The 68,231-nt window shown below is 48.7% G+C and overlaps 6 protein-coding genes across 9 annotated transcripts in view; 3 read left to right on the top strand and 3 right to left on the bottom strand.

Moving 5' to 3' along the window:
* MTCH2 (mitochondrial carrier 2) overlaps positions 1-9,167 on the top strand; it is a 17,258-nt gene extending 8,091 nt beyond the window's left edge. For both annotated transcript variants that reach the window (XM_068988280.1, XM_068988279.1), the window contains 8 exons: positions 734-791; positions 1,043-1,094; positions 1,443-1,502; positions 2,688-2,781; positions 3,515-3,562; positions 4,198-4,265; positions 5,819-5,894; positions 7,691-9,167. In XM_068988280.1, coding sequence (XP_068844381.1) covers positions 734-791; positions 1,043-1,094; positions 1,443-1,502; positions 2,688-2,781; positions 3,515-3,562; positions 4,198-4,265; positions 5,819-5,894; positions 7,691-7,777 — 543 coding nt within the window. In that variant the 3' untranslated portion in view covers positions 7,778-9,167. The remainder of the gene's footprint in view (positions 1-733; positions 792-1,042; positions 1,095-1,442; positions 1,503-2,687; positions 2,782-3,514; positions 3,563-4,197; positions 4,266-5,818; positions 5,895-7,690) is intronic.
* Positions 9,168-25,673: 16,506 nt separating this feature from the next.
* Positions 25,674-30,381, top strand: C1QTNF4 (C1q and TNF related 4). The gene is made up of 4 exons (XM_068988053.1): positions 25,674-26,063; positions 27,652-27,774; positions 28,104-28,173; positions 29,393-30,381. Exons 1-4 carry the CDS (start codon positions 25,674-25,676, stop codon positions 30,379-30,381), a joined length of 1,572 nt encoding a protein of 523 aa, XP_068844154.1.
* A 1,259-nt stretch (positions 30,382-31,640) lies between these two features.
* FAM180B (family with sequence similarity 180 member B) lies at positions 31,641-33,538 on the bottom strand. 2 transcript variants are annotated; one of them, XM_068989263.1, is made up of 3 exons: positions 33,098-33,538; positions 32,243-32,313; positions 31,641-32,036 (listed from the first exon to the last, which is right to left on the bottom strand). In XM_068989263.1, exons 1-3 carry the CDS (start codon positions 33,234-33,236, stop codon positions 31,641-31,643), a joined length of 606 nt encoding a protein of 201 aa, XP_068845364.1. In that variant the 5' UTR covers positions 33,237-33,538. The 2 variants fall into 2 exon arrangements, with proteins under 2 accessions (XP_068845364.1, XP_068845365.1); XM_068989264.1 differs by lacking the exon at positions 32,243-32,313 and having other exon boundaries at positions 33,098-33,227.
* A 632-nt stretch (positions 33,539-34,170) lies between these two features.
* On the bottom strand, positions 34,171-39,109 carry NDUFS3 (NADH:ubiquinone oxidoreductase core subunit S3). Its single transcript, XM_068988973.1, has 7 exons — positions 38,989-39,109; positions 38,813-38,878; positions 37,599-37,696; positions 37,243-37,392; positions 36,011-36,136; positions 35,774-35,893; positions 34,171-34,579 (listed from the first exon to the last, which is right to left on the bottom strand). Exons 1-7 carry the CDS (start codon positions 39,050-39,052, stop codon positions 34,412-34,414), a joined length of 792 nt encoding a protein of 263 aa, XP_068845074.1. The 5' UTR covers positions 39,053-39,109; the 3' UTR covers positions 34,171-34,411.
* A 65-nt stretch (positions 39,110-39,174) lies between these two features.
* Positions 39,175-43,773, top strand: KBTBD4 (kelch repeat and BTB domain containing 4). 2 transcript variants are annotated; one of them, XM_068988627.1, is made up of 4 exons: positions 39,175-39,219; positions 40,126-40,746; positions 41,697-41,803; positions 42,243-43,773. In XM_068988627.1, exons 1-4 carry the CDS (start codon positions 39,201-39,203, stop codon positions 43,101-43,103), a joined length of 1,608 nt encoding a protein of 535 aa, XP_068844728.1. In that variant the 5' UTR covers positions 39,175-39,200; the 3' UTR covers positions 43,104-43,773. The 2 variants fall into 2 exon arrangements, with proteins under 2 accessions (XP_068844728.1, XP_068844726.1); XM_068988625.1 differs by having other exon boundaries at positions 39,201-39,240.
* Positions 43,774-44,223: 450 nt separating this feature from the next.
* On the bottom strand, positions 44,224-49,811 carry PTPMT1 (protein tyrosine phosphatase mitochondrial 1). Its single transcript, XM_068989199.1, has 4 exons — positions 49,440-49,811; positions 49,255-49,335; positions 46,617-46,808; positions 44,224-44,541 (listed from the first exon to the last, which is right to left on the bottom strand). The coding sequence occupies exons 1-4, from the start codon at positions 49,809-49,811 to the stop codon at positions 44,383-44,385; spliced, it is 804 nt and encodes a 267-aa protein (XP_068845300.1). The 3' UTR covers positions 44,224-44,382.
* Positions 49,812-68,231: the final 18,420 nt, after the last annotated feature.

Below are 68,231 nucleotides of genomic sequence, written 5' to 3'. Positions count from 1 at the left end.
CTGCATTGAGTTCATCCGGCAGCTCTTTAGAGCTACCATTAGAATAGAGGTGAGGGACCTCTTAACTGAGTGCAAACATGAATGGCAGACCTTCTGTATTTACAGCCTACCTCCAAGTATGTGGTTGAATTTTCTCACTAACCTCTTTACAGAATCCTGGGTAAGAAAGATAAGCTGGGATAAATACAGGAGCTCCAGGATACTGCGTAGTTGGTTACAGGGTTTTGGTCGGAAAACCCGAACCAAAGTTGTTCTGCTGTCCTCAAGATGTTGGTGTTGATTAAACAGAGCCTGACATTTGCCTAATGTAGACATCAGAGTCTCTGAAATCACTCGCAATGAGAGAGCCGCTTAATAATCTAAACACAGTGCTCCGAGTTTTATTCCAGCCAGGTTACCACACCTCCTGCATTTCCAGCACAGACCGCCAGGGAAGTCCCTTTACCTGTTTCTTTGCTTTTGTTTTTCTTTGAGATGATAGTAGAAATCTGCTTTACAGGGTCGTTGTGAGACGTGACATTGAAACCCCTGAGTGGAAGCTGGGCTAGAACGAGGTTGTGTCATAAGCACCCTATTGGGGCTGCTCATCCTGACTCCAGGAAGGGCCTCCAGGAAGGGCAGGAGTGCTGTGCCACCACTTTCTTACCCTTCAGTGCCCACCCACGTGACTTCTTACAGGAATGTCAGTGTCGTTTTTTCAGATTTCACAAGTGTGTGTGTTGATTGTTTCTAGACGACTCGGGAGATGATGGCCCGTTCTGCTGCTACCCTCATCACGCACCCCTTCCACGGTAGGTGCGCAGCGGGCAGCTGAGATTCGGCTGTTTATCTCTCTCTATCGTGACCTCTCCTGTCTACGTCCATAGGTGGACACGAGAGTTCACTAAAGTGCCTTGCCTGTGTGTTTTTGGTTTGCTTGTTTTCGTTTTTATCCAGTTTACCCAGATACCAAAAGTGTCTGTAGGTGGGCAAACCTTTTTTTTTCAGGGCTATTAAAATTTATCTGGATGTAGGTTAAAAATCTTTCCTCTGTATTCTTTAGTGATCACTCTGAGATCTATGGTACAATTCATTGGCAGAGAATCCAAGTACTGGTAAGTGTTTCTGTTTTCAAGTGTTACGGAGATCTGTTAATGCCAAATACTTTACATGTCTGTGATGCCTTAGAGCTTGCAAAGCAAATTCATATATCTTATATCATTTGACCTACACACCCCCACACACACCCCCCACACACACACACCCCCGAAGCTAGAATTCACCCTAACTCCATGTGACTACACCCTTAGGTAGCAGTATCTCCCCTTCTGTTTCTGAATTCATCTGTCTTTGCGGAATGAGGAGGGTAGAAAGCGGAGGGGGCTGGGGGTGTGACCTTGTCCAAAGTGGCAGTTGAACCTTGTAATCTGAATGTACTTTATCTTTCCTCCTTCTAAACCCAGTGGACTTTGTGACTCCATAGCAACAATCTATCGGGAAGAGGGCATCCTAGGATTTTTTGCGTGAGTAAATTACTGATTTGTGGGTATGATTTTTGTGGGAGTAGGAAGCTTTAATGAGAATGAGGACATGACTCCTTGTTTCAGCCTCAGGGAAAATGTACTCTCTGGGTTTATTTCATGTTAAACTGTGTTTTGGCCCCTCTGACTTAAATGTTCTTGCAAGAGATCCCAAACTTTTGCTCTGCACATCTGAAATGGTTGAAAGGAGAGGGTTTTTTTAATTAATAAATTCATCCCAAGTTTCTACCCTCATAGTAAGTTCTCAGTTGCTATACAGTTGATAAAATGAGGAAAGTTCATTTTGGAAAAATGGAAAGCTGTCTAATAGGCGTCTTTCTTATCCTCAGAGTGTGTTTGTGCACCGTGTTCATTCCCTTGAATTTACTTGAGAGGAACTTAGGCTAAAGTAAATTACTACCTTAGTTCTGTTAATGACAAAAGCTGCATTCTTAACTAAATGGTCCTTTTTAATTTTCAGTGTTTCTACATCATTGATTTTTTTGCGTATCATAACTATTCTGGGAAATAGACAAGATAGCTATTATTATTCTCATTTTAGAGATTAAAAAAAACAAAACTGATGCTCTGGGAAGTTGATTTGCTGATAAGTGGTAGAAGTGGCATTTAATCCTTGGTCTTCAGTCTGAGAGGTAACCTTTGTCCCGTTGCTCCACACTGCCTCGCCTAGCTTACCTAGGCCCTGGAAATGTGTTTTCTGATGCCTCTCACCTGTGTCCATGTTTGGGCCATTTTCATTTGTCATTTTTCTCATCTTTTGCATGGCCAAGTTTGGATATCAAGTAGTCTAGCAGTAATCATATTTATATTTAAGTCTCTTCTCTGAAGTAGGCAAATTATTTGCCTCCCTGATTATAGTTATTAATAGTAAAAGTTGAGCCATTGGCCATAGCTTAGAGGGATGTAGCCTTTAAAATTCTCGTTTTAAAAATGAGAATACAGGTCATTAGAGATTAGCTCCAAGAACAGTTGTATTAATTAGAATGAACTGGTTACGTTCTGGCATTCGGTTCCTTTCGGTTCTCTAGAATGTTTTAAAATCTATTTATTTTTTAATTGAAGGATAAATAAATTATTGTATGATTTATATAAATGAATATAAATGAGTGGATTATCTTTCAACTGATCAGCCCTCTTGGTGCTTGTTTTCGTTGCTTCTTCATGCAGGGGTCTTATTCCTCGCCTCCTCGGCGACATCATTTCCTTGTGGCTCTGTAACTCGCTGGCCTACCTCGTCAATACCTATGCACTGGACAGTGGGGTAGGTTGGGCTCCTGATGAGATGCGCTGGCACTGACTTCTCAGTCCCCGCCTGGCAGCTAGCTAAGATGGCAGTTGGTGATATGAGACTCACCATTATATAGCTAAATATTAATGGTCAGATTTTCAGAGGCTAGTGGAATGATCTACACTGCTTACCTCAGAGAGAGGCACCTGGAAAGGGTCTGGCAGGGTGAGCCTAAGCTTCTGCAAGGAGATTGCTTCTTTATTGATGCCTAATGTTAGAAGAATTCTATCGTATATTCAGGGGTTTCATCTAATTGGAAGTGCTAAGGCGACTCTTACATTGCACTTGGTTACTGGAGTATAGAGCCTGATCTTCCCCACAGTGTCTGGGACACAGCTGGGGGTATACAGAAGGAGTGACTTGGCCCTAAGAGTACCATCAACGTGGTTTCCGGGAGATGTATTTCTAGGACATGGGAAAAGATTCCCAATCTCACTTCCTGGTGCTTTTGAAATCCTGAGGCCATTGTATTAGTTCCTAGAAGCCATCCTAGTCTTACATGAACTTGCCTGTTAATGTTGAGTCAAGGTGATCATTTTGACCACTTCTAGCCAGTCTTTTATGTTTTCATCCTGTAAATTAATTTTCAGGTTGTCAAAGAACTTGAATTCTGAAATAGACTGTTTTGATATGGGGAGGACAATTAGCTATTAATATCAGCTTAATTTTCTCACTCTTTCTAATAAAGGCTTTTTTCCTATTACAGGTTTCCACCATGAATGAAATGAAGAGTTATTCCCAAGCTGTCACAGGAGTAAGTTTTTAACCTCTTAACCTTTGAGTAGTAGTTTTGTTTTCTTTGAAATTCAGAATGTGTCATTACTGTTCTTTGGTCAGAGGTATGAACAACCCAGTGTCCCTGCATCACAGGAGCAGAAATAACAAACCCACATGGTTTGGCGCTGGTCAGCTTCCAGTGGGGTCAGCGGGCATTTCTCAACGCAGACCTGCCCCTCTTCCTTCTGTGTCCTGCTGAACGTACACTGAGCACTTCAGTCTCTTCGCTCATGTGGAGCCTTCCAGTGGTTGACTTTTGAAGTAGCTTCCATTGTCTTTGGAAAGATGTTTATGTTTTCTTGTTTTCTTCAGGGCTGTTTTGAAATGCTTATTGTACTTAGTTTTAAATGTTGAAGTTCAGTTGTATTTGAATGAGGCTCAGTCACAGAATAAGAGAAGTCTTCTGACCTTTGGTGAAAAGGTTGCATGGTAAGAGGAGAAACATCTCCAGACTCCAAAATGCGTAATTTAGTCTTAACCTGGGATACAGAGAAAGCAAAAGCAGTGTTGGCGCATTTGACCGCAGCGGCACTAGGACTAAGCGTGAGGAAGGAGAAACACAAGAGAGGCCAGGCGTGAGTCGATAACTGAGCTGTTTTTCCCTCTTGACAGTTTTTTGCCAGCATGTTGACCTATCCCTTTGTGCTTGTCTCTAATCTTATGGCTGTCAACAACTGTGGGTAAGTGCCTTGCGTTTCTTATCCTAGTAATTGGCTGCCTGTATGCCTGACAGGCAGAGCAGTCCTGGTAGAAATTTGGCAAGGATAAGTATAGGTGATGCTATGGATAGATTCCTAATTCTTTTCTGTCTGCCCCATACACCAGCAGTGCCATCAATTTATATTATAAGCAGTCTCTTCATATCCTGTTTTGAACTAGAGAAGGGCACAAATAATATTTTTCAAGTACTTATAAATAGTTTGCACTTGCCAGTAGTCTAGGTTCTTTTCTGAAAATAGTGGAATAATGATCAGATTACTCTCGCATCCTTTCCTTATATTAATCCTATCCTCTCTTATGAACGTTACGAAAGGTATGTTAGGGATTGAATGACAGCCTGTACCTGTTTTTCATCAGGGCTTCATGGAAAAAGTGTTTTAAAGTAAGAAAAGCAGAAAATTTGGTTGAAAATGGAAAGTTTCTCGACCTTTCATGTATTGACTGGGAAGGAGGGCTGGGGGTGGGGATGGACACCGCTGATTTCCACACGCCAGGTGACTACCAGATTGGACAGAAGCACAGTTACCATGTTCTGTTTGTTCTGTGATTTGCGGATCGGCTGCCACGTTGTAGCCCAGAGCAGGCGTGAAGGATGAGAGAAGTGTGTTCTTGTCATTTGCAGTTTTTTTAGAGAAGTGGCTTCCCTGTGGCTCAGTCGATAAAGAGTCTGCCCACAATGCCGGAGACCTGGGTTTGATCCCTGGGTCGAGAAGATCCCCTAGAGAAGGAAATGGAACCCACTCCAGTATTCTTATCTGGAGAATTCCATGGACAGAGGAGCCTGGTGGACTGTAGTCCATGGGGTCACAAAGAGCCAGGCACAACTAAGTCCCTAACTTTCACTTTCAGAGAAGACAAGGGTAGGAGTTACGCCTGAGTAAGAGCATGTAGTCACCGCAGTTTCAGATCACTATCCATTGTCATGTTTGGAGTCTTTTGAACACCACATAGTTTTAAATTCCCTTTCTCAGCTCTTTAATCATATAATTACTATGTTCTAGTAATTAGTAATTAGCTCTAGTAATTAGAGCTTCCCTGGTGGCTCACATGGTAAAGCATCTGCCTATAATGGGGAGACCCGGGTTCGATCCCTAGGTTGGGAAGATCTCCTGGAGAAGGAAATGGTGACCCACTCCAATATTCTTGCCTGGAGAATCCCACGGACGGAGGAGCATGGTAGGCTACAGTCCATGAGGTTGCAAAGAGTCGGACACGACTGAGCGAGCTTCACAGAGAATTTCATTTGTCCACTAATCAAAGCCTAGATGTTTTGGAAACTACATAACTAAAGTTTCTCTTTATGTGTTGAATCAAAACCTAAACGCAAGAAAGTGGGATCTGTTTTGGGTGCTCAGTCTTCCCCCTGTACCAACAGAATCTGTCTCTACAGAACTGCTAAAATTGCTGCTCAGGGAACCTTCCAGGCAGAATATTTCGACCAAGATCTATTGAGCTCTTGAGAGAATGTTTTATAAATATTGACTTCGGTAACTAATCCCTTTTTCTATTTCAGGCTTGCTGGTGGATGCCCTCCCTACGCCCCAGTGTATTCTTCTTGGATAGATTGCTGGTGCATGCTACAGAAAGAGGTACTTCTCTCTCATTCTCTCTCTTGCCCTCCCTCCCTCTCTCTGCCTCCCTCCCTCCCTCCTCCTCCCCTCCTCATATTTTCGGGAGTTTTTTTGCTTGTTTTCTTAAAAGTCTCTGGGATCCCAGGTTAATTCTTACAGGTTATCCTTTAGTTACCCCAGTTAAATGCATCCTTCTCAGTGGCCCATATGTCGCTCTGGCATAGCTGTAAAATATGCTGCTTAGAAAGAATCAGGAGGTGAAGGAGGAAGAATTCCTGGATGTGACCTGGAACCCATTTGAGTGGTTGCATTCGAGTTACAAATAAGGTCTGGGCAGTCAGTTATTCTGGTTATTAAAATGATGCCCTGGATTTCAGATTACTTTTTCCAACCTCATCTTCTTGTAACTTGTCAGGATATATTCTGAAATTTATTTTCTAATATATTTAGAGAAGCTGAGAAATAGTTGTTTGTTTACAACATTATTTGCCGCCTTGCTGTCAGCGGAGCTGCTCTCTCGATTCTGCAGTCACATTAGTGGATACGATGCCCAGATTCCAGTGTGTTCTTTGCTTTTGCTATGGGGTAGGTCATCTCCAACCAAAAATTCTTGATCAGTCTAGGCAGAGCTTTAATAGGAACCAAAATAATGAGTGGCTGTGCCCTAAATTTAACATGGAGTCACTGAGAGTGGCCATCAGTTGAAAGCTGTTTTTGAGTGGGAAGCACTTTGTAGAGGACTGTGAAGGAAAGTGTTTGAGGAAGCTCTTTGTTGCACGCTGTTAGAGCACTGTGACACCGATGAGAAAGGCCTTTTGTTCCCGGGGCTTAGGCTTCCCAGCCTGAGCTCTGAATGTAGAGGCCTAAGCTGGGGGGCTTTTGCTCAGTGGACCCGACAAGCCCCTCTGTGAACCCAGGCCAGGACACTTGGATGGTTGCCAGACAGCCCTAGGACATGAACATTCAACCCTCTGCTATAGAAAGAAACCAAATAGAAAATTATTAGGGTATCAGACACTTTACGGTTGAACCTTTAAGTGCTTAAGACAACAGCAAATGTTAACTGATCATTCACTGTATACGAGGCATCATGCTAAGAGTTCTCCATGTTTCAGCTCATGCAACCCTCAAAATAACCTTGTGAGGAGAGAGACTATACTTTACTGTTCCGCCTCACATATGAAGAAGCTGGGACTTTGAACAGTTAAATGATGCCAGTTGTGTAGCCCACGGCCACACAGCTTGTATTTGGGAGAGCAGGATCTACGTGCAGGCTGTCTAACTTAGAGTCTGCTCAGTTAAACTCACAACATGACTACTTTAATTATTAGATTTTATAAGTACTCCCTAGAGAGCTGACCTTCCGTTCAAAACATAAAAGCTGACATGGGGACTTCCCCGGTGGTCCAGAGGTTGACTCCGCACTTACACGGCAAGGGGCACGAGTTCCAACCCGGATCAGGTGTGCAGCCGAAAAAAAAATACAAATAGGAGCTGGCGCTTACTGCGTGTTAGGACTGTTCACGACCCTTGATATGAATTGACACACTTGATGGCCCAGCTAACTAGCAAACAGCAGAGCCAGAATCTGCCTAGGAAGATCTGTCTAAATAAGAAATCCTTGCCTTTATCCACGTGTCAAAATGGTAGGTAGTTCCACAGAGGCTCAGCTTGCGTCAGAGATGACACGTTGCGGGTCATTTCGTCGTTTCGTTTCCCAGAAATATGTCCAGTTGGATGTCTTTGCTGCTTTGGACTAGCTGACCTCATTTTCACACTAGACTTTATTTGTATTTATTTTATTTTTCTTTCAGGGAAATATGAGCCGAGGAAATAGCTTGTTTTTCCGGAAGGTCCCCTTTGGGAAGACTTACTGTTGTGACCTGAGAATGTTAATTTGAAGATGTGGGGCAGGGACAGTGACATTTCTATAGTCCCAGATGCACAGAATTATGGGAGAGAATGTTGATTTCTATACAGTGTGGCGCGCTTTTTTAAATAATCATTTAATCTTGGGAAAATGGAGGTGTTTGGTGTCTGCCTTTTTTGTTCTTTTTCCCAGCACATGATTTACCACTGATCCTCCCCCTGAAATGGGACATTTTTACCCCAGGTTATTTTACTTAAGAAGTTGCATTTACCTAAAGGTACCGGCAAGTTGTCACGCAGTTTGAGTCTCAATGTTTTGTAAAATGAAGAGAGTACAGTCCCATGAAGAAAGAGAAGTAATTCTGTAAAACTTAAGAAAATGAATAAGGCAAATGATACGGAAAGTTATAAATTACCTTTTCTTTGGTAGACCACAAAACTCAGCGGCATCCACTGGAACCTGCCTCCCACCATATTATTCTTAGCACATTCAATTAACCCTGTCTCATACCTCACAGAAAGAACAATACACACCTAACCTGCCCTAGAAAATCTGCACGCTGTTATTGCGAAGCAAGAAATTGTGTTGCCAACAACAAGAAAAAAGGACAGTTACAGAGAATTAGCAGGATTTGGAAAGGAAGTGTAATGTCTCCTTTTTGCCCCTCAAAGAAGTTCTTACTGTCATGTAAAGTATGGAAAGCAAATACTGTAGCGTTACTTGCCAGTCCCTAAATCACATCATCATACAGTTCTAATTGTATATAATCTTTTGTTCTTCAGTTTTTTATTTTGTTTGCATTTTGTCATTGCAGAAGGTGAGTAGTTTTTCATTCCTCATGACACCCTTGGAAGGTGTACTTGTAATCTCACGTCTGACGGTGCAGACTTACACCCATAAGATTCTTAGACTATTGACCAGCTTGCATGTCATACCCTCAGTTAGGCATGTTAACATTCATAGTAGGGGAAAAAAATCATTTTAGAAGGAAATAAATTGTCACTCAAACACAAAGCTCTTATTTTACTCAGGCCTTTTCCAAGCAGGTTATAATGCTCTTAAAATGAGAAAGCATTTGGTTTTACTTATTTAAATAATCCACTGGGTTGTTGCCAAATGAGTAAACGCTTCATTTGCTGTTTCTCAGAAGAATTCGCTACTTCCCGTCAAAGCAGCAGCACCCACAGTGTTAGACTGAGCACGCAGGGTCTCCTCTCCTCACCCCCACACCCCGAGTTTAAGAATATAGCCTGAAGCTCGTGAGTAGCATAACTTACCTTGAAATGTCTTTGATGTCTCTTTGTCTCAAAAAGCAATGTAAATTTTATATTCTATTCAATATTATCTGCATTTGTTTTAATATAAAAATGTTTTGCATTACCTACTTTTTTTTCCCCCCCAAAAAATCTTCAAGTAAAGACGATCTAGGAAACTGCCATGTTTATGACCTGTGGCTTCTGTCTTCACACACGCCTGCCTAGTTGGGGAGCTGGTCTGACTATGAGAACCAGTCTTCCACCAGAGGGCGCCAAGGCTCCGGTTTTGCCTTTGAAAGTTGGGCAAAGTTGTGGAAAGTTTCACGGAGGCCTGGGATTAATCAGCACACTGGCTGATCCAGCTCACTGCATCCAAGCTATCCATCCGATAAGGGTGCTACACCTGTGCCTAGTTGTTCGGTTGTGTCCAGCTCTCTGTGACCCCATGGACTGTAGCCCCCCCAGGCTCCTCTGTCCATGGGATCTTTCAGGCGAGAGGACTACATCTCTGGTCCTCCATGAAATTTTATAAGCCATTAACATACTCAGAAGTTTATTCCGGGGCTGGTAAATGCAGGTAGGTAGGTGCTCTTAAGATACACACAAAAGAAATAATGAACTGACTCGTATGTAAATCGTGTAAACCTAGATAAGGATTATCTTGTAGGCTGTACTTGTGAAACTGGCACAGCTGGTTTGCCTTGGCGGGGCTGGGCTCAGTTGCCAGGAAATATTCCCCCTGGGGAGTGTGCTGGTCACTGAAGCTTGACTGAAGGAGAGAATGTGGGGTTTCCTGGAACTTTGGGTGCTTGTAAAAGTACCAGGCTATACAGACAACTTTAGGATGAAAGAAACTTTAAACCCAGTCCTGTGTCCCAGCTTCTCATGTTGCCTAAACATACCATAATTCTGCTATAATTTCCTCCTCTAGAAACGTCCTCCTTCCCTCTCTCCCTTGAAGTGTTCCCTATGTGGTAAAATTCAGTTCTAGGGCCGTCTCTTTGTGAAGTCTCTCTTAAGTCCTCTCAGCTGGACAAGAACTTTGCCTTCAAACGCTTCCTCCCCCAAGGCTTGTAATGATATTGCCAACTAAGCTGACAGAAGGGAAGCTGCACCCCACGCTGAGTTCAGGGCTTATAGAGCAGTGGCGTCACTTCCCTCTGATCTGAAAATCTGTGGGAAAAAACTATATTGATTCCTTTAAAACAGGCCCACGGAAACAGCAGCCTCCCCGGGCTTTGTAGGAAAAGTGTAGCTGGTGAAGTGAGTGCGTGAAGTTGGTCAGTTTAAGGTGCCGTGCGTGGCAGACAAGGGAAGCGAGGAGAACAATGGTCGTGACTGTCCCGCCTGCCATGTAAGCTTTTGGTACAGTAGGTATGTCCACTTTAGAAATAAAGAAAATGAGACCCAAGTAACTCATTCAGAATTATATAGCTAGTATGTTTCAGAGCCAAGTTCAAACCTGAGTCACATTCCAAGGCATGTTTGCTGCTCCCTAGGAGCAATGAAATGCCGAGAGAAAGTAGTCAGTCAGCCGAATGGTAAGGGGTTCATCCATCTGAGGACAAGTGCCCTCCCTCTTAGTCAAATCAGTGAACCAAAGAAAAGAACCTTCTGCAGAATAGTGTAAAGCAGTCTTTGATCAGAAGAGACCTGTTTTTTTGCCTCTGCAGAATGATAAATAGGTGAAGCAACTGAAGACAGAAATGATCACCATTGCTTTCCTAGGCTACTGGGATTTATACAGCTCGGACACTTACTGTATGGGAAGGCTTTATTCCTATGGGTACATCAGTCCAGTGTATTGGAACTCCTACTCCATCTGAAGGCTAACGGTTTTTGAAAGTGATTTATTTACATGTCAGCTCACTGGATTCTCTTTCTTTGCCTCGGCTCATGGGATCTTAGTTCTGTAACTAGAGGTGAAACCTGGACTCTCAGCAGTGAAAGCATGGACTCAACCACCAGACCACCGGGGAATTCCCTCAGTGGATTCTTCCGAAACATACTTGCCTATTGGATGGGTTCATTCATGCTGCCTCCCTAGGTGCCATGGTAATTTGTATCTTTGGACTTCTGGGGCGGGTTTTGTTTGTTGGTTTTTCTTTTTAGTTTTGGTGGAGCCATGCAGCTCTGGGATCTTAGTTCCCCAACCAGGGATCAAACCTGTGCCCTCGGCAGTGAGAACACAGAGTTCTGATCACCGGACTGCCAGGGAATTCCTCTGGAGTTTGTTTTTAAAAGTAGACAAAGATGTGTGTCTTTATCTCCTCTGAAGTTTTTTTTAGGGTTAAGGATGTCACATGTGACATCTCGTTTTTTTCTCCCTCTGTTGATCCCTCATTTTATTGTCTCATCAGACTTGAGAGAATCAGAATCTTGAACTCTGATTTTTGTCCTAGAGAGGAAGTTGCAAATGAAAGGTCCTTTTGCCACCAATGCCCCCCCCCCCACACAATTGCAGAAGAATATCTTGGCTAGTAGCAGCAATTAGTTTTCTAAAGCAACTGTTTTCCCTTCCAACCAATTTTGTCCGTATGAGTCAGCTTCCTCTGTTTGCTGCCTTCCCACGCTGTCTTGGGGAGGCAGGTCTTCCAGACACACTGTCGTGAGAGGAAATGTTGAAAAGCCCATTTGCCTTTTGCTCTTATAAGTGGATTCCTCTGCAGCCGGGGCCCCAGTCTCCTGTCTGGTATCAGTTAGTCAGATTTTGTATTAAAAACCACAGTTGTTCTGGAACCAACTTACTACCACCCCCGAAAAGAATGTTTCCAAGTAGATTCAGATTAGTACCACACGCCAAAAATGGCTGAAGGACAGTGCTTTGGAAAAGGGGGAGAAACAAAAATGTGGCCTGGAGGAGTTTTTGAAGACTCGCCAACTACCCGAGGGAGAGTAAGTAATGAAATAAACCCACCCCGTCCCAAATCCAAGAAGCCACCTGGGGTGAGAGAACCTTTTCTAGCACTAATTTTTGCCTCCCTCAGGTAGCCAGAAGAATGGACTGTTGGTAATGCCACATTTCCACGGAAAAATCTATTAGGCTTTGCGGTTTTTATTTCCAAACCGAGTAGTATGAAGAGCCGGAGGTGAGATAAGGACAAGAAGCAGAAGTGTGCCTACTGACTTTCCATCCTGTCTGCAGCCCTGCCCTGCTGGCACCCCAGAGACTGGTGAGTGTGTTCTCTGGCTGGAAGCGAAGAAGGAGGGTGAAAATGAAACGACAGAGCCGCGCCTCCTGCAGTCCAGCATCGCAGACCCTTGCTGCCGAGGGGACCACACTGAGAGTTCATACACACAACCGCAGCCCCTCGGCGCGCGAAGCCCTGCGCAGGGGCCCTGGGGAAGGTCCTACATCTCCACGGCCCCCTGGGCCTTCCTGTGCACTGAGGAGAGGACGGAGTCTGACGAGAGCATCAGAACTAGGGAAGTTGGGAGGATTAAATGGAACCACGTGTGAAAAACCAGGGCCTGGGAGTTCCCTGCCAGTCCAGTGGTTAAAACTCCATGCTGCCAGTGCAGGGGGCGTGGGTTTGATCCCTGGTCGGGGAACTAAGGCCCCACACTGCAGTTTTTTTCTTTGAGGCCAAAGAAAAAGTAGCAAACCCTGGTATACTTGCAGTGATGCCAGTTGAAACCAAGCTCCCTGGGATCCACAGGAGGAAGAGCTCACATCCAGCTGGGGGCACTCCGGGAAGGCTTCGTGGAGGAGTGGACTTGGAGCTGGTTCTCTAGGGGCAGGTTGGCGGGAGGGCAGCAATTCCCCCCTCTGTCGCTTGGCAGCCCTGTGACCTGGGACTAGTGATTTGATTGTATTCAGCTTCAGGCTCCTCATCTCTGAAACGAGGGTAATACTCCTCTTACTGGAGCGTAAATTTGAATCCAAGGTCATAGTAACTATCTGGAATGTGGTAGCTGTTGTGATTATTTAAGGACTAGAAGGTACCAGTCCAGAAAACGCAGGCAAAGTCACAGAACGAGGGGAGGCCGTGAGGGAAAGTGGAATTGCACCTCCATTGACAGTCCTCACATTTCTTCAGCGCTGTTTTTCTGCGCTATCGCAAGCACCCAGGACAGTCCCTAGCACACAGTCCTCAATGAACGTTTGTTCGGTATCTTGAGATTCGGTGACATCTCAGCCCACCTCCCGAGCCTGCGCTGGTGCTTTACTCCGCGCTTGCTGATCACCCTGTTTCCCACGCTGAAAGCCCGGAGGTGACTCGAGTCCTGTCCACCCCTCCCTCCTCTCAGAAGTTGGGGCTGGATTCCCAGAAGTGCCTCTTGAGTCTGTCATCCTCCCTTGTCCCCACCGCCTCAGCGCGTCATCCCTGCTCAGCTGTGGCGGCAGCCTTCACTGCGCAGGACAGGAGGCAGTGAAGCCGGGGCTCCGTGGCGTGGCCCTGTTATGGAGGATGGCTGCACCTTTCCTCTGCCGGACAGGCTTTTGGCGAGGGACAAAGCACTTTCTGACGTAAGTTTCCTGAGACGTCCTGCCCCAGAATCCTTGAATTCATGCACCTGACCCACGTCGGGCAGGCGGCTCTCCTCCTCCAGCCTCTTCGGCTCTGCGCATCTGTCCCTGGCTCGCAGCTGCTCTTTGTATCTGTTCCCTTCCGCTGGAGTCTTGTGCAGGAGGAGCAAAGCCGGGAGACTGGGATATTTATAAATAGAAAGTGGGTGTAGAGTTCTGCAGTGGCAAATGTTTTTTAAAATGGCTAATTCCATCTCCTCCATCATTTGAGCTTTCAAATTCCTGTCCACCTCCTCATCTTTCATCTTTTCCCTAAAGTTTCTGCACTCTCCTTGGTCAAGGCCACGATTAACTTGGAAACCACGGTGGTTAAGAGGTGTCGCCTGCAAAGAGGTGCCCCTACAGACAGCCGTACAGAGTAAAGCTGTCAAGATGGTGTAAGATGGTGCTGGTGGTTCAGTCACCAAGTTGGGTTCGACTCTTCTGTGAATCCACGGGCTATAGCCCGCCAGGTTCCTCTGTCCGTGGGATTCTCCAGGCAAGAATACTGGAGTGGGTTGCCATCTCCTCCTCCAGGGGATCTTCCCGACACAGGGATTGAACCTGTGTCGCCTGCGTTGGCAGGTCGGTTCTTCACCACTGGGGGAAGCCGTCAGGGAAGCCCTCCTTACCTCCTAACGGTAGAGCATTTACTGGCGGCCTCCTGCATGATCTGCCCATAGATCCATTAGCTTCAGCCCATGAAACAGCCATGTAAACAAGAAACAGTCCCATTTTATTGATAGAAAAGTGACGCTCAGGTCTAACTGATTTACCCAAGACTGATAAATGACAAAACCAGGATGCAGATCTGGGCCTGCAGACCTGGGGGATTTCTAATATGTCATGTGCATATACTGAGTTCTATTTTCTTACATAAAAATAGGGAAACCGATTTAAACGAGGTAAAAATGAAATGATGAGAGAGAACTTGTGATCTTATAACCATGTGGATATATCATTGTATATCATGGTTGCATACTCAGAAGCCCAACAGACTGGCTTAATTAAGAGATGGGATTTAGATAACTTCCCTGCAGTCCAGTGGTTAGGATGCCTCGAGTCCAATGCAAGGAGTACAGTTTCAGGCTTTGGTCAGGGAACTAAGGTCCCACATAGCTCACGGTGGAGCCAAAAAAAAGGAAAGAAATTTATTGGCTCAAGCAACAAAAATGGCCAGTGGTTAACCTGTTGATGCAAACAAAGGCCTCAGGACTCCCACAGGCCACATCCCTCTGCCCCACCTCAGCCTGGTTTCCCTCAGACAGGCTCTCTCCACTAGGCAACTAGATGATAAATAGCAGCTTCATTCACGTGGTCACAGAGCTTGTAATTTCAGAGTAAAGATCTCTCGTAGGGAAGTTCCGTCTGTAAAGCGTTCCATTCGGTATGTCTCGGGGATGGAGTACTCTACTGGCCAGAGCTGAGTCAGCCTCACTGAATCCATAAAGAGTCGGCCCTCTGTATCTGCAGATTCGAGGATCTAAGGGTCACGGGCGTGGTTCGTCACGGGAAGGTTCAGCAGGCACAGACATAGACTGCAGGGTGTCCGGGAGGCCCAGCTCGGCCAGAAAGGGGAAAGAAGCAACAGCACGGTCCACCAAGAACGTACGCTGTGAAAACCAGGAGCCTGAGGTCCGCACGGGTTGATGGGTACTGAAAACCTATGCACGGGGGTGTGTGTGAGTGTATAGTTACTCGGTCACCCCGTCAACTCTGTAATATCCCCATTTTTCAAGTGAGAAAAAATGGAAACTCAGAGAAAATTTGCTGGGAAGGGACAGGGCTAGAACTCAGATCTGGGTAAGCTTGACTCCGAATCCTGCATGTTTTCTGTGCAGCAGAATGGCAGCCCGAAGCCTCTAGGTGAGACTGACAGGTGAGCGCTTGGCAGCTACGAGCCCTCGGGAGTCCACTTCTGCCTGCCCAGCCGCAGGGTGGGGGCTGGCAGCCGCAGTCCCGCGCAGCTCCCTGCTGAGCGCCCTTGACGAGTGCCTCTCCCAGTGGGAGGACGCTCCTACCTGGGAGCGGCTCCGCCAGCCTGATCTCTGACCATGGGAGAGGACCGCCTGGTGCTGTCGGTGACACGGGGTCCGTGGACAGGTGAAGGAAGAAAGGGGCGTGCCGGCCGTGGGATGAGTGGGCGAGACAATAAATAATAGGGTCATAGGAAAATAAATGAGAGAAAACTTAGGATCTCACGTTCAGAGATTTCAATGGGAATGTGGCACCAGAGAGAGAGGAGGCTCTGAGATAGAAAATGAGGACAGCCCATCTTCCCTGATGGCTGAGATGAGAAAGGAATCTGCTGGCGATTCAGGAGACCCAGGTTCAGTCCCCGGGGTGGGGAAGATCCCCTGGAGGAGGGCATGACCACCCACTCCAGTATTCTTGCCTGGAGAATTCCATGGACAGAGGAGCTTGGCGGGCTCCAGTCCATGGAGTTGAAAAGAGTTGGACACGACTGAATGACTAACACTTTGCTCTGCAGAAAATCCTCGAACAGGAAAAGGGGAAAACCCAAAGAAACCAGCAGAGCTGTGCAGAGAGCTCCCTAACAGGCTCACAAATGCAAAGGCAGGTGTAAGAGGAGGAAGGTTGAAGTCCTTGGTAAGCTGAGACTTGAAAGAGTGCAGACAGTAAAAGACGTTCTTGGTCACATTCAGAGAAGGGGGAATAAAGAGGATGGGGATGAACGTCAGGTCAGCAATTGTTGGAAAGCAGGATACTCAACCCCGATTCTCTTCACTCTTCATCAAAGAGCATTTCTAAACTGGAGTGAGGCAAGAAAATGTGGGATAGAGGAAACTGAAACTCCAGAGAAAAGACAGTAAGTAAGCCCAGACACTCATTTAAACAAGTTGTAAGACTTTCCTGGTGGCCCAGTGGCTTGGACTTCGCACTCCCAATGCATGGGGCACAGGTTCAATTCCCTGTTCAGGGAACTAAGATCCCACATACTGCGTGGTGCAGCCAAAAATAAATGAAATGGTGTTAAAACGTTTGCAGAGAAGATCCTGGAGCCCTTGCCACTGTACATGAGGAAGCCATGCAGAAAGGAACGGGCCCCCCGCGCCCGATGGCTGTGAATGTCCTGGTGTGACAAAAGAGAGAACGGTGCATTCTGGAAACTCTAGGTAGGAACACTTCAAGGGAATCCCCAACCTTATTCTAGAATAGAATGAACTGGGTTTGAGAACACCTAGAAAAAGAAAGTGGCAGAAAGTGAAGAGGAACTAAAGAGCCTCTTGATGAAGATGGAAAAGGAGAGTGAAAAAGCTGGCTTAAAACTCAACATTCAAAAAACTTAAGATCATGGCATCCAGTCCCATCACTTCATGACAAATGAGAAAAAATGGAAACAGTGACAGACTTTATTTCCTTGGGCTCCAAAGTCACTGCAGACGGTGACTGTAGCCATGAAATTAAAAGACGCTCCTTGGAAGAAAACCTATGACAAACCTAGACATATATTAAAAAGCAGAGACATCACTTTGCTGACAAAGGCCCTTGGAGTCAAAGCTATGGTTTTTCCAGTAGTCGTGGATGGATGTGAGAGTTGGACCATAAAGAAGACTGAGCACCAGAGAATTGAATTGTAGGTCATGGTTCTGGAGAAGACTCTCGAGAGTCCCTTGGACTGCAAGGAGACCAAACCAGTCAATCCTAAAGGAAATCAACCCTGAATATTCATTGGAAGGAATGATGCTGAAGTTGAAGCTCCAATACTTTGGCCTCCTGATGTGAAGAGCTGACTCATTGGAAAAGACCCTGATGCTGGGAAAGACTGAAGGCAAAAGGAGAACAGGGTAGCAGAGGATGACATGGTTAGATGGCATCACTGACTCAATGGGCATGAGTTAGAGTAAATTCTGGGAGATAGTGGAGAACAAAGAAGCCTGACTTGCTATAGTCCATGGGGTCGCAAAGAGTCGGACACGACTTAGCAGCTGAACAACAAGAAATGAAAAGAACTGGTACCTTCACTGAAAACAAGATAATAGCAACAGAAATCCAGTTTGCTATTATTTCTTTAGAAAGCCCCTAGGAACATTTCCTTGGACATATTGTACCCTGCTTCCAGTTAGACATCAAATGTCTTTCAATCGAGACAACCAGGAAGACAGTGGCTACTCCTGGATTGCCCATCTGGTGGGCTTCTAGCCCATTTAACCACTGCACTGCTCCCCTCAGGTTGCTTATTCAAGTGATGCAAATCCGAGGAGAAGCCTTAAAGTTCATGCTTCTAGATTCTGCATTTGGTCAGCTCAGAGGTTAATCGTGTCTATCACACTGGAAATGCGGATGGCACCACTATGGGGAGGGAAAGCTAATATTTGGGTGTCAGAATCAAGACCCTAAAATATCTTAAAACAGTGGGCTGAAACTAACAGGGTGAATTTGAAAGAAGTGGAAAGACCTGTGTTTTTATGTATTTTTTAAAAATCATCTGCGTTAGCACAAGATGAAGGCAGTTTGGCTTGACGGTGCATATGAAAAAGGCTGAGGGCTATCAGCTGACCTCAGGGTGAATAGGAGCCAGCAGGAACCCAGCAGCTGCTTAAAAAGATAGTGATTCTCCCTGCCTTTTTAAATGTTAGGTACAAAAGGGTGAAACAGTGAAAAGGATGTCTTTCTCCCATAACCGTTCCTCTTGCCGGGAGGCAACTGCTGTTAATGGTTTCTAGAAGATTCTCTCAGAAGTATTCTATGCACAAAAAAAGCAAATGCATACTTTAAAAAAAATAGAAATGGCAGCATACTGTGCACTTTATTTCCTTAATATTTATTTCATAATTCATGAACCTGTTTGATTCATTACTCAAAGATATAGACCCAGCGTATACTCAGAAATGGTCATAAGGATCTCTCTCACCTAATAAACTATTACTTTAGAATTACAAAAAAGTTATTATAATAACTAACAGTATAGCTATAACACTTCCAGCATGGAGACCTGAACTTAAAGCAATTCTCAACTAAGTCTTGAATACAAAATGCATAACATTTAACAGATTTTCCAATATATTACAATGGGTTGGTCCTAAACTCCTCTTCTTGTTTAAGTGGAAACTCATTGGAACTCTTTCAGGAAAGCATCAGTGGAAAAGTGGAATTCTGGTTTAAAAAAAAAATAAATTTTTAGGAAATTTGAGTCAGAGGAGAAAAGAGGTCATCTTATTGAAAGCAAAGGAGGCAAAATTATTTCCTTCCATAAAACTGTCTTCTCTCCATTTATAACAAGGGATGACTTTGAGGGCCAAGTACAGCCGGAGCAGACTTACGGAAAAAGAAGCCTGATGAGTAGTCTAGCCTGTACTGGAGTTCAGATTTTACATGACAGCAACAAAATAAAATTTCCAAACAATACACATGAGGAGCTTAGAGCAAAAGACGTAACCAGCATTCATTCAACGAATCTTTAGTATGGAAGTCACATTCTAGAGTATATAGATGAAAGATACGTTAGAAATGATAAATTCCACGAGTAAACGGAAAATAGCAAGTTGTTTGCTTTTTTTTTTTTTTTTTTCCAGGGGTGATGGGAATAGGACTGGGTTATAGACAGTTGTTAGGAAATATTGTCTCATTTGGTGATGTTCAAGCTAAGACATAAAGGAGATGAAAGATTCTCATGTAGAAAGCCAAAAACAAAAAGCCAGCCAAGAGTTGAATAATACTGTTTTAGGCAGGGGAGTGAATGTGAGGGAGAAGAGAAACAATACATGCAGAATGCAGCTGCTATAATCCACGGCCTGTGGAGGCGATGCATGAAGCAGCTCTGAAAGACTTCAGATGACCACAGCTTGGCCGGACTGTAGTTCAGCTACATACCAATTGCCTCAAAACAAATGTACACCTTGTTTTTTCCACTTAACAGTAAATCTTAGAGATTATTTCATATCAATATGCAAAATGACTCCCCATTCTTCTATAAAGAGTTATTAGTATTCTATGTCTCAGAATTTATTGGATGGGTCCTCTGCTGTTATTGCAAACAATGTTGCAGTGAATAACATGTCATTTCAGATGTGGGTGTATATCAGAACAGCTTTTCAGGAAATAGAATCAAAGAGTTGAAGGGCATGCATATTTTAAAATTTGGTAGATAATGTCCAATTATCCAGCGGTACCGACTGACCATCCCACTAAAAGGGTATGAATGTTTCTCCACCTCCTCACCAACAGAATATGTTATAAACCTATTGATCTTAGATAACGTGAGAGGTAAAAAAAGGATGGCATCTTATTCTGAGTTACTTGTATTTTCTTTTTTATTAACTGTTTGTACCCTTCACCCACTTTTCTACTGAGTCTTCTTTTCTCAGGGCTCTTATATATTAAAGAAATTTGCTCTTTGTGCTATGAATTACAAATATATTTTCCAGTTTGTAGTTTGTCTTGACTTTGCTTCTGGCAGTTTGCTATGTTAATATGTTTTCCTTTTAAGCTGTAGTAAAAAGCTTAAATTTTTTTTTAATGAATTCTGGATTTTATATCATACTTCAAACTTCACTCTGAAATTTTTTTTAATGTCACTTGATTTTTTTTGGGGGGGTACATTTTTGGTTTCATTCTTACATTTAAATATGTGATCCGTTTGGAATTTGTTTTGGTATCAGGTATGATATATCAGAACATCTCCTGATATATCAACCCACTCCAGTATTCTTGCCTGGGAAATCCCACGGACAGAGGAGCCTGGTTGGCTACAGTCTGTGGGGTCTCAAAGAGTCGGACGTGACTGAGCGTGCACACATGTATGTATATAAGATGTATGGATCCAACTTAGAGCTTTCTAGATGGCTGCCTAGTCGTTGCCATACAGTTTATTAAATCATGTGTCTTCTCTAAACTCCCACTTTTATAATATTCCAATTCCAATGTGTATTTGGATACATTTGAAAGAAATTAAAGTTTTTCTTGATATTTTAAATCACTTTTCAAATGAAAGGACTAAATATTCATTGTGGAAAATTTGGGAGATAGAAAACATTTTACAGAGTAAAATGTCCCTGAACCCACCATAACTAACTAGCTGTTTTGGTGTTCATCCAGTCAATTGCTGCATAGTCATATTCTCTACCTGACTGATGACGCTATGTAAGTACCCACTCCCCCAATTTCCCAGCCCCCAAAGGTGGTGTGATCTAAGTGCCCAGAGTGGAACCAGTCATCGTCAATGTCTGCCCCAGGCTGAGCTCTTCCCTTCCGGTCCTCCCAGATGCCAGCGAAAGAGGCGGAGTCAACGCTCTTGACTCTTGCAGTTTCTCTACCTGCCCCTCACCTTCTAGTCACCAGGTCCTCTGTGTGTTCCCTCCAGAGACTCCCAAGCCCTAAATTATGAAGTCTTCCCAGTGTACATGCACAGAAACCAAGACCCGGGGAGAGGAAATAACTTGTAAAAGTTGGAGTGTTTTTAACCTCAAGAAACAGAGAACTTACTCAAAATGGCTCCACCCTCCTTCCATAGTGAGCAGGCCCTCGGGAGGGTGTGGAGTTACCTGTGCCTTCAATCCCCTCTGCCAACGTGGGCCAAGAAGGACCTGAAACATCAGCTCAGACGAGTCTGGGTTCGCGGGGAAACTCAGTCAGTGTGCTGCCTCTTCAGTCCAACTGCGACACGTTCTAGCTCCGCCAGCGTTCCAACTATCTAAGGCTGTGCAGTAACTCAAAAATTTCTGGTTTAAAACAGTCAGTTCTGTCCCTAGTGGATCTGGAAGTGCACTGGGTCAGCCAGGTGGGTCCCGCTTGGAGTTCTTTCGCCGTTGCCATCAGACTGTGCCTGGGCCCCGAGTCATCTTGAAGGCTTCTGTAGTCGTACCACAAACAGTGGATGCTGGACCTCAGCTGGGGTCAGGGCCAGCTTCACAGGATGCCTTATACGACTACACAGAGTCCCACACGTGGCCTCTATGCTTGGTGTAAGGCAGTTCTCACCACCTAAATTCTTAATTTTTGAACAAAAAGCCCTGTCTTTCCATTTTGCCCTGGACCCTGCAAATCAGATAACTGGTCCTGCCTCAGGCTGTTGGCCACCACATCTACACACAGCCTTTCCGTAAGGCCTGGGCTTTCTCACATCATGATGGCTGGATTCCAAGTGTGAATTTCAAGAGAGCGAACACCAGACTGAAGCGGCATCACCTTTTACGGGTGAACCCAAGGCCTCTTAGACGGTAGTGGTGTGGTCTCAGTATAAAAGCAAGGTGGGATGGGAGATGCCGTCACAGCTGTCTTTGGAAAATGCAATTTGCTACGTCTAGTCAGGAGCAGGCCTTGACCTCCCCATCTGCAGAAGGACCTAGGGATCTGCTTCTGGGAAAAGGGCCAAAGGAGAGTTAAGAACTTGCTCCTCACAGCCACTCCCAACTTCCCCCATTCCCGGCTCTTTACCAAGTGCTCAGAGGGATTGGAATCAGGCGCCGTGGGGCCAGGAGCCCAGCCCAGGCGCTCTGAACGTCTGCTCCCCCCGGAAGGCTGAAATCTCCCAGGGAGGCAGGGACTCAGCGCCCTGACATCTGTTTCTCCTGCCAGCTTCTCTGCTTGGCTAATGATCCCTCCCCTTTTGTCTCTCCCTGGGGCTTGTTGTTGGCTTTCTCATTAGCTTCCCCTCAACTCCCAGCAAGGTCCCTCGACTCTGAGCTCTGCTAATTCCCCTGTAATCCGTCGGCAAACCAAGAAGCTAATTAAATTGTGAGCTTGTGTGCGTGTGCCCTCTGTCTCTGCAACTCTTCTCAGCCTCTCTTCCATCTGTTTCTGCCCTTTCGTTTCCTTTCTTACTAACCCTGTGTGGTTTAGATTGGACACTTTGAGTAGATTCTTATCGATCTCCCTGCCTCTTCTGTCCCCTGCCTTTCACTCTGTGGCTGGAACAATCTTAAAATACTGCTCTCGGCATTCTCCCTTCTGCTGCAGGTTAAACCGAGCTCCTTAGCTCAGCATTTAAGCCCCACACACCTTATCTGCCGCATCTCTTCACAAACCCTTCCCTCTTCAACTAGCCACACACTGGCGCATCCATGCCAGCTCCACGCCTTTGCTCAAAATTTTAACTTAGACTGGATCCCACTCCCTTACTCCTCTACCAGCACAATGTAAAATCCTCCCCGTCATTTGGAAATAACTCCTGTGACACCGCCCTGATTCCCCCAGGAGGAATTTCTGTACCTCTCTCCTGGTGCTGATCTCTTTTTACCTATTGTGGTTCTTTATACCCAAATCCCGCCGCTCTCCCTAAATGATCAGCTCCTTGAGAGCAGGATCTCTACATCCTATTCATCTCAGCTTCATCCTGAGTACCCTATTTAACACTGTTTCAGAAAATTTCATTGCTGTCTCCTGGCCCAATGTGGCAACTGGAGCTCCAGCCTTCATGCATACATTCCAGGAAAAGGGAAAAGTGAGGGCAAAAAGAGTGGGCCTAGTCAGTCCCTTTAAACCACTTTCTCTCCTAATAATTTTTGTTGTTGTTATTTTATTTTATTTTTTTTGCCAAGCCATAAGGCATGGGGGATCTTAGTTCCACCACTGGGTATCGAATCCATACCCCCTTGCAATGGAAGCTCACAGTCTTAACCACTGGACCACCAGGGACGTCCTTCCTAATAATTTCTGCTTACATCTCACTGACAAGGCCTAGCTGCAGGAGGCACTGGGTACATTGCCTCCCTTCATACTCAAGAGCTCATTCCTCATTTTACAGATGAAACCTAAGGCCCAGAGAGTATCAAAAAATCAGGAAGGCTGCAGAGGATAGAGGTCAAGAACTGGATTTGGAGTCAGATCGACCTGACTTTGAACCCTCTCTGTGCACTGACTTCCTTACTGCTCCTGTGTGAAACTGGGTTCGTGACACCTACTTCAGAGGATGTTTAGAAATTAAATAAGGGGACTTCCCTGGCAATCCAGTGGTTAAGACTCTGTGCTTCCATTGCAGGGGATGGGTTTCATTCCTGGTCGGGGAACTAAGATCCCACATCCCTCAAAGCACTGCCATAAATAAATAGGAATTAAATAAGGGGTGAAATGAAAAAGCACTTAACATAGTTATGGTTCATTGTCTCAGTTTGAGATCCCCAAAAGTTGACCCTGAGAGATTTGGATACAAGTAGTTTATTTAGGAGGTGATCCCAGAGCAGGGTGAGCAAGTGGGGAAGTGAGACAAGAGAGGAAAGCAAGCAAAGCCTACAGGGATAAGCAGGTTTTCCCCATGGACGACTTTGGTCCATTCTTCTGGAGTCTGAGACTGGAACACAGCTGGGAATGGAGGATTGTCCTGCTTTCAGGGGGACTGAAAGCGAGAGGATTTACCCACTAACTCGACCCTCCTTGTTGAGGATTACCCTGGAGGGTGTTAATTTCCCACTTCCAGCCTGCCCCACCCTTGCCTCCATAGCTGGGAATGCCTCAGGAGAGACACAGAGCAAACTCAGGAGCTGCCAGGAGGTGGCCTCCACGTAGACCTGGGGGCTTGAGAGGGGGCCTGCTAGCATGTGCAACACCCAGTGAAAGGAACTCGCTATGAAAATTATTACTGTTGCTCCAACTTGTTCAGGACAGAGCTGGAGCAGGCAGGAACTGCAACTGAGCCCTGGGGCTGTTTGCTCTGAACCCTGCTGCCCCCTAACTTCCCTTCCGGGGCGCCCACCCCCTAGATGCCCGCTAGTACATGGCATCCGCCTCCTCCATATCTCCTTGCCAGTGGCCACCTCGTCCCATCCCTTGACGCAAACCCTGCCTCAGCCACCTGTCTCCACCCCCCACCCTGGTGAAACGTTTTGTGGACCCAGGGAGGGTCAAATGGCTTTCAGCCTGAGACAGAGCCCCACTGGGCTTGGCTGTTCTGCCTCTAGGGCCCTGCCTTCTTCCCAGTCCTCCCACCATCAGAATCACACCTTCAAAGCACACTTTCATGATGGCAACCTCAACCTCCTGGTTCAGAAGAGGCACTGGTGCCCTAAGAAGGGTTGTGGCTGCCCCAGATCGGCTTCCTGTCTTCCCCAGCCCTCCTAAGCCTCTCCCCACACCCCCTCCTAGACCTTTACGGGCTGGTGAGGAGACAAAGGATAGTCCGGAAGGGCTAGACAGGGGCTTCATCCTGTGTTCCCCTGAATACCCTGTGCCCAGCCAGAAATGCCTCCATCCATTCCTTTCTGTTCAGGCACGTATCCATTCACCTCATCTTTCCCTCAACACCCGAAGAATATTTAAAGAGTTCATCACTGTCAACACCTTCATGAGGACTAACCCATGCTGGATTAACTGGGGTCGTGTAGGTTCTGAGAGCTGCAGGAGAGCTCCAGAGCGCAGGGGGTCACAGAGTGGCTGGGGCAGGACCAGGACTAGAACTTGGGCCTCCTGAGTCTGAGGGCTCCTGCTCCTGGCCGCTGGGAGTGGGGCTCTTCACGACCATCCATTCAGCCAGTGCATGCCCAGCACAGCCTTCAGGAGAGGACTGCAGCCTCCCGGAGGTGGGGTCCGAGTCCAGGGTGGAAGCGGTGGAAGGGCCCCGGAGAGTGCCGCGGTGGGATGGCAGCTGCTCCCAGCCCGGGGATCCTGCTGGGGCCTGCCCACCCGCCCTGGGCCCAGCTAGGCGGGGAGTCAGTGTCCCTCGGCACACAGACCCACTGAGGCCTCCTATCGCCTTTCTCAACCCCCTCCCTCCTTGCAGATGCTGTAAAGGCAGCCTTCCCGCCACAAGGCAATTCTGCAAGGACACCCCTCCTTCCTCGCCCCCTCCCCGGGGACAACCCTCCACCCCCACCGGGCTGCCCCTCTGATGCCTGGGAGTTTGGTCTTCTTCCTTCCTAACCAACCATGGCCTTTTCCGATTTGGAGGGGAGGAAGAAAACGCGGTCAGTGTAAGCCCCTCCTCTCCTGGCGGCACTGACCCATTTATCCTTCTCTTCCCGCAGACCCCCTCCCCTGCCCTGAGCCTGTCCCCGCCGAACTCGCTCTCCCCTTCCGGGGCCCTTGCAGCCCCGAGGCTAGTCCAGTCTCCGCGCCCCGCTCCAGCCCCCTCTCCTCCAAGCAGGGAGGAGGCTGCGTCTCTAGACAGCCCCGAGCTACCCCGGGGCTGGGGACGGGAGTGGGGCGGGGGGGGAGGGGGGGGGGTGGGCCTCTGCCTCAGTTTCCCCATCTGCTAACTTGGATTCCTGATGCCTGCTCTGCACACCCAGAGGCTGAAGCCCGAGGGAGGTCACGGAGGAGGACGAGGCGGGCGCTCGCGCGGCCCGCGCAGGGGGCCTCCGTGCGGTGCCCCTGGGCCCCGGCGCTCGGCGCGCCCCTCCCTCTCTCCCGCGGCCCGCCTCTGCCCGCCTCTCCCCGCGCGGGCCCGGCGGCTCGCTCTCCGGCAGTCCGCTTTCCCTCGCCGCCCCGCGCCCACCCACCCCGGGGTCCCCGCGCCCCGCCCGCCCCCGGCGCCGCCGCCCCCGCCGGGCCCGGCCCCGCCGCAGCGCGGGCGGCCAGTGCGCAGCCCCGCGCCCGCCCGCAGCCCGGACCGGATCGCGGGCGCGGAGCGAACCCGACCGACCGCCGCCCCCAGCCAGGTGAGGGCTGCTCTGGGGCGCGAGCAGCCAGGCTTCCTCCTTGACGGGAAGCGGGGGCCGGGAATTGAATCCTTTTTTTTTTTTTTTCCCTGAAAGGAGGATCTGGGAGCTTCTTCCATGAAAGAGGCTCAAGGGCTTTTCATCCGAAAGGATGGATGAAGGAAGGTCTGGGGGAGAGAGGGTCTAAGGTACCATTTTCTGAGGGATTTTTTTTTCCTTTTTTTAATGAGAAAGGATTAATTGGCTTCTTCCGTGAAAGGGGGACTCATCTTCTTGGGAGCCCGAGGGGCTTTCAAGGTAGGTGGAGAGGGCGCTTTGGGCAGAGCTTGAGGGAGGGGGTGACTGGGGAGTGGGGTTCGCTGGGAGGGTCTCTGGAATCCCCTTAGCCTGGCATGGCTTCACCTCCACGGTCGGCTCCGGGGCTCTGTCCAGCGCACCGTGTCCTAGTTTTTTTTTCTCTTTGAAGATGATTGTTTTGAGCCTCACCTGCACGAAGCCAGGAACAGCCATTTCCTTCCCTGGAGCTGTGACGCCCACCTGACACCCTCTCACCCTTGACCTGCTCCGGGAAGGGGGGCTTAAGGAATGATGGGGACCTAGGGATCTGAGAAATGGGCAGGGCCGGGTACCGAACACACAGGAGGGCCCTCAGGCACTGGCAGGGTGCACGAGGCGCAGCAGGGAGATTACAGGGTCCAGTGGGCGGATGATCCCGGGCCAAGACCTGCTAGGAGAGCCGCACGGTCAGGAAGACTTGTGATGCTCCCATATTCCCAGGAGACAAAAACGTTAGTTTTTTTGGTTGGTCTTGCTTTCTTCCCCCTTAGCCCTAGATCCCAAGACTCATTCCACTTCTCTCCCCTCCTATTTTTGCAAAAAGGGAAACTGAGGCAGATAACAGGTTGGCTGGACATATCTACGTTTAGAAGGGAAAGGTGGTGGAGAGGAAAGCACACTGAATTTGGAGCCAAAAGGCCTCCATTCAAGGCTCGCCTCAGGGCCCCAGGGGTGACCGCGGGCCAAAACGCTTCCCTTGGTTGGACCTCAGCTTCTCCCCTGTAAAATGGGAGAGGGCCCACCCGCCTTGAAGGTTAGCTGTGACACTCAGATGGGTGAAAGAAGTGCCCTGGGAAAGGGACTGCGATGAATACTGGGAGGTGCAATCGTCACTGCTGCAGGGACCCCCACTCCCCCCACCGCTGCCCTCAACAAGCGACTGGCTAGCCCAAGGGGCACCTTTGTAAGAATGAGGAAAGGTACTGTCTCTGGAAGGAGAGTGTTCAGCTGGGCTAGGGACTTGGGGGTCTTTCTTATCAGAAGCAGAAAAAGGGACACTCCCCAGCTGCAGCAGTTCCACACTGTTGGGCAAATAGGATGCGGGCCGCACTCCAGTGCCCACCTGCCTTCAGGTGAACGTCCTTGTTGAGCACAGCGCATCTGTGCACCTGCTCCTGGCACTCCTTCTTGGGAGGCCCCCAGCATCTCTAAGCGACACAAAGGTACACACACTCCCAGGGCATTTCCTATAGAAGCCCACATCCTAGGCTGTTGCCAGCTCATTTTCTTTCCCGCTTTGCCTCCACTTCAGGGCTTCAGGGAATTCAGTCCCCAGAGCCTGTGCCCTACCAGGAAGCATTATGGAGGAAGCATCTCCCTATCTTCCGAGAGACAATCCTTTGAGTCAAGTAGTGCCTTCACCAAGCTTCCAGGGGTAAGGGTTACTGAACCCTAACCCCTTATGTCAAGAACTTGATCATCAACTATACTCCAATGTAATTTTTAAAAATTAGATTAAAAAAAAAAAAACTTGATCAGATCAGTTTTCCCCCAAAACTGACTGCACTGCCATCCAACAGAGGTGCTCACACATGCTATCTCAGAGCATCCTCAGTAAGGTTGTTAGGCGGATATCCTCCCCCAGTTTATACAGAAGGGGCCGTGCCCGGAGACATTTGGGAACTTGCCTAAGGTTTCACAGCATGTAGAGGAGTAGCGCCAGGACCTGAGCCCAGGTTTAGCTGCCAGTCTTGTACACCCCAGCGCTCCTACCGAGGAACCAAGTTGCTGACCTCAAAGACCTGGCAAAGCCCGCTGGAACCTCTCTGCCACTGTATCCCCAGCAGCCCCTGGCTCTCTCTTTCCCCTCAGGGACCAACCCCAAAGCCCAGAGGAAAGAGTCCCTTTCTCTTCTTACTCTGATTTTGTGGGGGGAGGGAACTACCTCAAAACCCAACTGTTCTGACCTCTTCAGCGCAAGAAGGGCCCCTGGTGATTCTGGAGGTCCAGGGTGGGAGCTGACCCTTCACTGGGTCACAGGCCAGGAAACAGGTCAGTTCAGTTCAGTTCAGTCGCTCAGTCGTGTCCAACTCTTTTCGACCCCATGGGCTGCAGCACGCCAGGCCTCCCTGTCCATCACCAACTCCTGGAGCTTACTCAAACTCATGTCCATTGAGTCGGTGATGCCATCCAACCATCTCATCCTCTGTGGTCCCCTTCTCCTCCTGCCCTCAATCTTTCCCAGCATCAGGGTCTTTTCCAATGAGTCAGGTCAGGGAGCAGCTATTTCCTGCCAAGATGGGGGCTTAAAAAGCAGCCATCAAGGAGGGTGCCAGTACAGACAGCCAGTGCCTGAGTGAGCGGCATGCTAAGGGCCATGGAACAGACCAGGAAAATGTAGCCGATTGGAAGCTGAAGATAACCCCGGACGCCCTGACCACCCTCTGTGTTTCCAGGGCCCCTGGGTGTCAAGGAGAAGGGCACGTGGCAAGTGCAGCAGACAGGGCATTAGGACCCTTGAACCTGAGCATTTCCACTGGTATCTGCGAAATTTTACACAAAGGGGTTTGGTGGTTACAAAAAGAAAAAATAGGCCACTGATCTAATTGTTCACAAACTGTGGTCCCTGGACGAGCAGCCTCTCTGCATTACCTCGGAACCTGTGAGCAATGGAAATTCTCAGGCCTCATCCTAGACGAGTGGGAAAGGAAATGGCAACCCACTCCAGTATTCTTGCCTGGAGACTTCAATGAACAGAGGGGCCTGGTGGGCTACTACGGTTCATGGGGCCACAAAGAGTTGGACACGACTGAGTGACTAAGCACAGCACATCCCAGGCGAGACAGGGGCGCGGGCCAACAATGTGTGTTTTAACAGGCCCTCCAGGTGACACCGAGGCCCACTTAAGTTTTGAGAACCTCTGAGCCAGTTTCGGTGTGTAGAAAACCAGAAGTCCGAGTTGTGGGTCAAGGGGGGGGCTGTGCAGGGGGACCCGGCCCCCGGCCGCCCCTCCACAACCCTCGCCTCCCTCCCCCTCGTGCCTCCCGTCCCAGGCGCCATGCTGCTGCTGCTGCCGCTGCTGGGCCTGCTGAGCCCGGCGGCCTGCGGGGCTCCGGGCCCGGCCCCGGGGTCCGCGGAGCTGCGCTCGGCCTTCTCGGCGGCGCGCACCACCCCGCTGGAGGGCACGTCGGAGATGGCGGTGACCTTCGACAAGGTGTACGTGAACGTCGGGGGCGACTTCGACCCGGCCACCGGCCAGTTCCGCTGCCGCGTGCCGGGCGCCTACTTCTTCTCCTTCACGGCGGGCAAGGCGCCGCACAAGAGCCTGTCCGTGATGCTGGTGCGCAACCGCGACGAGGTGCAGGCGCTGGCCTTCGACGAGCAGCGGCGGCCGGGCACGCGCCGCGCCGCCAGCCAGAGCGCCATGCTGCAGCTCGACTACGGCGACGCGGTGTGGCTGCGGCTGCACGGCGCCCCGCGGTACGCGCTGGGCGCGCCGGGCGCCACCTTCAGCGGCTACCTGGTGTACGCCGACGCCGAGGCGCCCGCGCGCGGGGGGCCGCCCGCGCCCGCGGAGCCGCGCTCGGCCTTCTCGGCGGCGCGCACGCGCAGCCTGGTGGGCTCGGACGCGGGCCCCGGGCCGCGCCACCGGCCGCTGGCCTTCGACACCGAGCTGGTCAACATCGGCGGCGACTTCGACGCGGCGGCCGGCGTGTTCCGCTGCCGCCTGCCCGGCGCCTACTTCTTCTCCTTCACGCTGGGCAAGCTGCCGCGCAAGACGCTGTCGGTGAAGCTGATGAAGAACCGCGACGAGGTGCAGGCCATGATCTACGACGACGGCGCGTCGCGGCGCCGCGAGATGCAGAGCCAGAGCGTGATGCTGGCGCTGCGGCGCGGCGACGCCGTCTGGCTGCTCAGCCACGACCGCGACGGCTACGGCGCCTACAGCAACCACGGCAAGTACATCACCTTCTCCGGCTTCCTGGTGTACCCCGACCTCCCGCCCGCCGGCCCGCCGGGCCTCGGGCCGCCCGAGCTCTGAACCCCGACCCGGAGAGCCGCTCGGGATGGGGTGGGGTGGGGTCGGGGCGTGCATGCCGAGCCCGGACCCGCGGCCCGAACGCCCCGCCGGCGCGAGCATGACGGCCCGTCGCGCGTGGCGGACTCTGCCAATAAAGTGGGCCTGCGCCGGCGCCTGTCTGCCGGGGTCCTGCGCTTTGTCCTCACTGCGACGCTGTTGTCTTGGGGCGGGGCGGGAGAAGAGGGACCACCCCGGTGGGGGGTCGGCAGGCTGAGGGCAGGATTCTCCCTGGGCGAGCGAGGTGAGAGTTTGATTGGACCCTTCCTGTCCGGTCTAACTCCGCGTGGGTCTCCCCTCCATGTCCGTTTCCAGTCGTTCCCTGTAGTTCTTCCCCGTTGAACTGCGATGTGATTTTTAGGGCCCATCTAGTTCCTTTTCTGTGACAAGGGACAACACCCCGCGGCCTCACTGGGTGTATGGGATTCAAGGAAACGGTACCTTCTGGCCCCCCATAAGGGCGGTGGTGAACGTGGAAGGCAGCTGGTATCTGGTTGCCGATTCCTGCCTTCCCAGGATGGGTAGGGGGGTTTGCTCAGAGTCGCGGTTAACAAACTTATCTGACACAGAACGACACAGGGCTCCAGGAGGCCTGAACAGAACATTTTATGGGATGAGCTACACAGGATCAGAACCACTCCAGCCAGCCTCAATCTCCTCCCAACCTCACCCCCTTCTCTGAGCTTTGTTAGATGGACCAAAAATACATTTCTCACTTCCCTGCCCCCCAAAAGATAATGTTTCTCCACCTGCTTCCCTTCATTCTTCCAACAGACAACTAAAAATGTCCAGTCTATTCTCCTAGCCTAGATGGGATACTTGAGCAACTTAGGTACCCCCAGAGCCTTGGTTGGGTTTAAAAGAGGTATCTACATAAGATTGGGCACTGGGCACTTAGGAGTTACCTGGGCTAGCAGGCTAGGAGTTGGAGGGTGGGAGCTTCCTTTTCAGCATCTCTTAAACACACTTCTCAAAACACACACACTGCCTGCAAGTCCTGCCCTTAGGTCTGTGCCTGCTGGTCTGGGACCCAGAACCTGGGCCCGAGGAAGATGGGGGAGGGGTAGACTGGGGTCCAGTTATACAAGGCAAGCCCAGAGACCCGAACACAGTGGCAAGAACCGGCTGCCAGATGGAAGCCCCTGCCAAAGGTGGGTCTGGCTCAGGTTGGGGCTGGACGGGGGGGGGGGGGGCAAGGAGGGATGGCAAGGAAAAGGGGAGAGTTAGGGGAAGGAGTCAACGATGGAGGCCCAGGGCCCCAGAGGAGGGGGCTGGCCCTGGGGGCAGAAGCCTTTGCACAGGTCCCAGAGTGCTTCCTGTGCCAGGAGGGTGAGGGCCTGGGCCCAGCGGCCTCTCTCCTCGGCCTCGCTGGCCACGTGGAGCCGGTAGACACAGGACACGCCTGTGAGGAGCAGATGTTCAAAGTCCCAAGGGCTAAGAGGAGGTCCCTTCCGCAGGTCCTGGAGCTGCTGCAGCCGCTGCTCAGTGCCCTCCAAGTCCCTGGGCACCTGGTGCTGCAGGAGGAGCCTGAGCCGGCGGCCTGGACGTGTGGATGCCAGTTCCTCGTCCTGGAGGCGCAGCTGCCCCATGATATCCAGCTCCAGCCCTGCCCAGAGCAGCTGCAAGGGGAGTCACGTAAGGGGCGGGCTGGGCCTAGGGAGCAGGTCGGCGAGCAGTGCTGTGCTGGGGGCCACAAGCAGGCAGTAGGACCCATGCTGGGTTGCCCCCTCCCCAGCAGCCCCAGCTTGAGGCATCCCCCTTCCCGGCCCTGAGCTCGGGGACCTCTGGATACTCCCACCCCCACGTCCCAGGCTGGAGGAAAGACCTCGAACATCACTTCCGGGGCCTCTGGCTCCTTCGGGCCACCTCCCACGCTGGTGCTGTCCATGGGCTGCCCTGGGGCAGCAGAGAGGAGTCAGGGCCCTGCCAAGCTCTACCCTGAACACCCCAGCATCCCCAGAGTGCCCCTGAGCTGCCTGGTGGGGGTGCCCAGAAGTTCTATCTACAAAAGAACAGGAATGCCACCCCATGTCCACCTCCCCCTACACACACGCACAGACATTCACTCTCCCAGGCATCATCCCGAACCCACATACCATCTCGGCAAATGTCCAGGACTCCTCCTTGAACTTCTACAGTTCCCCTGGCCAAGAGCTCCAGGCCAATGAGTCACAAGACAGTTCACTTCCCATTACCCCTCCCTATCATCATCGGGGGACAGCGTGACCTGAAACAGTGCCAGTGACCCTCCCCAAAGGTGAAGACCCCTTTGAGAAGGACCTAGTCCTTTCCTGCTCCTAGTAAGTGACTGTGTGCAAGATGGGAGGCCAGGCAAAGCAGGATGTCTGCCGCAGCTTCCGCATCTCTCTGGGGTGCTGCCTAACCCTTGGAATGTCTGCCCTAAGCCCAGGGCAATGCAGGAGGTCCTGCTTTGCCCATCAGCCGGAAGAAGCCCGAGGCCCGTTGAGAGCACCAAGGGCGAACCACCCTCACTTCACCTGGACCTTTCTGGTTGTGAGTGAGGCCCATATCATTCTGTCCCCCACTCCACAGGGCAGCCTGGCAGCTATCACACCCACAGTTCCTAAGCCCTGCTGGCCTCAGATAGGACCAAGTGTTAACTTCTGTCAGCCACCAGCCTGCCTTAGCTCCCATCCACCCCACCCTAAGGCCCAGGTACCTGCATGGTGGTAGGTTGTAGTCACCCCAGGGAGGAGGCAAATGGCTACCGTCAGCCAAGCCAGGAACTGCACTGTCCCAGCCATGCCCCCCCAGGCCCTCTGAGTCTTGTTCTTCGCAGGGTCTCTCTGCACCTCCATCCGCCTGGCACACACTGGGGCTCCAGCTTTCCACTAGGCTGCTCCAGCTGCTCCCTGCGTTGCGTCTCGTTCTTCAGAGCTCAACAGGGAGGGGCGGGCTCTGGCTTCCTAGGGGCTCTTTCCATCCCAGAGAAATGTGAAATCTGGTTGTTGGCAGTAGGAGCCTGGCTCCCAGCTTGTCAGGCCCTAAGCCTATTCCTGCCCAGATGGGCGGGATGCTTAGTTAATAGGAAAAAGGCATTTGGTAGCAAACAGCTCAGGCTTGGCCCTCCCAAAGAGGGAGGCGAGACCCCAGGCAGAAAGACTGCCTTACTATCTGTCCTCACCCCCAGAACACTGCAACTGACTCTAGCCTCTGACACTCAGTCTGGCCCAGCCTCCAGGAAGCCCCTCAGTAGCCAAGAACAACAGCCGCAAAGCGTGATCTTCCAGCTGCCTGGTGGGCTGGCTGAATGGCCCCTGGACAGGCAGAGAACTCTTCCCCTCAGGCACTCAGCCACCGGCTGAACAGACCCCAGACTGGCTGGAATGGGGAGTACTGTTTCCTGGCGACAGGTCGGCAGCTCCTGATTGTCTTTGGCCCCAGACTGGGACTCTCCTTTGCTTGTTTACAACATTCTCAGCTCAGACCAGAGTCCAGGAAGGTTCCCTCAGCCCAGGCCCGATGCGCTGTCAGGGTGCAGGACACAGGGTTTGAGCCCTGGTCCTGGCTGTCGGCTCTTGGAACCTTGTGGTGTGAACAGGAAGAGGGTGGGTGGGAGCTGCCCTGTTTTCATGGGCCCCCTGGACCCATGAGTTGCCACGAGATAGTCTGCTGTGACAAAGGGCTTTCTCCATCAGTGGCCAAGATTCCATGCCACACCCGTCCTAAGCCCTGTGCACTGTGAGAACTTTCCATTTCAGTTCCAGAATGTCTCAGAAGTATATCTAGGCGTGCAAGTTACCCTGTCCGCAACTGCAGTATTTAGCCCCATTGAAACAGATTCCCGGTTTGGAAGAGTCTCTCTAAGGGAGTCAGCAAAACCCCTGCCTGCACCTCCCTCCTCTCCTGAGTCCAAGCTTCACTTCTCCTTATGGTAAGCACGCAGAAAGTGGTGAGTCTAGTAGGATTTTATTTACAGGGACACTCAATTATAGGTAAGGTGCTTTCTAGGATACACATGCCTTCCCTGAAACTACTTGGCTTCAGGTTTCTTGTCTCCGGCTTCAAGCTTGACACTCTCGGGGGGCTGGCGATAGGCAGGGAAAGCCTCCCACGGGCTGTTCAGATCAAACTTGCGGAACTCTTGAGCCAGCTCCACCGGCTCGGCCACCACCCGCTTCACCTCATCGTCATAGCGTAACTGGAGAAGAAAAAGGCAGGCTTGAGCACTGAGGAAAGCCTGTTACAGCCACGAAAGGCCCACTTTCCCAAACCTATCCTCAGCCCCTTTACTCCTCCGTCCTTGACTCCTGTCCCGGTCTCTTTTAGTCTCCATCCTCATCTGTGTTACCCATTAGGTGGTCACAACCCAACCACCGTCTCAAATGGCCTCCACCTCAAGCTCTGCCATCACCCAGGCAGGCTTCCCAGCCCATTACCCCACATCCTATGCTCTGAGCTCCTCTTCCACCAGAACTGACCTTGCCCACCTATCCACATACTCCTTTTGGTGGGACCTTCATTCTCCGACCAGGGATCAAACCCAGGCCCATGGCAGTGAAAGCATGGAATCCTAACCACTGGACCGCCAGGGAATTCCCTCCACACACCCTGTAAGTTGATAGTAAGCATTTGCCCAGGATGAGGGAGCAAGTCAGTGGCTGAAAAGAATAAACCTAAGCTGACAAGCACTCAAGTTCAGGCCTGGGGGCCTTGGCATTATCACTGCCAAGGTGCAAGGTAGTAAACGTGGCACGACTTTTCCTGTTACTGGAAAATCAGCAGCTGGATAAGGTGAGGGCAATCTGCTGCTACAAATGGGACCATGCTAAATATAAGGAAACAGAGAGACCTGGGTACTGAAGAGCAAGGGCTGGATTGCCACCACCTCAGCGTTTCTGAAAAGTTACTTTGCTACGAAACCACGGATGTATACATACAATAACCCAGCTTCCTGCTGGAGCCTGCCACACACAGCAGTGCTGAGTAAAGCACTGAAATCCGAGGGCTGAACATTCAGTGTCTTGCCTTCTCCAGAGATCCAGGCAGGGTAAAGAGACACTCCATGTTCAGATTGTGGTGACAAACTGTGTCCTCAAATCTGCCTCGGTCATTAAAATGACCATTAAAACCATTAAAATAATGGGTGACAACAGCTGAGCATTTACAATACACCAGTTTTAAACATACACCAATTAGTTTACTACAAATCTACTGTTGTTAAGTACGATTCTTGTTCCAATTTTGCATATAAGAAAACTGTGTCAGAGTGGAGCTCGGATAGAATGCAGTATTGATGCTCTTAACCCACCACGATCCACTGGCCATAATTCCTGCCCAGCATCCCTACCAGTCCCTCCCCCTCAAGCCTGTGGCCTACTTCCAAGGCTCCTACCTCAACATAGCCAGACAGCGGGAAGTCTTTCCGGAAAGGATGTCCCTCAAAGCCATAGTCTGTTAGGATTCTTCTTAGATCAGGGTGGTTAGCAAAGAAGACTCCAAACATGTCCCAGATCTAGAAAAAAGAGGCAACTGGCTATCACAGGGGTGAGGGGCTGCACTGCCTCCACTGAATCCAATGCGTTTTGCACCTCTGGCCCAGGTGCAGGGTCCACCATGTACAGAGACTCACCTCCCTCTCATACCAGTTGGCTGCCTTGTACACAGACACAGAAGACTCAATGGGCGTTAGCTCATCTGTATAGGTCTTCACACGGATCCGCGAGTTGAAGCGCAGAGAGAGCAGGTTGTAAACAATCTAGGGAGAATGGAGGGAGCTGAGGACCAAGATGACCACAGGCTGAGGGGTGTGGGTCAGAAGTCCTTGAGTGGGACCATGAGGGGATAAAGTTCCACCCTGTGAACCCACCTTCTGTCCTAAAGCTCAAAACCTCAAGATGCTCCAGTACTCACAACTACTTGTAAATGCCTAAGCGACACTATAGCTCAGCCTGTCAGCATGCTTATCTTTGCTCCCACTACTGGATGTCTCCCAACTCCTCCTCCCCGCCACCCCACCCTCCATGGGACTAAACCTGGTTTCCTAATTAATCAAGAGTCAGCACAAATTTTCTCCCTTCATAAAAGCCTTCTAGACTGGGCTAAGTGCCCCTCCTGTGTTCTTATAACATCCCATGAATTGTGTGATTAGAGTAAACTTTAAAATATATATATATCAATGTGTTCAATCTACTTTGTTCTTATAGGCTTTTCTCGAGTGTAATTAATAGTCACTGTATCTGCTTGGTGCGGGTGGTTTAGTCCCTCCGTGTCTGACTCTCGAGACCCCATGGACTGCAGCTCCCCAGGCTCCTCCGTCCATGGGATTTCCCAGGCAGGAATACTGGAGTGGGGTGCCGTTCCCTCCCCCAACAGTAAACTGCTCTCTGTGTCCTTCTTCCTCACTGGAGTGTGGGGGACTTCTGGAGGGCAGGTATTGGGTGTTACTTCTCTCTCGATCCCAGGATCTGGCAAAAAGTAGGTGACGAGAAAACAACAAGCTAAATGTACTGAGAACGTACTGCGTGCTAGCAACCTACCTGAACCATCTCCATGAATACTCACAACCACCCTGTGAGGTAGGGTGTTTCACACTTTTTAAAGATACTTATTTTGCACATAAGAAAAACTAAAGCTTGGAAAGACCAAACAAAATGTTTGAAGTCACACGGCTTACTAATGGCAAAGCTACAACTAAAACTCAAGGTCTCCCTGATTCAGAGACCCCGCGTTAACTGCTGTGTTGTATTTGTTCGACCTGAACTGAAACTAAGGCGGCCACGGTTCCCACAGGCAGCTGTCACCCTGAAACTGTTCTGTCCCTTTGCCCTCCTTCACGCTCGAAACCTCAATCTCCTGACTGACCTCAAAACGGTTCTGCCGGGTGGGGATGTCCACCGCCGTCAAGTCGGCCAAGGATTTGAATTGTGCGTTGCTGTGATCCCTGAGGAAAGTCAGCACTGGGACGACCCCGTCAGGATGGATGCAGATCTCTAACTCGCTGAAGCAGGACACCTGGCGACACAGAACAGGAGAGGAGAGGGAGCAAAGCCTCAGCCAGAGCAGGTAACTTCGACTGGAACCTCCTGGTTTAAGGCAGAGAGAGAGGACCAAGCTGGGACGGAGGAGTCTGTGCTTTGATTCCAGGCTGCCCACTCCCACATGCCCTGAGAACACGGCTCTTTCTTGATCTAAATCCAAACACCAGTAGTGAATATTACCTGAACTTGCTGGACATACTTGGGCAGGATTTCAGCCACATACTCTCCAAAAGCTGAGAGCTGCTTGTGGGCCACATCATTCCGTGGTCTGACAGTGGCTGGAAAGAGAAGGCATATTTTGAAAAGGAAAGTAGAAGGCAGCAACCAGCCCTGCAGACTGAGGCCTGAATAGTCTCTTGAGCTTGTGAGGCATGCTGTTCCCCAGTCAGGACTCCCTGAAGAATCCTGAGAAAGGTGGAGATAGAAAGTTCCTCTTCCATGGAACAGGAAGTGATGAAAACGTTGGGGAGATGCTACCTACACGATCCACAAAGACTCACCTATTATTACAGCTGGGGTGTTTGCTTCTTCTCAAAACTACTCCATGGTTCTTCCTTCTCAATGCCTGCAACTCTGCTAAAGCAGCATGGGTCTCAGTTCTCTTACCATACCAGGAGCTCTTTAAGTGTGAGAACTAGAACTTTTATGATTCTCTGTATCTCCTTAACATCTGGCTCATAGTAGGTTCTCAAACTAAGAACTTCAGGGCTTAAAAGTTTTCACAGATTATGTAGTTGAAACCTTTTTTTTTGGCACAGACCAGGAAACTAAGGCCCAGAAAGGGGGCAATATCAGGTCTCCTGATTCTCAGGTGGCTTATGTTGACTGGAACTTATCTCCACACACTCATTCGTGTAACACTAAATCACTGGAGCAACTACAAACCATAGGCTGCAGAGTATTGTTTTCTCCGCCTTTGACAGCAGGCAGGCCTTGCTTTATCACTTACTAGTGCTGTGATCCTGGTCAACCTCTCTGCACCGTTTCCTACTCTACTGTAGAAGAGCATAATACTATCTACCTCCTAAGATTGTTGTGGGAACTATGATCATTCATTAATCGCTTAGCAAGGTGCCTGGCATACAGTAAGCACTCAATTAACGGGAGCTACTATTATAATAGGGCTCAGAGGCCCAGAGTCTATGCTTGTCATTTTAGAGAGCTTACAGTTTAATCAGAGAGAAAGAGAGAAATGGACAAGCGGCAACAGGGCCGTAACAGGCCCAAGGACACAAGGAGGACGCGTGCAGTCAGCTCTCCAAGGACAAGCAGAGGCTTGCCGGGAGGACGCAGAGAAAGACAGTCCAGGACAAGGGCAAAGCAAACATTTGACAAAGGGAATGAACGCGGCCCCGCCTGCAGTCCCGAGAAGGGCCGGTCTCGCACATACTCACGGCGCGTGTCGGCCGCAGCGCTTTCCCGCCTCACCGGCAGCAACAGCACCGAGGGTCTCCCGGCCACTGTATGGGAAGACAGAGACACTGAGGCGCAGGATGAGGCCTGAGGGGCTCCCTCCGCTGGGCGCGTCGCCGCTCCTGCCCCGGGCCTCAGCCGGCTGCCCACTGGTCACCTCTGGCCGGCGCCGCGGACCCCACGAGCCTCTGCCAACAACCCCGAGCCGCCGCCGCCGCCATCTTCCCCGACTGTACACAAGGCAGCCGAGGCCAGGCCGGTAGGACACGGAGCCCCCAAGGGCACGGACCGGAAGCGGAAGTGTGCATCAGACCTTCTTCCGGGGGGTCGCGGGGCCAGAAGCAGAGGTTCCAGGTTCCGGGCTTCGGAATGAAAGGAGGGAAGGCAGGTGAGAAAGCGAAGCCCGCAGGTGGGGAGACCTTGAGGCGAATGTGGCCCTAGCTTGGCGTGACAGAGGCTGGAGAGAAGGCAAAGATCCTAAAGAGCCAGTCGGATGAGAGGAGAAGAAGGGACGAGAGGTCTGGGTTCCACATTCCACACCCCTCCCCCGCTCCCCGAGCTAAGCTTTTGCTGAAGGCCGGCGGGCCAGGCTAGGGGGAGGGGAAAGACAAGAACGGTTTCCCTGGCGACCGTTTCCCGGGCGACTCCAGGTGGAGAGGGGACACTGCACGTGGCGATGGGCCGCCTCTGGCCCCTTGCCGGAGACAGATCGAGCTCCGTCTCGCGTTCTGGGACGAAGTCTTGGGGAGTCATTAGGGCGAGCAGGGAAGTGCCAGGGAGAGGCTCAGAAAAGAGCAGATGGGGATCTGAGAGATGTCCCAGGCTGAATCTCATATTGTAAGGTCTGGATTCCCTGCGCCAGGGAAGAGGAGCCTGGCTGCAAGGACGTAGGGCTCTTCTTGTCGGGTTCTGCTGCCCGGAGCCTCCACAAGTTTTACGTCCAGGGGTTATTTGGTTGGGCTTTTTAAAATCACAGGCTTCCTCCTTGCTCTCATATGTTGACCTAAATACCAAGCCTTTTGTTACATCATGGAAAAGGAGTTTTCCATGTTTTCTCAAGGAAATACCTCGCGTAGGAAATCTTGATTTTATTAGGTATGTGATGTCACTGTGAGCGAATGAGCCCAGCTTTGGTTCAGGGAGATCATCAGAGTTGTCATTAGCAGGGCCAGGACTAAGGCTAATCTGGGTCGACTGTGCCCTTCTCCCTTTTCCCTTCTCTCTCCCTGAATTGGACAGTTAGATTCATAGACTGTGGCTTCCTTCAGTTACTCAAGGTGGTGGTGTTTTACAGACAGCTGGCAGAGAGAGAAGTTGGCTACCACCATGGAATCACCAGAGGAACCTGGAGCATCCATGGATGAGAACTACTTTGTGAACTACACTTTCAAAGATAGGTCACACTCAGGCCGTGTGGCTCAGGGCATCATGAAACTGTGTTTGGAGGAAGAGCTCTTTGCTGACGTCACCATCTCTGTGGAAGGCCGGGAGTTTCAGCTCCACCGATTGGTCCTCTCGGCTCAGAGCTGCTTCTTCCGGTCCATGTTCACTTCCAACCTGAAGGAGGCCCACAACCGGGTGATTGTACTGCAGGATGTCAGTGAGTCTGTCTTCCAGCTCCTGGTCGATTATATCTACCACGGGACCGTGAAGCTCCGCGCAGAGGAGCTGCAGGAGATTTATGAGGTGTCAGACATGTATCAGCTGACGGCTCTCTTTGAGGAATGTTCTCGGTTTCTGGCCCGCACAGTGCAGGTGGGCAACTGCCTGCAGGTGATGTGGCTAGCAGACCGACACAGCGATCCTGAGCTCTACACCGCTGCCAAGCACTGTGCCAAGGCCCACCTGGCCCAGCTGCAGAGCACAGAGGAATTTCTTCACTTGCCCCACCATCTACTCACTGATATCATCTCGGGTAAGCAGAGCGAGGGGGAACGCCATACCCAGCTGCACACGTGTGTGACGGCCGCTGAAAGTTCTCCTCTAGGACAAGGGTACCCTCAGGCTCCTGGTGTTAGTTTCCGTTGTTATTCTTGATAAGAATTTACTTAGATACCTTCTGAGAGAGAGATTGAGTTGACGTTTAGTAGTTAACGTCAGAGACAGAGGCCCTTCCAGAGGAAGAGATTAGGAAACTAAAGCAGCATTTCACATTATATGCAAATATCTTTTTTTTTTTTTTTTTAAAGCTGCACTTAGCCACAAAAGGTAGTGAGGAGCTACCTGCATTTATATTCTAACCTCTCTTGTGCGTAAGTGTTCTCATCCGGTCTACACTTCGCATGTATTTGTGGGACTCCTTACCCGAGTAAATTGACAGTGAGTCAAGATAGTTAGGGGCTTCCCAGGTGGCACAGTGGTTAAAAAGAAAAAAAAAAATCCACCTACCAATGCAGGAGACACAAGAGACATGGATTTGATCCCTGAGCTGGGAAGATCCCCTGGAGTAGGACATGGCAACCCACTCCAGTATTCTTGCCTGGAAAATCCCGTGGACAGAGGAGCCTGGCAGACTACAGTCCATAGGGCTGTAAAAAGTCAGACATCTAAATAAGAAGCTTCTCAAGTGACTGGCCAACTTTTAGGTAACAATGCTAACCCTGCAAGTGAGGTATAACTGTACTTCAAATGTGAGCTTTATAGCCTAGTAGATTGCTTCCATGGCAAATAGGAGAATATCAAGTCATCCATTTTGATTAAGGGGAAAAAAAGGGCAATTTTAGGTTAATTTCTCACACACACACATACATATATATACATGGTGGTAGTCTAACAAAGAGATTCACATTTTTAAAGTCACTGACTCTAAATTTCCCTTGTGGATCCTCAGACTGCCATTGACCATACCTTTCCTCTGACTTGCAGATGGAGTTCCATGTTCCCAGAACCCAACAGAGGCAATAGAAGCCTGGATAAATTTTAATAAAGAAGAAAGAGAGGCTTTTTCAGAGTCACTCAGGACTAGCTTGAAGGTAAGGCAGATTTCTTTAGGGTTGGGACACCATGCTATAGATAGATGCATTCCAGCTGTCTTGTCAGCTTGGCCTCTTTGATGGCTGGCAAGTAAGTCTCTGGCTTAAAGCTGATAAGAGCTGGGGTGGAGGACATGTATGTGAGCCTAGAAGCCAGCAGCCTCTGGGCACCAAAGCTCCTTGAGAGAACTGCTTTCATCATTGCATTAATGACCAAAGCACCAACTCATCATAGTTACAAAAAAGGCTGGAAGGATGAGTGTGACAGGTTTTCTGTCCCAGCATAAGGTACCTGAAAGACGGTGACCAGAGGAGAGTCGGGGTGACACACAGTAACTAGAAGGGAGTGGGTCAGGGCGAGATACGAGGGTGTGCGTCTCAGCTGCGCCTTTAGCCTCGAGCTGATAGGTACCGTTTATGACTTTAATTTCGCCAACAGGAAATTGGGGAGAACGTGCACATCTACCTGATCGGGAAGGAGTCCTCTCGCACGCACTCGTTGGCTGTGTCCTTGCACTGTGCGGAAGACGACTCCATCAGTGTGAGCGGCCAGAACAGCCTGTGCCACCAGATCACAGCAGCCTGCAAGCACGGCGGGGACCTGTACGTGGTAGGGGGATCCATCCCACGGCGCATGTGGAAGTGCAACAATGCCACCGTGGACTGGGAGTGGTGTGCCCCTTTGCCCCGAGACCGACTCCAGCACACCCTGGTGTCTGTGCCTGGGAAGGACGCCATATATTCACTGGGTGGCAAGACACTGCAGGACACCCTCTCCAACGCGGTGATCTATTATCGGGTGGGTGATAATGTCTGGACTGAGACAACCCAGCTAGAGGTGGCGGTGTCAGGGGCCGCTGGTGCCAACCTCAACGGGATCATCTACTTACTGGGGGGGGAGGAGAATGACCTGGACTTCTTTACCAAACCGTCCCGACTCATCCAGTGCTTTGACACCGAGACAGACAAGTGCCACGTGAAGCCCTACGTGCTGCCCTTCGCAGGCCGCATGCATGCGGCCGTGCATAAAGACCTGGTGTTCATCGTGGCCGAGGGGGACTCCCTGGTGTGCTACAACCCCCTGCTAGACAGCTTCACCCGGCTTTGCCTTCCCGAGGCCTGGAGCTCTGCCCCGTCCCTCTGGAAGATCGCCAGCTGTAACGGGAGCATCTATGTTTTCCGGGACCGGTATAAAAAGGGAGATGCCAACACCTACAAGCTTGACCCTGCCACTTCGGCTGTAACTGTCACCAGAGGCATTAAGGTGCTGCTGACCAATTTGCAGTTCGTGTTGGCCTAAGGCTGTTGAGGGCAGGAGCAGCTGGCGTTTGCCCTCCCTCCCTCCAGCACCTCCCTATCCAAACCCAAAAGTCCCCGGAGGCACCCCCCAACTCGGGTATTACGTTACTTTCTGATACATGTTAGAAAGGCAGCGCCTCAGCCCTTCCCTGAACTCCTAAGAGTGTTCTGTCTGGGGCTTTTTAGACTAATGCTACTCAGCTGGCTGCTAGAACTGAGAGTAGGCCAGCCTGTTCGCCACCCCCTTGTAATCTTGAGCCTCACTCACTACAGATTGCTTAAAGCCCGCCTCTTCTCCACCCTTAGGCACAGCCTCCCCTCTCTACCTGATCAATGTTAATAGAAGCACCCCTGATCCCGGGACAGAAGGAAAGATGTCCAGTCTCCGTTTTTTTCTGTAGCCTGCAAAGCGGCTTGTTGGTCATTTTCCCACAAAGAATTAGGTGTTAGAGTTCTCCTTCAGGTGTTGCTTGGAAAAAATGGACTAAAGCGAAGGTGTCCTTCACCAGCAAGAGGCTACACTAGAATTCAGGATGTCCGTCTATTCTTTTTCATCTCTCCGTCAGAAAATGTACACTTTGGTTTTATTTTTGGCTAATTCCAAGGAGTAAGCCAGAAAGAAGTAGAATGGATTATTTCTGGTTAATAGCAGAAACTTTTTTTCAAACTCAAGTATATAAGGTCACTACTCTTTTAAAAGCTCTAAGATAAATCAAGAGCTAGGAACTGTTCATACAAATAAAAGTTTTTGAAGGGATATATGTGTGTTTTGAATTCTAAAGGGGTGACTTCCTAAGGGGAACTGGCTACACACCCACACACTTCTGAGTCACAATACTGATGGAATCCCATGCTTCTTTTCTACATACAGGATGACTGCTCCAAACGCAAGGACAGCCACGTAAGGCCAGTGGACTAGGATCCTGACAGTGGGAAAGAGCTGGGGCTGGATATTTCTCTGCCCTTCTCCTAATTCTAAACGTCTTTGAGTTACAGGCCTAAATATTAGGCACAGCATCAGGTGCACGACAGATTTCTTTGATCTCATAAACCTTCAGCCCGGTCCCATTTCCCCATGCCCCATGAACGGAAGCCACGCTAAAGCTAGCCATACAACAGTGTTATTTCAGGAAAATGAAACAAGACAAAGGGAGCAAACCTAACCACCACTTAGCACATTCCTATTAGGTCAAGTTGGGGCTTACGCCCCTCTGGTCCTGTTAAGTGTTTTCATTCTGCAGGGAGCAGCGCTGGTTTGCATTCTTCCTGATCCCCCTGGGTCATGTCAGTGACGTGCGATGGATCTCGTTCTTGGCTGCCTCTGCAGCGGTCACCTTGTGGAACTCTTTGAGAACTTCTAGCTGGCCAGGCCTGATGTAGATGTGGGACCGGATCTTGGTGATGGCTCTTATGGCCTCCTCTGGAGTCCAGTGGTACACCTGAAGCGCAGGGTTGGGAAGTCAGAGAGAGGAAGGAGCAGGTGTTAAGGGGTCCTTGAGCTGATAACTGGTGCTCAAGGGCTCTCAGCATTTCTTTAAAAACAAAAACCATGACCCACATATTATAAGTGAGAGAACACTTTAGCCCCCTCAGTCAGCCAGTCCCACAATTTTGTGCAGCAGGCTGGTGGGTTGAGGGGGACACAAGTCAGTCTTTCTACCTAATTTCTTGTTCTCCCAAACCCTGGAAAAATAGGTTGAACACATGAAGCTGAGGTCCTAAATTCATGCAGGCCTAGGCCTACTAGATACCGTCTCTGAGCTAGGCTGTTGGTTACAAGAGTTTCCTGGAAAAGTACACAATTGATGTCATAACTTGTCACTGTGGCTAGAAAAGAGTACTTTTAAAGTTTTTCAAGGAGGGCTATCTACGTGTCCTCAAGATACTTATTTGTTTAGAACTCAACAGAACCAAGAAAGTAGATTTTTAGTCTGCTGGTTCAATTCTCACTTGGCCCAAAATATCTCCTGATACCCAGTTTCCAGCAAAACAGACTCCTAACGATCAAAGCTTTAGTATTGTTAAATCGTATATTCACCAGGCCACAGTAACACAAGGCCAGGCCGTTTATCTTTACGTTTCCTTTTACCTTAAAAACTGTCTAAATTACTTAGTCAGTGCTCTTCAGGGGCCTCACAGGTAACAAAAATGAGCTGAGGGTGTGTAACAGGAAATGATGCACTAGAGAGTGCTGGCTTCTAAATGTTTTTAAAAGCATCCCCGCTGCCAATCATCAAATCGATAGGCAAAATTCTGTGGGAGCCACTGTTTGTAGAAACGAATAACCAGGACTGTACTCTGACATGCTTAACAAAATGTGAGTCCTCTAGAGCTGTGATCAGCACTGTTACCTACAGCACTGTATTTCCTGACATACCGTTTATAACAAAATGTTTCTAGCCTTTTCGGTTGTATTAACATCCTTTGCAATTCCATTTTTTGAGTGCCTGCTCTAGGGCAGTGTTTGACATAGATCTTATTTGAGTTTTGTAACACATTTAGTTTGAGGAAATTGAGCATTGGAGAGGGTGACCCGCTTTTGCCGAAGGTCACACAGGTGGCAGGTTGCAGCCTGTCTGCAAATTTCAGGTCTTTTCCACCTCGCAAAGGCCTAAAATTAGGAACGCGGCTCCTCCCAGCAAGGTCCGCCAGTGGACTGGAGATCTGCTGTGTAGGGGACCAGTGCATTTCCTGGTGGCCCAGTGGTAAAGAGTCCACCCTCCAATGTGGGCAATGTGGATGCACTCCCAGCTGGGGAACTAAGACCCCACGTGCTGCAGGGCAAGCAAGTCCACCCTGCAACGAGAGAAGCTTGCGAGCTACCATGTAGACCCAGCACAGCCAAAACAAAAACAAAAAGAGGGGCTTCCTTGTGGGTACAGTGGTTAAGAATCCACCTGACAATGCTGGAGACATGGGTCTGATCCCTAGTTCGGGAAGATTTCACATGATGCAGAGCAACTAAGCCCAAGAGCCACAGCTATTGAGCCTGTGCTCTAGAGCCCGGGAGTTCCAACTACTAAAGCCCCTGGGCCCTAGTGCCTGTGCGTGCGTGCTAATCGCTTCAGTCGTGTCCGACTCTGCAACCCCGTGGACTGTAGCCCGCCAGGCTCCTCTGACCATGGAATTCTCCAGGCAAGAATACTGGAGTGGGTTGACATGCCCTTCTCCACAGGATCTTCCCGACCCAGGGATTGAACCCAGGTCTCTTAATGTCTCCTGCATTGGCAGGTGGGTTCTTTACCGCTAGTGCCACCTGTGAAACCCAAGTACAATGCACAGAGTACAGTGCCTATACTCGGCAATAAAAAAGAGGCCACCACAGTGAGAAACGTGTGCACCTCGATGAAGAGGAGCCCCCACTCACAGCAACTAGAGAAAGCCTGCAGTCAGCAGCGAGGACCCAGTGCAACCAAAAGATAAAAATTTAAAAATAATAAAGTTAAATAAAAATCAGATTGCTTTTAGAAACAAGGGGGAGCGGGCGGTACCAGTCCAGAAGGCCCTTTCCTACCTGAATGAGATACGCAGCCACCATAGTGGCACTCCTGGAACGCCCAGCCTTGCAGTGCACGTAGACAGACTGGCCCAGCGAGTGGTACTTGACGGCAAACTGGACTCCTTTCTGGAGGTTAGCCAGGGTTGGGACCCCAGTCATGTCGACCGTGCTGAGCCGCAACTGCTCCACTCCTGCCTTCTCCCACTCCTGGGGCCAGGTCCGCCAGCACCGAAAAGAAAATGAAAAACGCCTGATGTGAGTGGCAGGAAGAGGGACTCCCGTGAGACAGCAAAGCAACAAGGAAGGTTCGTGGTGAATGGTAATATATGCGGTATATGCTTGCCTAAAAAGAAACTTCTTTCAGAAATGTCTTTAAAATGACTGACTTACATGGTCTTTCATCAAACAACAGCAATGCTTCTGAGTTAGAATTATGCCCAAGCTTTAAAGCATTCTTAGTATTTGAATCTTTAGCAACAAAACACAAACTGTATAAAATTCATCTACAAAAGCTGCGTCAAGTTTTTTTTGCGTGACTTTGGCGCTTGTGCAGTGATCTAGCTGCAGGGTTAGACTACTACATTTTGCAAGGCCTTCTATTTCTCTGCCCATAAGTCTTCTCTTTTTTACCACTTTTTTGGAGAGGGGTATGTGGTAGAAAATAAGAGTTATTTTAAAATTTAAATAACGCACCTACTTTCGTTAGTGCAATATTACTGCTTAGAAGGAAGAAAAGAATCAACAGAAGAAATAAGGCCTCTGGCAAACTGGGCAACTTTTTTATTTTTTGCCTTAAGACTTCAGGTAGACTTTTTGTTACTAATCTCTTCAGCAAATCAGACACATGACTCTGAATGAAGGTCAATATATTACACTGCTCACGAAATTAACCAAAAACAGCAAAATCTGGCAGTGTGTGTTTACACATCAATTACATCAAACACTTGGGGAGCCTGCTACTTAGTCACGTTCTTAGGCAGTGATTTAAAGTTCCTGAGAGTTGTACCTAGGAATGTGCTGTCTTAACAGACAGCTGGATAATGCTTCCCTGGGGCTTCCCTGGGGCTCAGACGGTAACGAATCTGCTGCAATACAGGAGTCAGTCAGTTCAGTTCAGTCACTCAGTTGTGTCCGACTCTGCGACCCCATGGTCTGCAGCACGCCAGGATTCCCTGTCCATCACCAACTCCCAAACTTATGTCCATGGAGTCAGTGATGCCGTCCAGCCATCTCACCCTCTGCGGCCCCTTCTCCTCCTGCCTTCAACCTTTCTCAGCATCAGGTCTTTTCCAATGAGTCAGTTCTTTGCATCAGGTGGCCATGCAGGAGACCGGGGTTCAATCCCCCAGTCAGGAAAATCCCCTGGAGAAGGGAACGGCAAACCACTCCAGTCTTCTTGCTTGGAGAATTCCATGGACAGAGGAGCCCGGTGGGCTATAGTCCACAGGACTGCAAAGAGTTGGGCATGACTGAGCGACTAACACCACTACTACTAGATAATGTTTAGCCGTATTAAAATATCAGAACCATTGCCTTGGAGATTTCTTTTCTCTAGGCTAGTGAGATAAGATAGCAGATCTCGATGCCTCACGCCCAGAGACCAAGCACTCTCTGTGGCTTGCTCCACAGGACCGACCACACTGAGGCTAACAATGCATTTTGGCTAATAACTCCCGAGGTTCTGTGGGAAATCCAAGGAACTGCCATCTATTCTTTAAAAATGTATGCCATCACTGATCAATAGATTTTAAATGTGAGTCACAATTATTTTTTTAGATTTCAAAAAAGATCTATGGTTTGAAATAACTGCATGTTCATTAGGCTCTATCAGTACAGTAAACAGGGAAGATAATTGTGCAGCGCTAATAGAAGTCAAACACTAGAAAGACAGGGCAACACCTCATAACCATCATGGAGAGTTCCACCAAAAAACCACTCACGTCTAACGAAAACTAGGTTTTAGGCTTGAACTGCATTTATCACCATGCTTTGGAGTTCCACTATCATCTCTAACATATAAATGAAATTCCCTCAAATAAAAACCAAATGAATTCTATGCAGTTTTTACAAAGAGTTTTATGATACAGTTATCAGGGATTGGGGGTAGCTTTCTTTTTTATAGTTTATAGGGCCTTGGTCTTGAATATCGAACAGTGTCCGATCCATACTTAGTGCTCATTAAGTGTTGAATGAATGAAAGCAAGGCAGAGAAAAGTTGCCTTTCAGGACTTCCCTCGTGGTCCGATGGTTAGGACTCTGCTCTTCCAACTGCTGGGGTCGCAGGTTTGATCCCTTTATGGGGAACTAATATTCCACAGGCTGCGAGGAGTAGCCAAAAGAGAAACGTTGCCTTTCAAGTTCTGGTTACTGATGTGAGTAACCAAAACCGAGAATGCACGTGTGCAGAAAGGAGTAATCAAAGTTGGGCAACTCTACTGTGAAATACCTTTCACATCAATTTCTAATTCGCAAACTAGTTTCTACCCCACTCTAGCCGCAGGACCAGCTCCTCAGAGGCAAAAAAGAGGAAAAAACACAAGCCTGGGACGCTCGTGTCTGGGGCAAGGTCACCTACAGCACAGCCTCCCCCGAACCCCCTCCGGGCTCGCCCAGACCCCGGAGTGGTAGAGGGGCGCCGGGCCCGGAGCCTCACCTTGGAGGAGTTGCACAGGAACCTCGTCTCATACTCCTCGTTCATGGTGATCACCCCGCGCACGTTCTCGTCCTGGACCAGCTGCCGAGGCAAAGAGAGGGCTCAGAAAGGGGCGGGCGGCCGAGGCCCGGGCGGCGCTCGCCGGGCTCGCAGGCCCCGCCGCGGCCCGGGCCGGCCCGGCTCACCCGGCGCGTCATGCTCCGCAGCGGCAGCGCGCCCAGCAGCACGGTGGAATCGATGCGGTGGTACCAGTCGCGGTGCGCCCGGCCGGGCATCTTCCCGCGGAACAGCGTGTAGAGCAGCGTCGGGTAGTAGAGCACCCGGGCCAGGCCGGCCTCCAGCAACGAGCCGGCCGCCATCCCGGCCCAGCCGGCGCGGCGCAGCGGCGACCCGCCCACCGCCGGGCAGGAGGCGGGCGTCCGCGGGCCGGGCCAGGGGGGCGGCGGGGCGGCCGCGGCCCCCAGCGAGGACGACCCGGCCGGCGCGGGGCTCTCGAGCGTCGCGACCTCGGGCCCGGGCCCCGGGGACTCGCCGGGGGCCCCGGGGACCCACACCATGGCTCGGGAGGAGGGGCCGCCGGCCGCCGTGGGGAGGGGCCCGGGCTTCCCGGGCGGGAAACGGGGGCCCGGGCCGGGGGAGGGCCCGTCCCGCGGGCCCGAGGCTGCGAGTCTACCGCGTGTGGGAAACTGCGACCCCGGCCTGTGGCTAGTGAGCCCCCGCCTCCCGAGGGAGGGGCTGTGACTCCTGTTGGGGGGCCTGAGCCCTGCGGGTGGAACTGTGACCCCGGCCGGTGAGCCCGGGGCCCCTTCGCCAACCACCGGCCAGAGCGAGGGGACGCTGACCCCACCGAAGGGCGGGACAGGACCGGGAAGAGGCTCTCGGCCAGGGAGTCCAGAGCTCAGAGCCGAAGGGATAGTAAGGAGAGGGGCCTGATCCTGGACCAACAGGGGACCTGGGTTCGTCCGGCCCTTCCCACCCCATCCCCACATCTGCCTGGAGTCCTGGCTCCCGCCTCCTAACTAAACTGCAGTAAGTATGTGTGTGTGTGTGTGTGTGTGTGTGTGTGTGTACATAGTGAAAAATAGATATCAGTTGAGTTCAGTCTCTCAGTCGTATTCGACTCTTTGCGACCCCATGGACTCCAGGCCCGCCAGGCCTCCCTGTCCATCCGCAACTCCCCGGAGTTTACTCAAACTCATGTCCATTGGGCCGGTATTGCCATCCAACCATCTCATCCTCTGGCATCCGCTTCTCCTCCTGCCTTCAATCATTCCCAGCATCAGGGTCTTTTCAAATGAAAAACAGATATAAGTGATATCTGTTCTATTTATGAAAATATATTAATATTAAAAATATTATCATAGGTAGTTTTCTGGCGATCTAGTGGTTAAGACTCTGCTGCCAGTGCAAGCAGCACCAGTTCCATCCCTGTCAGGGAAATAAGATCCCACAGCCTTGCACAGGCTAGACCAAAAATTAAATAAAGGTTTAAAAATATATATATTATGATAAACATAAAACCTACAACCTGCAAATAAGCAAGAGGAATAGTTGTCACACTGATTATTTACAGTTAAATAGCACTCTGAAAAAGTACATTTTGTGCTTTTTTTTTTTCTTGCTCAATCATGTCCCACTCTTTGTGACCCGTGGACTGTAGCCCTCCTCCGTCCATGGCGTTCTCCAGGCAAGAATACTGGAGTGGGTTGCCATTTCCTTCACCACATCTTGTGCTTTTTAAAACAGCTTATCTCCTTGTACAAATGACACATATGAATAACAACCGGAACATACAGGAAAGCAGAATTTAATCACCCATAGTCCTACCACCTCAAGCACATTTTTTTCTTCCAACTTTCTTTTCATGTGTTATCATTAAATTTTTTATAATAGTTTTATTGAGATATAATTCACATACCATACAACTTATTCGTTTAAAGTGTACAGTTCAATGGCTTTTAGTATATTTGCAGAGTTGTACAACCATCACCACCATCAGCTGTAGAATACTTTCATCATCCCCCAAAGAAACCCTACACCAATTAGCATAATCACGCCCTGTTTTTCCTCAACCCGCCAGGTCTTGGTACCCATTAGTTTACTTTCTGTTTCTGTATACAACTTTTTCTGCAGACTTAAGTTCTCAATTTTTTGGATGCCTATCCAGGCATGGGATTTTGGAGTCGTATAATAGTGCCGTGTGATTTATGTACACCATTTAAAAAATCACTGGTGTCATTTTGGTAAAATTTTGTGCCACCATGTTTGTTCGCTCGTTCCTTTGATTTGGCTGCTGCCATGGGGTGTGTGGGATCTTATTTCCTTGACCAGAGATGGAGCCCATGCCTCACTGCAGCGGAAGCCTGGAGTCAAGCCCTGGGCAGCCAGGAAAGTCCCCATAAGCACTTTCAATATTACCACATTATTTTTATCATTTATAACGAACCTAGTTACTGTACCATAATGTGATCATTCTATTCTTAGACATGCAGGATATTTCCACATTTGTATTATAAAATATTTTCAACATGAAATTTTTTCTATTTTTTATATTTAGAATTACTATATTAGGATACGTTCCTAAAAGTGGAATTACTGTGTCAAAAGATAGTTTACAAGTTTTGCTCTATATGAAGTATATAAACCTTAAAAGTTTCATCCTTACCCCCAAACTCACTCTTCAGAAATACTGATTTTTACATGCATATCTTTTTCTAACATTTTGTGATGAACCTTTTCATAATAAAAAATAGATTCAACAAGGAAAATTCATATAATCACTATCCAAACTCGACAATTCATTTCATTGTTTGTTTTATCACATTCATCCACTAATCCTATTTTTGCTACATTGAGAATATATATATTTTATAAAAATTGACTCATCCTATACCTATTGTTCTATCTCCCGCTTTTTACACTCAACATTATTTATAAGTATTATGTCAATACAGATAGATGTACATTTTCTTCATTCTTTTCAGATGCACATCGTATTCCAATATATGGATTCCCATTCAATTAAAAAATATTTACTGACTGTCCTATATATTCCAAACAATATTCCAATACTTAGGATATGTCAGTGGACAATATCAATGAAGATTTTTGTCCTCTCTTGCCTTTCCTATATGAACTATATTTTGGGGTAACCAAATACCTCCAGTTGGTGAGGGAAAGTTATTTACAGCAGACTTCCTGTAAATACATACGGAAGGAATAATGAAATTAGAAACTCAGGATTGTGCATTTCAGCCAATAAATGTGGAAGGAAAGATAGGATTAGAAAGACAGCATTTTGCAATTTCTAGTGAAATAATTGATACTGTCAACGGTCACCAATGTATAAAAGCATTAGATAAGGTGATGATAGGAAACTTTACCGTGGACAGATCAGGCTGATTTACCCAAACCACAGATAAATCTGCATTGCTGAAATCAGGACAACCTACCTGAACATCACATTTCCAGAGGTAATGCAGCATGATGTTCACAGCACCAACCTCAAAAAAGTCAAGCCTGGCTTTTACCAGGCCTCTAGGGCTAAAGTTCATTTATAGCAGATGTAGGTAATAAGCCCTTCCCAGATGGCACAGTGGTGAAGAACCCTCCTACAATGCAGGAGACACAAAAGATGCTCCTTTGATCCCAGGATCGGAAAGATCCCCTCGACTCTCAGTGTTCTTGCCTGGAAAATTCCATGGACAGAGGAGCCTGGTGGGCTATAGTCCCTGGGATCACAAAGAGTCAGACATGACTGAGCGCACGCACATGTGCACACACACACACACACACACACACACACACACACACACACACAGAGGTGATAGAAAAGTGAAAGTGAAAGTTGCTCAGTCCTGTCTGACTCTGACCCCATGGTCTCTACAGTCCATGGAACTCTCCAGGCCAGAATACTGGACTAAGTAGCCTTTCCCTTCTCCAGGGGAATCTTCCCAGCTCAGGGATCTAACCCAGGTCTCCCGAATTGCAGGCAGATTCTTTACCAGCTGAGCCACAAGTGAAGCCCAAGAGTACTGGAGTGGATAGCCTATCCCTTCTCCAGCAGATCTTCCCCACCCCGGAATCAAACCAGGGTCTCCTGTATTGCAGGCAGATTCTTGACCAACTGATCTGAAGCCTTAGGTGATAGAAGGGTAAGTGAAATGTCATCATAGTGGAGCAATAGACAAATCCAGAATTTGGGACACCTGACAGGAACAGCTGACTCAGTTTCTGCACTAAGTCAAAAACATGAAAAAAAAAAGGAGGTGGAGAGGGGAGTATAACTGACTCACTTTGCTGTATACCTGAAACTAATATAAGTTTGTAAATCAACTATACTCCAATGAAAATTAAAAAAAAAAAAAAAGAATGAGACAGCAGCTACCTCAGGAGTCCTAGAGGCAAGACAACCAGAAGTTAAACACTTGAACCGTTTAGATCCTAATTCAAATTAATCAGCTATTAAAAGTCATTTTTCAAAATGATGAGACAATTGATTACAGACTGAAATAATACCAAAGAATGACTGCTAACTTGTTGATGTCATCATGGCATTGTCACAATGTAAGAAAATGTCTCTAAATATATTGACTACATGCTTACTAAAGTAAGTAGAAATAGATGGCATATGTGGGACTTGCCTCGAAATACTGCACCAAGGAAAAAAGATGGATTAGACAAATATGGCAAAATATGAATCATTGTTGAGTCAGAGTAACGTTCTTTTAAATTTTATTAGTTTCTGTTTACTGAGGCTGTACTGGGTCTTCTCTGCTGCCCGGGCTTCTCTCTGGCTGTGGCGAGTGGGGGTTCCTCTCTAGTTGGGGTGTGCGGGCTTCTCCTGTTGCAGAGCGTGGGCTCCAGGGGCTTCAGCAGCAGCAGCAGCAGCTCTAGAGCAGACTCTCAGTAGTTGGGACACACGGGCCTACGTGCTTCTAGGCACCTGGGATCCTTCCGGACCAGGGATCGAACACGTGTCTCCTGCATCAGCAGGCGGATTCTTTACCACTGAGCCACCAGGGAAGCCCCAGAATGTTCTTTGGGGGTTCATGATGCCCTCCTGCCTGTTTTTTTAAAAAGTATTTTCATACTACAAATTTTAAATAGGGTTTTTAGCACATCAATGTGGCTTAATGAAAATGATAGATACAGCAGATAATCTTGTGTGACTTTTTCCATTAAAGATTCCACCATGTTGTGTGTAGGTACTATTCATTAAATTTTCCTGCTCTCTAATCCATTATATGATTATACCATCATTTACCTCCCCATTCTCCTGTGATGGAAATTTAGATTGGTGGAGAAGGAAATGGCAACCCACTCCAGTATTCTTGCCTGGAAAAGTCCATGGACAGAGGAGCCTGGCGGACTGCAGTCCATGGGGTTCCATGACTGAGCGTGTGTGCATGAGGGTGGAGGGTGATGGGTTGGTAGCAATAAACGGGTAGAACTAAAAAAAAAAAAAAAAAAAAAAAAACAGAAATTTAGATTGGTTTCCATTTTTATTAATGAAGAATGTATCAGTAAGTAGTTTCACCTTTTACGTAGTCAAATATTTTTTGTTGTTGTTATTCTCTCCACCCTGGATTTGCTTTTTAGTTTCTGATTATAATAGTAACACATGCTTATTATAAAAAATGCAAGCACTTCAAAATTACATAGTATAAAAAGTTAATGTCTGCTGCAATCTCAGCTCCAGAGAAAACCACTCTTATATGCATATTCCCCCAGGGATTTTTTTTTTTTTCCTTTTTAGGAACTGTCCACCAAAATTCTCTTTTTTTTTTTTTGGCCGAGCGGTGTAGCATTTGCGATCTCACCTAACTAGGGATTAACCCATGCCCACTACACTGGGGACCCAGAGTCTTAACCACTGAACCTCCAGCGATACAGGAATCAGTTCTATCTCCAGTGGAAGGTGAGCACAAGTAATGTCTGCAAGGATGAGGACCAGCGGATCTGGCCCGTAAATCCTCCACAAATCTCTCCCATACCCTTTTTCTCTTCTTGTGAGATGAATAGCAATGATGATGGCTAGAATCATCATGCCAGGAACCAGTTACAGGTGGCAGAGTCCCCATTAATCTGGGTCACCAAGAACTACTTAGAGTAGAAGCCACCCATCTTCATCCTCCCACTAACCAGGAATATCTGCTCTCATCTGTTAAGGGAGAGAGAAATAAATTTCTAATTTGTTTCAGCTATTTATTTTAGGTCTAACTGTTGCAACAGCTTAACTTATCCTAACGTATGTGCATTACTCAGTTGCAATGTGAAGTCCAACTTTTTTTTTTCTTTTTACTATACCAAATATATGTACTATAAAATACACCATTTAAACCATTTTTAAGTATATTCACATTGTTGTTAAGCCATCACCACCATCCATTTCCAGAACTTTCCTCATCTTCCCAAACTGAAACTCCACACCTATTGAACAAACTCCCCACGTCTCCCTCCCCTCAGCTCTTGGTAACCATCACTGTAGCTTCTGTCTCTATGTATGACCCTGAGTACCCTAGGTACCTCATATAAGTAGAGTCATATAGCATTTGTCCTTCTGTGACAGGCTTATTTCACTTAGTATAATGCCCTCAAGCTTCATCTATGCTGCAGCAGGTGTCAAAATTTCCTTCCTTTTCAATGCTGAATAGTACATATATATATAGAGAGAGGGGCTTCCCAGGTGGCACGGGTGGTAAAGAGCCTGCCTGCCAATGCAGGAGACAAGAAATACAGGTTTGGGTTTGATCCCTGGGTTGGGAAGATCCCCTGGAGGAGGGCACAGCAACCCACTCCAGTATTCTTGCCTGGAGAATCCCATGGACAGAGGAGCCTGGTCACATTTGTTTATCCATTCATCCCTTCGGTTGTGAATCCCAGCCCTTAATTAGCTTGGGCAAAAAGCTATATTGAATTTTCTTCTTCTTCTTCTTTTTTTTTTTTTTTTTAATATTTATGGCTATGGTGTTGGAGAAGACTCTTGAGAGTCCCTTGGACTGCAAGGAGATCCAACCATTCCATCCCAAAGGAAATCAGTCCTGAATATTCATTGGAAAGACTGATTCTGAAGCTGAAACACCAACACTTTAGCCACCTGATGCGCAGAACTGACTCATTGGAAAAGACCCTGATGCTGGGAAAGATTGAAGGCAGGAGGAGAAGGAGACGAGAGAGGATGAAATGGGTGGATGGCATCAGTGACTCAGTGGACATGAGTTTGAGTAAGCTCCAGGAGTTGGCGATGGCAGAGTCGGACACGACTGAGTGACTGAACTGACTGGTGGGTCCGCACTGCAGTGCACAGGCCATCTCCAGCTGCAGCAAGTGGGGCCGCTCCCTCTCTGCGGCGCTCAGGCTTCTCATGGCAGTGCTTTCTCTTATTGCCGCTCACGGGCTCTAGAACTCTGTGGGATCTTCCTGGATCAAGGACTGAATCCGTTTTCCCTGCAGGGCAATTCTTTACCACTGAGCCACCAGGGAAGCCTGAGAGACTATTTTTAATTTTAATAACTACTGTTAAATTTTCTTCTAACATCGCTATATCTGTATACATTAAGTGCCTGTTGTACGTTTTTTCACAATTCTAGCAACCTTCTAAATTTAATTATTTAATTTAGAGGACTTCCCTGGCAGGCCAGCGGTTAAGACTCTGAGTTTCTATGGCAGGGGATTTGGGTTTGGTCCTTGTTTGGAAACTAAGATTCCTACATGCCCTGTGGTGTGGCCAACAAGTTTTCTGAAAAGAAAATTACTTAGTTTGTTTCCCATGCTGACAGTAAAAAAAAGTACACATTGTTTTAATTAGAATACCTTAATATTCACGAGTTAGGTTTGAACATCTTACCTTTGTCACTATTCCTGTTCTTCCTAGGCACTGTGTGTTTATTTCTTTTGCAGGTCTGGCTAATGGGTCGTTTGTTGTTACCCTCCCTGGCCATAGAACCTCCACAAATTCTAAGCGTATGGCTTGATAAATTTTATATATCTACACACCCATGTGAACTCCACCCAGAATAAGATATAAAACATTCCAGTGCTCCAGAAAACTCCCCGGAGCTCTCTCCAGTCAATAGTCAATGCCCTCTCCCTAGCAAAGTGGAAGTGAAATCTCTGAGTTGTGTCCAAATCTTTGGGACCCCATGGACTGTAGCCTACCAGGCTCCTCTGTGCATGGGATTTTCCAGGCAAGAGTGCTGGAGTGGATTGCCATTTCCTTCTCCCGGACATCTTCCCGACCCAGGAATTGAACCTGGGTCTCCCGCATTGCAGGCAGACGCTTTACCTGCTGAGCCACCAGGAAGATCTAGATCTCCCTAGCAAAGATAACCTCTGTTCTGACCTTTCCTCCTTTTTCCCGCCCATATTCAAATTTCAGTTGAATAAATTCATACAGCGTATGCTCTTTTCGTGTGATTTGCTTTGCTCCATTTTATGTCTGTGCAGTTCGTCCATACTGTTATATACAGTTGTGGTTTGTTCCTTTTCATTGCTATGTAAGTAGCCTGTTGTAAGTATATTCCATAATTTATTTATCTATCATTTCCAGTTTGGGCTATTATTAATAAAGGTACTACAAACCATTTTTTTTTGGGGGGGTGGGAATAAGTATTCACTTGTACTGGGAGCAGAACTGCCCTTGTCATGGGGTACAAGGTCATTTAGCTCGTTGAGTTTAGTGAAAGTGAAAGTTGCTCAGTCCTGTCCTTTGCGACCCCATGGACCATACAGTTCAGTTCAGTTCAGTTCAGTCGCTCAGTCATGTCCGACTCTTTGCAACCCCATGAATCGCAGCACGCCAGGCCTCCCTGTCCATCACCATCTCCCAGAGTTCATGGACCATACATTCCATGGAATTCTCCAGGCCAGGATACTGGAGTGGGTAGCCTTTCCCTTCTCCAGGGGATCTTCCCAACCCAGGGACTGAACCCAGGTCTCCTGCGTCTACATCACAGGCCGATTCCTTACCACTGAACCACCTGGGAAGCCCATATGTTTGACAAGAAACTTGTATTCTAAATATGTAAAGAGTGCCTCCAAAACAAACAAGGAAAAAGACAGAGAGAGAAAAGAGGGAAAAAAGATTGAATAGGCGATTCACATACACACAAAAATATCCAAATGGTCAATAAGAATTATGTATGTAAAGTAGGCATTAGGGGGAAAAAAAATTAAACCACGATAAAATATCACTCCACTTGTACCAGAATGACTAAAATTAAAGGACTTGAAAGGGGCTTCCCTGGTAGCAGAGTGGTTGAAAAATCCACGTGCCAATGGAGGGGACGCTGGTTTGATCCCTGGTCTGGGAAGATTCCACATGCCTCAGGGCAACTGAGCCGGAGTGCTGGTGAGCCCGAGCTGCACAAGAAGAGAAGCCACTGCAACGAGTAGCCCTCGCTCGAGGAAACTAGAGAAAGCCCATTCGCCAACAACAGAGACCCAGCACAATTAAAAAAAAAAAAATCTTAATTAAAAAACACAGAAAAAAATATTTATTAAAATATTAACACAGCCTCCTACTCCTCACTTGGTATGATCATCCTTTTTTAAAAAAATTTTATTTTTGGCTTCAAGTCAGTAGTTGGAACACTCAGGCTCAGTAGGTTCAGCTCACAGGCTTAGCTGCTCCAAGGCATGTGGGATCTTCCTGGACCAGGGGTCGAACCTATGTTCCCTGCATTGGCAGATGGTTCTTAATAACTTCCCTGGTAGCTCAGATGGTAAAGTGTCTGTCTACAATGCGGGAGACCCGGGTTCGATCCCTGGGTCAGGAAGACCCCCTGGAGAAGGAAATGGCACCCCACTCCAGTACTCTTGCCTGGAAAATCCCCTGGACGGAGGAGCCTGGTAGGCTACAGTCCATGGGGTCACAAAGAGTCGGACACGACTGAGCGACTTCACTTTCACTTTCTTAATAATTAGACACCCAGAGAAGCCCTCTTTCTGGGTTTTATGTCTTTCTCTCAACAAGCACACTCTCTAACAAAGATAGGATCTTAGTGTACCTATTTGTCACCTGTTTTATTTATTTGATTGTGTTGGATCTTCGTTGTGGCACCCAAGACCTTCGCTGCATCATGCCAGAACTTTCATTGCTGTGAACGGACTCCCTAGTCGTGGCCTAGCTGTGATACACACTCAGGCTTAGTTGCTCTGCACCAGGTAGGATTCCTAGTTCCCTGACTAGGGATTGAACCCAAGTCCCCTGCATTGCAAGGCAGGTTCTTAACCACTGGACTACCAGGGAAGTCCTATCACCTGTTTCATTCACTAAGTATGTGTCATGAACATTTGCCCACAATTAAATGTTTTTTTCTGTATTATTATTTGAAAAAAGCATATATATATATGTGTGTATGTGTGTGTATATATATATATATAATATTCTAGGCTATGGATATATCATACTTTATCACTTTTTGTGTCAAATTTTATGCAATTCTAACAATGTTATGACCCCTCTCTAGTCTTATCCTGATTATTTTCTCAAGAAATGCTCCTAGAAAGATATGTAAACTTTCAGATTCCTCCAGACAATCTGAATTTTACTCCCACCAGCACGTGGAAAAAGGCTTGCTTCCCTGAACCCTCATTAACATTTTTAAAAACAAATCTTCCTCAATTTGGAAGGCAAAAAATTAAATGGGAACTTTTCATCCTTGTTTACCTCACATCAGGCTTTTTTTGCATTTGGACTGTTGAGTGTTTTTGTCTATATTGGGAAGCCCTTTGAAGTTCAAACAATCTGTAGTCTTCACGTTCTGCCGCCCAGCTCTGGGCTTAGTGGTAATTAGAAAGGACTGGCCCTACGTCCAGCGGCAGATAGATGGGGAAAGATTCTGGTTGCCCGTCCAGAACTGTCTATGGAGCTGGACGCTGTGAGAACCAGAGAGAGAAGAGGTTAGCAGGCCAGGTGTGGCCGAGGCTCATGGCAGGGTGCAGGGCTGACTGAGGGGGAAACTGGGTCTTGTTCTGATGGGCGGGGCCATGCTCAGTAAATCCTTAATCCAATTTTCTGTTGATGGGCGGAGCTGTGTTCCCTCCCTGCTATTTGCCTGGGGCCAAACTATGGTGGGGCAGCGCCACTTCAGACACAACTGGAGATGCTCAGAGAGCTCAAACAAACCTCATGCACACAGAGGCTGAGACAGAACTGTGTTTGAGCATCTCCTGCAGAGGTACCGGCCGGCGGTGGTCTGCCTCGGGGGCAGGGGCTCTGGGTGCAGCAGACTTGGGTATGGAAAAAGCCCTCTTAGAGGAGGTTGCCATTAACCCCACCGTAGAGCTGCCAGAACGTACACAGGACTGGGAAATAGGCTCTTGGAGGGCACAAACAGAAGCCTGTGCACCAGGACCCAGGAGAAAGGAAAGTGACCCCACAGGAGACTGCCCCAGACTTGCCTGTGGGTGTCAGCGAGTCTCGGGCTGAGGCTGCTGCAGGGCTGGGGGCACTGAGTGCAGCAGTGCATCATGGGACCTTCTGAAGGAGGTGCCATTATCCTCATTACCTCCACCATAGTTTGGCCTGGATAAATAGCAGGGAGGGAACACAGCTACACCCACCAACAGAAAATTGATTGAAGATTTACTGAGCATGGCCCCACCCATCAGAACAAGACCCAGTTTCCCCCTCAGTCAGTCTCTCCCTTCAGGAAGCTTCCATAAGCCTCTTATCCTTCTCCATCATAGGGCAGACAGAATGAAAACCACAATCACAGAAAAGGAACCAACCTAATCACATGGACCACAGCCTTGTCTAACTCAAAGAAACTATGAGCCATGCCCTGTGGGGCCACCCAAGACGGGCGGGTCATGGTGGAGAGGTCTGACAGAACGTGGTCCACTGGGGAAGGGAACGGCAAGCCACTTCAGTATTGTTGCCTTGAGAACCCCATGAACAGTATGAAAAGGCAAAAAGATAGGATACTGAAAGAGGAAAGCCCCATGTCGGTAGGTGCCCACTATGCTGCTGGAGATCAGTGGAGAAATAACTCCAGAAAGAATGAAGGGATGGAGCCAAAGCAAAAACAACACCCAACTGTGGATGTGACTGGTGATGGAAGCAAGGTCCGATGCAGTAAAAATATTGCATAGGAACCTGGAATGTTAGGTCCATGAATCAAGGCAAATTGGAAGTGGTCAAACAGGAGATGGCATGAGTGAACATCAATATTCTAGGAATCAGCGAACTAAAATGGACTAGAATGGGTGAATTTTACTCAGATGACAATTATATCTACTACTGTGGACAGGAATCCTTAGAAGAAATGGAGTAGCCATCATGGTCGACAAAAGAGTTAAAAACGCAGTACTTGGATGCAGTCTCAAAAATGACAGAATGATCTCTGTTCATTTCCAAGGCAAACCATTCAATATCACAGTAATCCAAGTCTATGCCCCAACCAGTAATGCTGAAGAAGCTGAAGTTGAAGACCTACGAGAACTTCTAGAACTAACATCCAAAAAAAGATGCCCTTTTCATTATAGGGGACTGGAATACAAAAGTAGGAAGTCAAGAAACACCTGGAGCAACAGGCAAATTTGGCCTTGGAGTACAGAATGAAGCAGGGCAAAGGCTAATAGAGTTTTGCCAAGAGAATGCACTGGTCATAGCAAACATCCTCTGCCAACAACACAAGAGAAGACTCTACACATGGACATCACCAGATGGTCAACACCGAAATCAGATTGATTATATTCTTTGCAGCCAAAGATGGAGTTCTACACAGTCAGCAAAAACAAGACCGGGAGCTGACTGTGGCTCAGATCATGAACTCCTTATTGCCAAATTCAGACTTAGATTGAAGAAAGTAGGGAAAACCTCTAGACCACTCAGGTATGACCTAAATCAAATCCCTAACGATTACACAGTGAAAGTGAGAAATAGATTTAAGGGACTAGATCTGATAGACAGAGTGCCTGATGAACTATGGACAGAGGTTCATGACATTGTACAGGAGACAGGCAGCAAGACCATCCCCAAGAAAAAGAAATGCAAAAAGGCAAAATGGTTGTCTGAAGAGGCCTTACAAATAGCTGTGAAAAGAAGAGAAGTGAAAGGCAAAGGATAAAAGGAAAGATATACCCATTTGAATGCAGAGTTCCAAAGAATAGCAAGGAGAGATAAGAAAGCCTTCCTCAGTAATCAGTGCAAAGAAATAGAAGAAAACTATAGAATGGGAAAGACTAGAGATCTCTTGAAGAAAATTAGAGATATCAAGGGAATATTTTATGCAATGATGGGTTCAATAAAGGACAGAAATGGTATGGACCTAACAGAAGCAGAAGATATTAAGAAAAGGTGGCAAGAATACACAGAAGAACTGTACAAAAATGATCTTCATGACCCAGATAATCATGATGGTGCGGTCACTCACTAGAGCCAGACATCCTGCAATGTGATCAAGCAGGCTTTAGGAAGCATCACTACAAACAAAGCTAGTGGAGGTGATGGAATGACAGCTGAGCTATTTCAAATCCTAAAAGATGATGCTGTGAAAGTGCTGCACTCAATATGCCAGCAAATTTGGAAAACTCAGCAGTGGCCACAGGACTGGAAAAGGTCAGTTTTCATTCCAATTCCAAAGAAAGGCAATGCAAAAGAATGCTCAAACTACTGCACAATTGTACTCATCTCACACGCTAGTAAAGTGATGCTTAAAATTCTCCAAGCCAGGCTTCAATAATACATGAACCATGAACTTCCAGATGTTCAAGCTGGTTTTAGAAAAGAAGGAGGAACCAGAGATCAAATTGCCAACATCCATTGGATCATGGAAAAAGCAAGAGAATTCCAGAAAAACATCTATTTCTGCTTTATTGACTATGCCAAAGCCTTTGACTGTGTGGATCACAATAAACTATGGAAAATTCTGAAAGAGATGGGAATACCAGACCACCTGACCTGCCTCCTGAGAAATGTGTATGCAGGTCAGGAAGCAACAGTTAGAAATGGACATGGAACAACAGACTGGTTCCAAACAGGAAAAGGAGTACATCAAGGCTGTATATTGTCACCCTGCTTGTTTAAATTATATGCAGAGTACATCATGAGAAACGCTGGGCTGGATGAATCACAAGCTGGAATCAAGATTGCCAGGAGAAATATCAATGACCTCAGATATGCAGATGACACCACCCTTATGGCAGAAAGTGAAGAACTAAAAAGCCTCTTGATGAAAGTGAAAGAGGAGAGTGAAAAAGTTGGCTTAAAGCTCAACATTCAGAAAACGAAGATCATGGCATCTGAAGTGATTCCCATCACTTCACGGGAAATATATGGAGAAACAGTGGAAACAGTGTCAGACTTTATTTTTTGGGGCTCCCAAATCACTGCAGATGGTGATTGTAGCCATGAAATTAAAAGGCGCTTACTCCTTGGAAGAAAAGTTATGACCAACCTAGACAGCATATTAAAAAGCAGAGACATTCCTTTGCCAACAGAGGTCTGTCTAGTTAAGGTTATGGTTTTTCCAGTAATCATGTATGGATGTGGGAATATAAAGACAGCTGAGCACCAAAGAATTGATGCTTTTGAACTGTGATGTTGGAGAAGACTCTTGAGAGACCCTTGGACTGCAAGGAGATCCAACCAGTCCATCCAAAAGGAGATCAGTCCTGAGTGTTCATTGGAAGGACTGATGTTGAAGCTGAAACTCCAATACTTTGGCCACCTGATGCGAAGAGCTGACTCATTTGAATAGACCCTGATGCTGGGAAATATTGAAGGCAGGAGGAGAAGGGGACGACAGAGGATGAGATGGTTGGATGGGATCACCAAGTCAATGGACATTCAGTTCAGTTCAGTTCAGTTGCTTAGTTGGGTCCCACTCTTTGCGACCCCATGAACCTCAGCACACCAGGCCTCCCTGTCCATCACCAACTCACGTAGTTTACCCAAACTCATGTCCATTGAGTCAGTGATGCCATCCAACCATCTCATCCTCTGTCGTCCCCTTCTCCTCCTGCCCTCCTTCTTTCCCAGCATTAAGTTTGGGCAAACTCTGGGAGTTGGTGATGGACAGGGAGGCCTGGTGCGCTGCAGTTCATGGGGTCGAAAAGAGTTGGACATGACTGAGCGACTGAACTGAACTGAGGTTGCAGGAAGTTTCTGAAGACTAGACAATTCATTCTTTTTTTTTTTTATACTCAGTACCTTGATATGTCTTCTTGTTAATTCAGCAATGTTTATTGATGAATTGGGGAGCTGGATGAAGGTGGTCAAAGGTACAAACTTGTCATTATAGATACTAGCAATATAATGTACAAGGTGATGACGATTGTTAGTTGAAATCTGAAAGTAGTTAAGAGAGATCTTGAGAGTTCTTATCACAAGAAAAAAACATTTTTTCTTTTTCTCCATCTGTATGAGATAATAAAGGTAATTAAACTTATTAGGGTAATCATTTCACAATATATGGAAATTAAAAAAAAACAATATTTATTGATCACCTACATGGCATTATTTTAGGCCCTGAGGATGTGAAACAGACAGAATTCCTATGCCCATAGAGTTTACCTTCTGGTGTGGGAAGAGTACAAATAAGTTAAATATGGAGTACAAAATATACTATGTTGGATGGTGACAAGTGGTTCAGATAGAAGACAGAAGCAAAGCAGGAAAGGGGGATTGGAAACATGGGGGTATGTGTGTGTATTCTGAAATAGGGTAGTCAGGGAAGGCCCAACCGAGAAGGTGACATTTAAATCAAGACCTGAAGGAGGTGAGGAGGTGAAACACATGGATATCTGGATGATTCAATGGTATACAAAAGAATGGAAAAGATTCTCTGCTTAAACGGTTTCTACAATCTACAGCAGCTGGGAGACAAATATAAAAATAATTGTGGTAGTGTACATGAATGAGCGACTGAAGAACAACAACGTATGACAACCTTCTATAAGCTGTAATGGTCTATAAATGGAAGACGTTTTCAGTAAATTACACATAAAACTATTAACAAGAACAAGATCATATATCAGCATTATTTGTTGTCACTAAGTCCTGTCCGACTCTTTGCAACCCCATGGACTGCAGCACGCCAGGCTGCCCCGTCCCTCACTATCTCCCTGAGTTTGCTCAAACTCACGTCTGTTGAGTCGGTGATGCCATCCAACCATCTCATCCTCTGTTATGCCTTCTCCTCCCGCCTTCAGTCCTTCCCAGCATGTCTTTTCCAATGAGTCAGCTCTTCGCATCAGGTGGCCAAAGTACTGGAGCTTCTGCTTCAGCGTCAGTCCTTCCAATGACTGTTCAGGGTTGATGTCCTTTAGGATCGACTGGTTTGAGTATCGGGCTTTCCTGGTGGCTCAGAGGTTAAAGCGTCTGCCTGGAATGTGGGAGACCCAGCTTTGGTCCCTGGGTTGGGAAGATTCCCCTAGAGAAGGAAATGGCAACCCACTCCAGTACTCTTACCTGGAGAATCCCATGGAGGGAGGAGCCTGTTAGGCTACAGTCCATGGGGTCGAGTTATAATGTATATAAAATGATAAACTATACAATACAACTAGAAAATCTGATAGTGTACAATTTAAGGGTTAATTCTTTAGATCTACATGGTACTAGAAACACTGTGACTATTTTTTTTTCCTCCTAAGAGAGGAAAGAGGTGCTTCCAACACATGGGAAAACCCTTGAGGCCTGTGCTTGGGAGTCCACTTATTTTTTTTTTTTTGTGGTAAGGTAGGGTATAATCAGTATTTGTGGGTAGAATAGTTATTGCTGAGAAGCCAGATGTTTCGGAGAAATCATTTGCAAACCCATGAGTTATTTGCATGTTGTTGGGGTCAAAAGGTCTTAGAACTAAGTTTTCTTTCTTTCTCTGCATTTTACTGTCCCACAAGATGTAGAACTTGTGGGAATAAATGACGTTGACCTTTTAAACAAACAAACGAAAGAAAGAACAACTATTGAACTATTTGCATTCTACCTAGATCCGGGGATTTCTGGGTCACTCTGAAGGAGGTCTTCAGGAACCTAGCCTTGGTTACAGAAAAAAAAAAAAATTTTTTTTTCACCGGAAGAAGCAGGTTAGGGCTGGAAAAATCAGTCTTTTAGTAGGACTCTTATGAGCTTCCTGGCGCTCCAAGGATTTTTGCAAGGTTGTGAGTTCACCCAGCTGATCATCCTGCCAGAGGGCTTTCGTCTAACTCTGAAAGCTTGCAATACACTTACAGTCCACGTCTCAGCAGACAAGGAAGGCCCTGATCCCGTTGCTTATCGGCTGGGTTAGAAGGGAGGGTGTGTCAGGTGCCCAGCGCTGGCCCAGCACCATCCCATTCACTCACCCATTCATTCAGCAAGTATTTTATTATGCGCATATTCAGCGCCAAGCAGAGGTCGGCGCCCTCCAGTTCGTCCGGAACTCTTGCGGGTGAGGGGCGCAGAGCCGAGAACTTCCAAGTTTTCAGGCCGGGGGTCTTCCCCCAGTCTTCCCTCCAGCGGAGTAACGAGACAAAGAGGCTTGCCCTCGCCGGAGCCCTCGGCCCCCAGGGCTCCCGCGCGGCTGCTTCTCCACTCCCCCGCCCGAGGGGGCGCTGCAGCGCCGGGCGCTCGGCCCGCCCCTGCGCCGAGCCCCGTTCGGCTCGGCGCTGCGGGCGGCACCGCGGTGGTACGTTCCCCCGAGCCGCCCTCCCCCTCCGCGTCGGCCCTCCCCGCCGGTGGTAGGCGCCGGAAGTGCCGCCATTTTGGGGTGTTCTGCTCTGGCGGCGGCGGCAGCGGCGGCGGCGGCGGGACGCGGCGGCTCCCCCGGGACTCGGTCTCAGCAGCGAGGCGGCGGCGGCGGCGGCTGCGGAGGCGCAGGCAGCAGCTGAGGCGGCGGCGGGCTGAGGTGCAGCCGCTGGTGAGTGCGGCGGCCGCGGGATAACGGGCCGCGCGGGTGGGAGGGAAGGGGCAGGAGGGAGGCGCCGCGGGGCGGGTCCGGTCCGGGCGGCCCCGCGGGGTCACCAGGGCCCCTCCCGGCGCGGCCGCTCCGGCTTCCCCGCGGCCCCTGGAGGCAGCTCCGCGGTCTCTCCCCGGGTGTCGGGGTCCTCCGCTGCCCGGGTCCCGGCGCGTGCGTCGGCGCCCAGGGAGACCCGCCCTCCTCGTGGCCTTGCCCCTTGCCCGCGCCCTTTGCCTTCCCCCTCGGGGCTCTGAGGGCTCGGTTCCCTGCCCCGGGGGCAGCTCCGTCCTCCTTTTTTCCGGCCGCCGTGCCAGACCGAGGCTGCCTGCCCGGGACACCCCTTCCCTGCGCCTGTCGCCCCACGTGTTCTCGGTGCTTATCCTTGGGGTAGGGGTGGGGTGTCCTCAGGACCCCCGCCTCTGGAGGGCCGCGCTGCTTCTCTGGAGCCTCGGGAGCCCCCCAGTTCCTCGCCCCAGATCCGCTAGGGCCTTGGCTCACCCTCCCCCCACGTCAGGTGCTCACCCAGTCATGGCCTAGTAGCTGGGCTGGATTCTCGCACCCGGGAGCGCCGAGAGCACGGCCGGGAGCTTTCTTCCTTCGCTAAAGGACCTGCTTTTGGAATTGAAGCTTCTGGCGTCTTCGGTTGCGGTTCTCCGGGCAGGATGTTGTTTTAATTCTCGAGGACGGTTGTCCAGGCTCGAAGCAGCTTCTCTTTGGTTTAGGCTCATCCCCGTAGTGGAGGGGCAGGTGGTAGGGTTTTGGTCGGAGGAGGTTGCTTTAGCAAAATGGAATCCTTTTTTTTCTTTTTCTCGCCAGCAAAGTTAATGCTGTACTTTTATTACCTTGGAGTGAGAAGGCTGCCTAGTAGTGTCAGACAGCGTGGAGTGCTTTATAATGCTTGCAGTGTAAGAGGTTACAGACACCCGATGAATCCTTTGCGAGAACTTCACCCTTAATAAAGGTCTTTTCGCTTTCTTTGATGCTCTGTAGGTTGAAGAGGCTTTAGTTGGATTCTCTGGCCTTTTCCACAAGTGTGACATCTCTCGGAGGGGTATTGCCAAGTTTCAGTGTCTCCTGAAATTCTCGCTGAGG

This window comes from Capricornis sumatraensis, chromosome 16 (assembly GCF_032405125.1).
Source record: "Capricornis sumatraensis isolate serow.1 chromosome 16, serow.2, whole genome shotgun sequence".
In the NCBI taxonomy this organism is placed as follows: domain Eukaryota; kingdom Metazoa; phylum Chordata; class Mammalia; order Artiodactyla; family Bovidae; genus Capricornis; species Capricornis sumatraensis.
The sequence above is the reverse complement of the archived record's forward strand: the minus strand, read 5'-3'. Positions and strand labels throughout refer to the sequence as shown.

Coding starts and splice junctions, on each gene's coding strand:
- NDUFS3 (XM_068988973.1), bottom strand. CDS start 39,052: ATGGCGGCGGCGGCGGCTCGGGGTTGTTGGCAGAGGCTCGTGGGGTCC. Junction 37,393..37,598: donor AGTATGTCCAGCAAGTTCAG/GTAATATTCACT, acceptor CTGTGTCGCCAG/GTGTCCTGCTTCAGCGAGTT. Junction 35,894..36,010: donor CCAACTGGTATGAGAGGGAG/GTGAGTCTCTGT, acceptor TCTTTTTTCTAG/ATCTGGGACATGTTTGGAGT.
- KBTBD4 (XM_068988625.1), top strand. CDS start 39,201: ATGAAAGGAGGGAAGGCAGGTGAGAAAGCGAAGCCCGCAG. Junction 40,747..41,696: donor ACTCACTGATATCATCTCGG/GTAAGCAGAGCG, acceptor TCTGACTTGCAG/ATGGAGTTCCATGTTCCCAG. Junction 41,804..42,242: donor CACTCAGGACTAGCTTGAAG/GTAAGGCAGATT, acceptor TTTCGCCAACAG/GAAATTGGGGAGAACGTGCA.
- PTPMT1 (XM_068989199.1), bottom strand. CDS start 49,811: ATGGTGTGGGTCCCCGGGGCCCCCGGCGAGTCCCCGGGGCCCGGGCCC. Junction 49,336..49,439: donor TGCGGAGCATGACGCGCCGG/GTGAGCCGGGCC, acceptor TTGCCTCGGCAG/CTGGTCCAGGACGAGAACGT. Junction 44,542..46,616: donor TGGCTGCGTATCTCATTCAG/GTAGGAAAGGGC, acceptor CCTGCGCTTCAG/GTGTACCACTGGACTCCAGA.
- FAM180B (XM_068989263.1), bottom strand. CDS start 33,236: ATGGAGGTGCAGAGAGACCCTGCGAAGAACAAGACTCAGAGGGCCTGG. Junction 32,314..33,097: donor TACAACCTACCACCATGCAG/GTACCTGGGCCT, acceptor CTGCTGCCCCAG/GGCAGCCCATGGACAGCACC. Junction 32,037..32,242: donor CCCCGGAAGTGATGTTCGAG/GTCTTTCCTCCA, acceptor CTCCCCTTGCAG/CTGCTCTGGGCAGGGCTGGA.
- C1QTNF4 (XM_068988053.1), top strand. CDS start 25,674: ATGCCTGCTCTGCACACCCAGAGGCTGAAGCCCGAGGGAGGTCACGGA. Junction 26,064..27,651: donor CGACCGCCGCCCCCAGCCAG/GTGAGGGCTGCT, acceptor CCTCCACTTCAG/GGCTTCAGGGAATTCAGTCC. Junction 28,174..29,392: donor GCTGGAACCTCTCTGCCACT/GTATCCCCAGCA, acceptor CTCCCGTCCCAG/GCGCCATGCTGCTGCTGCTG.